We start from the raw sequence: 72089 nt of genomic DNA, 5'->3' as shown, positions 1-72089 counted from the left end.
GTTGAATTCGACATGTATTCTATTTCGTAGCTAGCAATTTGGAATGTATCCATGCAAGTGACAAATGTATAAAGTGCTTCACGCTAACAACATGGAGTGCACTAATTAATGTTTATATATGAATTGCGAAAGCATCCATTGCCTGTATTTCGAACCGCTCTCACTCTATGGATCGATAATATGAAATAAACACATGCACATGCCAGAATTCAATAGAGTATGGGTGTCTGATAGACCCATTTTCGTCCATACGCAATTTGCAAAATTCATGATCTCATCCAAAAATAATAATGCCATTTATATTTTAATTTAATGCGTAGAACCGCCTTTTACATGTAGATGCACTATGCCTCGGCCCGTTCTCACAAACGCGCTATATATCTCTCTATCTACCGCATAAGTGCAGACACTTTATATGCATCGGCATTTCTGTTTCACACATGCTCACAATCTCTCTCGGGGTGTCAGGGAGTCTCACGCACATGCTCTCTCTGTATCTCTCTCTCTCTCTTTCTGACTACTATGTACCACTCTTTTCACTAATCTCAATTGGAAAACACTATTTCTCTCACATGCATATATACACACGCACGGTCTCTACTAGCCCTCTATACGCACATATATGTGCCTACTTGTCTCCCGCACGCACATTATCTTTAGGCCTCTCTCGCACACATTGCCCCCCCAGACACACCTCTCTCTTAGTAGTTGGCATATATGATTCCATCATATCATTCGGTAGGATATCCCTGACTGTTAGGCTGGATGGTAATACGAGGCAAAGTTTTACCCTAGTTTGCACCCTTGCAGTTGAGGAAAAAGCCTACTCCTGGTACTGTATATTAGTGATAGGGGTGTGTACAAAGTACACGTGAATACCAGGCATTGTGCGTGTGTGTATACTATCGACGAACTAGCCCCCAAGCTTCTATAACATACTGGGGGCCTAGGGTTACAAATCATATATAGTCGGCTTATCACCAGTGGGGATAGAGTCCTCCGCGACTCTGGTAGCTAGCTTCGTGTTGTACGCCGAGTCCTCCACATGGGTCATCGTATAACGTGTCTCGATCCAACCTATGTGGCGCAGGATGGAACCGACCCATGAGTCCTCATGTTGACCCACCACAACTAGAAATGATGTGCCCACCACACCACACACACAATCGGCCACTAAGAAAATAAGCATACACAATAGTACAATGTTATACATGAAAGTTAATTGCATGGTGCATCCAAAAATATTTGTTCTGCATTGTGAATGTTTATATATTCTCCTAAAATATAGTCACGGGAAAGAGAAACGAAGGTCATATCTGTCCTTGTCTCCACCGGACATCCCCTCTTTCTACACCACTTTCATGTACGCACACAAACTATATCTCGGCCCTCTAAAAGTATGCATGCCCACGACACATTCACGCATGACGGTCACTGTATTTCAAGCTAAAGCACTATACGGTCACTGGAGTTCAGAATATGCTCATTACGGTCACCGTATACATTCTCGTGGTGATCATACGATATCTAGCTCACGATATGTCTCCGTATTTTCTTGATGACACTGACGGACTTTGCATTTGATGCGTGCTCCGTATTTGGTTGACGACACTTACGGTCATTGTATTTGAAGCGAAAGCACGATATGGTCACTGGACTTTAGAATAAGCTCATCACGGTCACCACATACATTTTGTCGTGCTAACCAACATGTGGTTGGATGGTTAGGAGGACAGTGGTTTCTCGAGCCCAGCAGGGTTAAAGTCCAGGTGCTCGCATTTATCCTGGGTTAATTTTAGTATTTTCCGGCGATGTGCGTTCAATGGGAGGAGACGTTCCACTCAACTACGAGGCACCTATGGTGACTTCGTAAAATCTCAAGATCATATGCTGGCCCACTCTCTCGAAGGTGCTCATAGGGGTAGGGTCTGCGTGTGTGCGCTTATAGCGGTGAGTGCTTGCGCGTATATATGAGCCCTTGCGTCTGTACCGTGTTAAAAAAATACATGTCATGATTATACGGTCAGTGGCTCACCCGTACAACTCCGTATTTTGTTGATTACACAATCAATTGACTAGTCAAACGTTCCACGTGGCACAACTAGTGTTGCACCATCGGGGCGCGTAACTGTGGGGCCCACCTGTCAGCCCGTATATGAAAGAAAGAAATGGTAGTTTGAGTCTGTACTGTGTTAATAAAATACGGAGTACATTTTAGGGTGATCATACGGTCACTGGCTCACCATACAGCTCCGTAATTTGTTGATGACATGATCAATTGACCAGTCAAACGGTCCACATTCAGCAGCGCACATTACCATAGGGTCCACCCGTCAACGCGTATATGAAGGACAAAAATGGTAATAAATTAGTGGTCGGTGGGTACTCGAAGTCGTGAGACCTCTGGTTGGCAGTCACCGGCGGTGGGGGGCGCGTTGATTGGGCGGTGGGGTGGGGATCGCCGGAGAAAAAGCTCGGCGCGGGGGGCCTAGAGGGATGGCCGGTGCGGCGGCGGACCGGCGGTGAGGAGTGGTTTCGGGGCGGGCGGGGCAGCGTGGCAGCGGGGGCCGACGGTTCGGCCGGTGGTGGCTGGCGGCTCAGGGGGTGGAGTTTGATGATAAACTGCAGGCCCTTGATTTCATATCCAACGGCTGGAAAATCTAATGACCAGAGATGAAAAAGTCAGTCGACTGACGTGTAGCCTCACCCCGCACGTACACATGCACGCACGCAAGACACGCACGCATGCAGGCATGCAGCACTGACACGTACACATAACGAACACACGCACGCATGCAGGCGTGCAACACTGACGCGTACACATGCACTCACGAACACACGCACGTACGCACACATGCATGCAACACTGAAACGTACCCTTGCACGCACGCAACACTCGCATGCCTGCATGCACACAACACACAACGCACGACACACGCTCAACCTATACGTGCATGCACCCTTTGTTAAGGACATGGATTGTTACGAGTATTAATCAATCTTATCTGTGATAAGCAGAACATTGATGTTTGTAGCGGTCTTTATGAATCACAACGTATCGAACGGGCTATCAACATAGTAGGCTTATCTACATGAAAAGGATGACGTCACACTCAATGAACAATCATCGGTTTATGAAATGCCCGCTTCTGACCGCCCTGGCCCACCAAAGATTCCTTTGCTGTGCGCTGCCTGCGTTGGGTCACTGACATGTAGGCCATGTACCCAAAGAGCCCACACGTCAGTGGAAGAACGGCACGCTGTCCTATGTCAGAGTCGAGGGCGCCACTCGCTGGACGCCCGGCTGAACACGCCTCCTTGCCGCATTCAAACGCCTCCATGAAACCCGCCCGTGTGGAAGCCGAGAAACCCACTCTGGACACACGTCCGTTCATGACCGGGCCGGCATTAAACGCAACGTCGGCCGAGCTCCTCCCATTCGCCGTCTATTTAATCTCCTATTTAAACGAGGCCAAACGTCGGCCAAGAATCGCACACCTCCGCCGCTCCCCTATCTCCTCCTTCACCATTTTGTCCACTCTTACAATGGCTTACGAAGAGTAGTTATTCCGCATCCAAGCCGGCTGGGTGGCCCGCCGAGCCCGCCGGATACGAGCTATGCAGCTCGCTGATCCACCTCCCTCCCCTCGCCCGACGGAGCCAGTTGCCGCCCCAAGCCGGCGCGCGGTTCAGCAAATCGCCGCTCCAGGCCAGCTCGACGAGGAGCGGCGCACAAGCGTCGTTGCAGCCGTCCACACAGCCGCCTCGTACCGCGTCTCACGTAGGTGGGGGACGTGCACGAAGAGAAGAGGTGCACGCATGGCGCACGTACTCCCGTCTCTTTCCCAACCACACCCGCGCGGTGGAGCTCATTTCTGTACGAAAAGGCAGCCCGAATGGTAACTTGACACATGTACTGGTTGTCCACTAGATGGAGGGAGGATCGTCTACCATGGGTGAACAAACAAATTGCGACTTGACGCGTTATGTTAAAAAAGAGGCAAACCATGTGGGGCCTACCTTAGAGGTAAGGCTCTATCCACTGGAGTACTTTTGATGTGTCCCGTCAACTCGCAGAACGAGGAGAAGGTTGCTTAGTATGTCGTCTTCCCCGCCCATGGGCGCGGTGGCTCGCAGGATGAGACGAAGCTTGCTTACTATGCCTTACGCCCGCTCCCTCGCCCACGCGCGCGGTGGCTCACAGGACGAAGAGAAAATTTTACTAGTACTCCCTCCGTTTACTCCTCGTCCCTATACCTTGGTTAGAGAGATTATCATATTGTTTGGAATATATATGTCCTTTAGTACTCCCTCCATTTACTTATACAAGGCCACTATAAAAAAAAATACATTTTGCATCTATACAAGGCCACAAATAGTAATCGAGACAAAAGTTACTACTCCCTCCTTTCCAGTTTATGGCTCAATTTCAAAATCTCTCCAACCAAGGTGGACGGTGAGTGGTCGAATTAATTTCGTACTCCTAGTTTGCACAAGTAATTAGTACGCTCGTTTTTCTCAAGAAGTAATGTTTACCGAGGCATTAATTAGAACGAATGCATGAATGACCACTAAATTTTCATGAACTTCTACATGCATTGGTGAGTTTTCGCTTGACACTGCTTGCATCGGGTGATCTAACGCACCAACATGTGATGGTACTACTACTAGTAGTAGAATTGAGACTTATAAAACGAATGTTTTGTAGATGAGCCCTATAAACCCTAGTGGGTACGTACTCCATAAAATCAGATTTTCCCAAAACTAAGTCGCTCAACCTTTATTTGCTTGTTTCCCTTCCTGCCTCCTTGCCTCGAATAGACTATGCCAAACTCCCCTGCCTGCCGCGCGGGAAAAGACCCGCCCTCACCTTTTTTTAGTCCGGGTTTGTATCGATGGATCGCGCGAAGCAGCAAAAACCCAAGCCATGTCTTGTACTCCTCCGTCGACGCTCGCTTTCATGAATTCTGTACTTCCTGTCGCTGACATGTGGGACATATAGCAACTGGGTCAACGTGTCAAGCACCAAATAACAGTGCAGAACAACAGGGGGACGCACCCTAGTCGTACTGCCCCAGTAGTAGTAGTAATGAGCAATCAGACGTCAAATCACAATGCCGCACCTTCCCAGACAGACGAAGCAACCATTATTTCACACTTCGGTTCACCATCATCTCAAACCACGTAGTATTGCTTCTGCCTCAAGAGGGACACGCGCATTGCCTTGGTACATCATGACACGTGGGACCGCATGACAGGCCATGCTCCCCCGCTGATCGCTCAGTAAAATCACCTCATTTTTACTACTATACTTCCTTCGTATCAGTTTACATGGCATGCACGTCATTCTAGGTTGAGAATTTAACTGGCTACATATGTGATGAACAGTATATGTTTAGAAACTATATCCGCTTAATAATCCAATGATATACTTTTTGTGACATAGTAACTCAGATTTAGTTAGTCAAATGGATGACCTAGAACTACGTGCACGCCCTATAAACCGAGACGTCTAAAAAAACGAGACGCAGAGGGTAGTTCAGTACGTATCTTTTTAGATCAATATAGTCAGGATTCACCAAGGAGCAAAACCAAGTGGCAGGCTGCACCTGTCGTGTTGGCGTAGCGACTCAAGCGGGGTCAGTCCGCACACGAAATGGCGACGCACTTAACATGACCCCTTTGGCCGACATGTGGCTCATCCACCGTCTTGTTCCACGTGCGATGCACCAAATTACAGTTCGGAGCAGCGGTTGGAATTGGAGGCACCCCGTTCGTAGCGCCGCAGTAGTAGAAAATGAGCGATGAGGGGTTAGATCACAAAGCCCCACCATTCCCGCATTAAGCTGGACGGACGAAGCAACCATCATTTCACTCTAGGGCGCAAGAGCATAAAGAAAAGAGAAAACCAATGATGCGTGCGGCAGCTACCTAGGGCACCCTAGGGTAGGGGTCTCCACTACAGATCATTTTTTTGAAAGCGCCTCCACTACAAATCGGCTTCTCCCTCGTCCTCTTGAAGAAAACCGATGATGTGTGCGGCAGTAGGGTTTGTAGGAGTACTACTAGGGCGTGCGGGGCCACGTCGTAGTAAACGGGAGAGGGATTGCGTTCGAGTCGACGCCTTAAATATGTGTGGGCTGCTTGGTTTTAGGGGAACGAGGCAGCATTTTGGGTTCGGGGACCAGTGGAGATATAGTACGTACAAAAAATTGTGGACGTAGGTTCGACCGAAAGGCAATGATGCATGGGCCCTGCATTTTGATATACCTGGGGCCGCGTGAAATTTGCTACTCTACTCAAAACTAGTAAGGTACACATGCATTGAACGCATGAGATTTCGAAACCAAATTATGAATAAATACACACTATAGCATGTAAAGCTTTGAGTCATATATGCATGATGTAGATGTTCGTTTGGTTCTTATAGTTCATTTCATTCAAAATCAATTAGTTTTATAAAAAATGTTAAGATTCATGGGGTTGTGCATTGTAAAGCATAAAGTAAAAAACAAATAATAGCATTTCATTTAGAAAAAAACAATTATGATATGGAAGATTCTAGAACAAAGGAGAAGTGCATGTGTTTTGAGGTTTGTGCATTATGCTTAAGTTCAACCATGGAGTCTTCTAAATTGTACATGTGGCAGATCTGGTGGAATGTGGATGATATCCAACGGCCAGTAGTGCTCGGATTTGCCATCTCTGCACTGTCGGATTAGCTTCATCCAGCGACCATCTTTCAAGTTATTCGCACACTGTATAGTTCTTGTGCCATAGTTGCATGTCTTGGAAAAAAGCTACTAGTGGGTTGTACTAGCTATTTAGGAATATAAGATGTATACATGGGGATGACATGGAGTATCTCAATTCCTATGAGTAGGGATTGGAAAAGAGATGTTAGTTGGTTCACATCATAGGAACTTTTCTATTGAATCTAGAGATGACATGTATCTCAATTCCTATGAGGAGGGATTAGAAAAGAGATGTAATTTGGTTCATATCATAGGAACTTTTCTATTGAATATACGCTAATGTTTATTTTCCTTTGAAATTATGGGAGTATAGGAATCCATTCATATGAACCAAGTGGCTCTAAAGCTATAGAAATGATATCATGTTTATTTCCTTTGAAATGTGGAGTATATGAATCTATTCCTATGAACCAATTGGGTCTAAAGGAAAAAATCCTATAAAAATCATATCATATAGAGTTCCTATGATATTCCTCCACACCAAAGGATGGTTGAAATTGCTGCAGGTGATACGATGGTCTTTCTTTGTAGACTCCTCCCCCATCTTTATAGTTACCTCTCGAAGATGAATGAAATGATATATACAGGGTATTCTACATGTGCAATTTGGTACACGAAAACTCGGTAAAAGTTTGCGAGGTTCGAATTTTCAATAAAGCTATATGCACTGTATTTTAGAACGGAGGGAGCATACGACAGTTGCTAACACGCACGTGGAAGATTTGTGTGTAGGAGGAGTGGTTGTTCTGTTAAATGACATGGCAAAACTGACATTGTCGGATGCCGATCTAACGGTTCTTACGGCGTTCGTCAGGAAAAGGCTTGTGGCGAACGTTTGTCGAATAATGATTTACCGACACATGCATTGCATTGATACGTGCCCCCTCTCTCTCACGCACACGCACCCTCCCGAGTCCTCTCGCACCCACTGTCTATCTCGCACCCACCGTCTATCTGCAGGTAGATGTCACACACATATGTGCTCTTCACACCCTACCCTCAGAACTTCTAAAAAACAAAAGACGTCGCGCACATTTTATTTTAGCTCACACGTCACACACTTATACTATTACGCTTGTGGCAAACGTTCTTTGGGCATAGTATATTGTACTCTCACGAAGAGAAGCGGTGCATGCATGCACTAGTTCTCTCACACCCACTCGCGGGTACACATAGGAGCGCATTTTTTTGAAGCTGGTAAAACAAAATCACTCCACTACATATATAAGCAGGAGCCTTAGAGCTTGCTTTACTAGGGTTCCTCTCGTTCACTCTCTCATGCTCTCCGGATCTAAGCAAGACATAGGTGGCCACACTCCCTCTTAGCTCACGACTGGTCACAAATCCGGCCGGACAACCTCGACCGGGGCAGGGGTGTAGGTGCATCGTTCACGCTGTCGTCGGCGGCGAGGAAGGAGACCAACGGCTGTCCGCGCGTCCCGATCGGCGGCCGTGCCGTTCTCTCCGAGAGAGCGCCGGCTCTGGAGGGCCTCCGACCCTTCTTCCTCCCTGCGGTATTGTGGCCAAGATGCAGCCTCCCGACGCCGTCTTTGCCACATGCCGACGACCCTCAGGTATATATTCCTTCGAAACCTGCCTTGCTCTACTGCCCCAGCTCCCCACTTGGCTTCGTGTGGATCTTTTTCTACTTCCGTCCGCTGTTCCAAAGCCACCTAGACTTTTACTATTATTAGAGGTAAAGCTAGTTCATACAGTCGACTCTAAGAGTTGGTTCAAACAGGGAAGAAAGTGGGAAAGCTGTAGCATGAATCTAGGACTTGGTTCTAAGAGGAAACGGGGGAAAGTAGTAGATACTGGCTACCCAACCGGTCTCTTGGTTGAAAAGACGAAGAAAGCATGGTCGATGGCGAAGGGTGGGGGGAAGTGGACATATCTCTTGGTTGAAAAAGGAAGGAAAGTGACGGGTGTTGGGGGACAACGCAAATGAGAATGAGCAGGTCTAGATTTCCTGTGCTCACATAGGAAAATGTCGCCGAGGAGATAAAAAATGGGACAAATGCAGACATGCTGCCTGAGTGTTTGCCGCTCTCGGCAACCACATCTGCCTCACCACTTTATGCCTCTGCTGTCCCTATGCCCATATCGCTACCGTTAATGTAAAATCACATGAAGCATTAAGCAATGCCACCTAATGTAACTATAAGTAACGGTCTAGTGCCGTCGATAAATTGAAGCAATGCCACCACCATTTTATGAAGTGCTTCCGTCTTGCTTTATTTCTCATGAATTGTGTTTTTGCAGTTACACTTAAATATCACACCGCTAACATTGCTTCATCCCAGTGGAACTGCACAAATTTGATTGCACATTTACCGACCATGTGCTACTCTCATGACAGTAATACTAATGCTATTGTTCTGCATGTTAATCTAGTGGCAGTGTTGATGTGATGTGATGCTACTTACTTAAGGACACTTTCATACTGTCAATCTAGTGCCAATTATAACACAATAGATGCTGCTGTTAATCATACGCCACTGCAAATATCTATCACTGTTCAAATAACCGTATTTCGTATTTGCGCAAACAGGGATGTCTGTCTCCATATCGTTTCGGGATGTCTGTCTCCGTATCGTTTCTATCCGCGCAATCAAAAGCACACACCTCAGTTTTAGTAGAACTGCGCAAAATGAGATGGCTATCCCTCGTTGCCATCGTCTAACCACTCGTCTTCCAAGTATTCCTACATTGGTAGTTACTAGGTAGAATGACCAACGCAATCTAAAAGAAGCTGATTCATATGTTTTACTTCCTGATTGCAGTGCAGGGACGAGCGAAAACATCTGCATCCTAGTCCGGAATGCACTTTCCTCCAGTTCATCCATGGACCGAGGACAAGCTGGCATGGCTGCACAGAGGTTTTTGGGACAGGTGCACGGACAAGAGGCATTGTGGTATGCTTATTTCTACAAATAGCGGCGCTTAAATTTAGTGGAATGCACAAGACTTTCAGTTGGTCAGTACACTGCATGGTTCAGTTCAGCATTCCAGCTGAGAACACAATTATAATTGGTTATTCTGGAATGAGAGAACCTAACCCTGGATGGTGGCAACAAGAAAAAACAGAGTGAACTCCAGGAAATTTAAGCCTGCCGGGAGGCCCTTTGCTCAGAGAAGCCTTGCTTGTTTTTTCCTGATTTGTAAACCTTCTCACAACTTTGTCTTTTGCTATTAACTAGTATACGTTTGTTATGTTCTATGAATCATTGAGATGTATAAAATTGCTTAACTTATGCTTTTCAAGTTTTTTTATGAAGCCAAGTTTAATGTGAGTGTTCCACATGAACGCTGGACTAGCGTGTGAACGTTTGGAATTTACATTGTGGCCTCAGTTAACTGCATGAACCACTGTAACAAGATACATAGTTGCTTATATGTCAGACAGCAGATTGTTGATTGTTAGCTGGTCGATAGCCTAGTGTTGAAGCGAGCTGAGCCAATGTGCCGTGTTTTGCACAACTGCTTACAAGTGGGGTAGCACCAACAGTGTTTACAAGTACTTATGTATACGTCGGCGCACAGTTCTCGAACGAGTATTCTATTTCATCAAAACACACACTGCTCGTATGATAAAACTAGTGAGGACGCATCTGTTTCAGCAACAATTACGATGATTCACGGGCACACAAAAGTAGCAGCAGTTCCCATAGACGGATTCAAACAGAGTACTAGCCCCAGAGGGCTCGATAACAGGCCAGGTTCGGATAATTAGAACAAAATCGAAACTACTATTAAACACTAGCTGGGGCAAGTATTTCATGCCTCGATCTAATTTGGGCTGGACACAAGACGGACCTTGCCATGAACATCATCGAGGACGTCCGGCAGCAGCTCAATCCTGTGAACCTTCATGAATACAACCTTGTGGCCTTGCCACTCATAAACTTGTTTGTGGAGGCATGCCACGTCATCTTCCTGCGTAAGCTTGACAAGAACAGTATGCCTCACAAACGAAGGAGTAGCTTTGAACTTCTTGTGCTTCAGTACACCCTGGACAACACGCCTGACAACAGTGAGGCTGGAATACAACTCTTCATTGGTATAAGCGCAAATGGCTTCCAGGATCCAACAGCCTAAAAACTCTATTTTCCCAGTGCGTATATTCAGGTCATCCGCCTCATAGCGAGTGACATGTACAACCACACAATCCTTGCCTGCATCAGGGCTCTAATTGAAACAGAAACAAATTCTAAATTACTTTCCAGCATAAGAAACACAAGTTATTTAAACCACTATGTATAGCATGGCATTGAAGCTAATAAATTTTTCATTATTCATCACCACATACTTAGATGAAAAACCACAATCGAGATCGGCAAAGAAGAAAATCACCTTGGGCAGCTCAGCAGGGGGGAACACATCCTCGAAGGGGGAAAACTGCTCCTGCAGTGCCACGGGGGCTGTAACCTCAAACGGGGTGTTGACCATCTCAGTAGTGGCCGTGAGCGTATCTGGGGTCGGCTCGGTGGCTGCCTCCATCTTCTTGGAGCTCTCTGTCTCGTGGGGATCAGCCTCCCGCGTTTGCTCCAATATCGGAGATCTTTGCCTGGTTCTCCTTGTTCCATCATGAAACTGACGAATACTAGGAGACCACTGAAAGGAAAACACAATCGCTATGACAATGAAACAAAAAAGAGAGTGAGGATCGGTTACTGCTTTGCAAAAGTTCTTTTTTTTCTCTGAACGAAAATATACCAACATCACGGATCCGCTTACCTTCCCTTCGTTGGGAGAGAAGAACAGTGGCAGATGCGAGTGTTGCCTTTCTTGAAGACGGTGACGGAGAAGGGGATTCAGCGAAGAGTGAAATGATGTTTGCTTCGTCCGTCAAACTTAGACTGCGGGGAGGTGGGGTTTTGTGATACGACAGCTCATTATTGCCGCGCTACGACCGGGGTGACTCTCCGCCTGCATACTGCCTTCTAATTTGGTGGATGGCATTTGGGCCTGCGCGCTGCATGGCTCGCATGTCGGTGAACAAAAGTATTACGACATTCCGTAGAGGGAGACGTTTTGATGACCTAGGAGGAGCCAGAAGCGGTATTGTATCCACTGTACTAGTAGTAATTGTTTTTCTGGGTAGCTGTAGAGTGTCTCCACTGTACTAGTAGTAATTGTTTCTTTGGGCCGAAGACAAAACAGCCCATCCACCCTAGTAAATAGTAAAATCAATTCAAAAGTCCATATATTTACTGAATGAGAGGCGCTACCCACACCCAGCACACCGCCCCCCAAAAAAACCTGGGTGTTCTTCTTCCTCCTCACTCCCACCCACCTCACGTCAGCTCGCTCCACTCGTACCCCCAAATTACTCACCTCACTCCTACAGAAAACCCCAGCTCCCCTTCTTCCTCACTACTACAGAAAAACCCCAGCTCCCCTTCTTCTTCACTCGCACTACAACTAGGCTCGTCATTCGTTACTCTGCTCAAATTTGTGAGCGCGACGCGACGCCCTCGAGGAAAATGGAGTCGGCTGACCCCAGCGCCAAGAAGATGAGGCTCCCGCCAGCGACGACGCCTGTTGTAGATCTCGCACCCGGCAGCGCGGGGAGAAGCGGTGACCCCGCCCCCACCGGATCCCAGGAACCCGTAGAATCTCGGGTGGACTGCATCAGCAATCTCCCGGACGCCGTCCTTGGGGAGATCATCTCACTTATCCCCACCAAGGATTGCTGCCGCACCCAAGTCCCCTCAATTCGGTGGCGCCCTCTATGGCACGCCGTGCCCCTTAATCTCGACTATCGTCAGCTATCTCTCTTCAATGATTTTGAAATCCCCAGAGCCATCATCTCCTCCCACTAGGGCTCCGTTCAAAGCCTCTGCATCCCGTCATGCTACCTGAGCAAGCATACCATGCCCTGCACGCTGGACGCCTGGCTGAAATCCCCTGAATTCACGGAACTACAGCTGCTTGAGTTCTACTATTCCCCTGGAAATCACCTACCAGATACCGAACGCCATCTACCTGTGCCCTCAGCACCGATGTCCATCTCGCGGTTTTCCTCCTCTCTCCACACCGCCACCTTTGCGCTGTGCGACCTACCAGACAATCTGGTACTAAACCTTCGACTCCCATTTCGGAAGAAACTTTCACTTGTGCGGGTTCGTATATCGGAGGCCTCATTGCACAACATCATCCACTCCAGTTGCCCTGCCCTGGAGTGCTTGGTGCTTGTTTTCACAGTTAGAATTGGTTGTCTCCAAATAAAGTCGCCTAACCTTGTAAGAATTGGAATTTGTTTTGACGGAAGGCAGCTCATCATCCAAGATGCCCCTTCACTTCAAAGGTTGATCATTGATTCTAGTTATTCACCGTTGCAAATAACCGTCCTCTCTGCGCCTAAACTGGAGACCTTGGGTGTAATACATGATCTCTGTGCTCATTTCAATATGGTGTTTGGCTCCACAGTTCTTCAGGTACTTTACATTATCATCTACACTTGTAACCATAAGCTGCATTTTAAATTTCTGCGCATAAGTTATATGTCATCTTGGAGTACACATTTTGTACTAATATTATGTTCTATGCTCAATGAAGAGTTTCTCCATGGATGGCCTATCAATGGTGCTGGATTCTGTCAAGATCTTATATATCCAAATGAATAGTTTTGATCTGAACAAGATTATTGGCTTGCTGCAATGCTTTCCATGTCTGGACAAGTTGTATATAAAGGTGATAATTTCACGCACATTGGAATCCCGCATATAGTGTACTAGAATTAACCGTTCAGCTGTTGCTTTTCAACACTCCTTTTTAGACCTTAACTGTTTTCAATCTTCATGTCTATTTAGGCAACATGACGGGGTAAGAAAGTTATAACCAATTGGTGGATTCATAAGCATCGGGATTTTCTCACTTCTCATGAGATTCGATTGAAGACAATAACGCTAGAACGATATGTAGCCAACCGTGCAAACACTAGATTTGTCACATTCTTCCTGCTGAATGCGAGGTTACTATTGTCCATCAGGCTTAAGTTTATCAGCAGCATGGTTTTGACGGATGGGTATGTGGAAGAGCAAAAAAAGGAGTTTCAGGTGGGCAAACGAGCTTCTGAATGTGCCAGGCTTCTATTTACAACATATTGTGGTCATAATCTAGTAAATTTTACGACCCAGGATGTTCATTCTATGGACCTGACCGATCCTTTTGACTGTGACTGCCAAAAACAGTGCTGGAGTTAGATGTTGTTGCCCTTTTCAACCTGGGCTTTTTTGTAAACCTAATGAACAATTAACCCTCGTGCTTTTGTACAGTTTGTAAGCTGGAGTTAGATGTTCTTGCCCTTTTCAACTCGGTTGTGACTGTAATATTTTCTTTGAAGCAAGGCAAATGGCTTGCCAGTCGTTTAATTTAGAGTGAAATATTGTAACAACTAACAAATCCCAACCAAGGGAAATAACATCACTCTCGCCGGCTGCTTGAGCTCACTGTGCATTACAGAACCAAGTGATTAGCCCCCACCAGCACCCACAAACTTATTTCCAACTAGCACATCAAATGGGCTGTAAATTTTCATAGAAAGGGCTGCATGACCGTGACAGATTTGGATTCTGACATTTGGGACCCGCGAGGAAATGGCCTATCCAAGGTGGTGTCGACTTACTAGCCAATCAACAAACGATTCTGCCTACCAGCTGTTGGATTGACATCCAACATCTGTCGTGTATCTTCTATCTCTTGTCTTCTTCTTCCTCCAGCCACCCAAACCAAACCACCCTGTCGGCTCCGCCTGCTCCCGCCTCCCATGGCTGGCTGCGCCTCCGCCGCCCTACCGTACGTACCCTCCAACGTTGGCCAGTCCCTCCCTCTATTCCCCCACACGTCCTGTTATTCCCCGGCGACGTCAGCCCCAACACGCACCCGCACCCGAACCAGTCAACCCTCGTACTCCCCTCCACCTGCAACTGGACTGACGCATCTTCCACGGCTCCTGTTCGTTCCGTCCGAGGCCTCGCCGTCATCCTCCGCCTTGCAGCCTTGGTTCGCTCGCCATGAGCGGTGCGCCGCCCTCTTGCGTTGTCAACGTCGTCAACAACCGAGAGGAACAAGGAGATGATTTGTACGTGGAGAGGATGACAGTAGGGACCCACCAGCGTCATGGCAGTACGCAAGCAAGTGCCTCTATATTACAAGCCCAAAAATATGGTTCCTCCTAATGGTTGGACATCTGGGGCTCACGCCATTGTTAACGTAGTCAATAAATGACAGAATTACACTACGAGCGGCTAACACCAGGGACCCAGCAGGTCGCGCAGTTTTTTTTGAGGAACAAGCAGTTGTTATTTATACTAGTTTTAGCGACGGACCAGGGTAACAACGGGGCTGTGCGGGGCTGTGGCCCGTCTAGCCAGGGTTTTATTTATGTTTACCACATCATGAGCCCAGTTGTGTTTTGTTCTTGCTGAAAATGGCTAGCCCAGTTCTATTTTTTTTAAGAAATACCCAAACGAGGCCTACTTGCTTTATCAGCCCTCCTGGGCTGCAAATCTTTCAAGACGAGGAGAGTTTCATTTGGTTTGCCCAGAAATGGGCTGTACATTTTTAAAACACATCAAACCGGGAATTAGTTTCAATTTTTTTTCATTACTAGATTTTAAATTCCATTGATTTTTATGCGTGGACAATTATTTGGATTTTATATTTATATAAATTATTTTTCAAAATACTTTGAATGTGAATCGATATTCGGGATTAAAAACAGTTGATCGCACCGAAATATGCAAAAAAAATCGTATACTTTTTAACCGTGGCCACAATATGGGGTGTAATGCTAACAAAAAGAAGATGAGCTCCAAAACAATTCTTAAGAATTAGCAAATGGGTTGTACATTATTAGAAATAATGCACACGAGAGCAGTGACTGTTGGATGTCCATCCAACAGCTGTCGTGCTTCTTCAATCTCTGCTTTTCCTGCTCCAGCCGCTCAAACAAGCACCGGCGGGACTGCCTGCTCCCTCCTCCCGCGGCCAGCTATGCTGCCGCGCAGGCCTCACCGCCCCACCGTACTCCCATCGCTGGCCTAGCCATCCCTCTACTCACCCACACCTGTTGTTATTCTCTGGCGACAGCAGACGAACCAGTAAACTCTCGTACAGTCGTACTCCCCTCCGCGTGGCAAACAACTGCCGAGTCTTCCCTGCCGTCGTGTCATTCCCTTCCTAGGCCTCGCCGTCGTCCACCGCCCTGGTGCTCTCGGCGCGGCCTGGTCAACGTGGTCAATGAACGACATCCATCGGAAGTGGACTGTACGTGGAGAGGCTGACAGCTGGGTCCACGGTCGCACGCAAGGAAATGCCTCCTTATTACGCGCAAAATAATGATTCCTCCACCTGACAGCTAGGACCCACGAGAAGGGCTTCTGTATTTCACGGAAAAAACGTTCCCCCCGCTGACAGGTCGGACCCACCAGCTATATCTTCGCACACAAGGAAGTGCCTCCTTATGACGCACAAAAAAAATGAATACCCCCTGCTAGCTGGGACCCACCATAGTGGGTGGCTGACTTGTGGGCCTACTAAGTTGACGAGGACAGAGGGCTTTGTCAACTTAGTCAATATGAACGATTCTTGCTCCAGTGACCGTACGATGTCCATCCAACGGCCATAGTGCTTCTTCAACCTCTGGTCTTCTTGCTCCAGCCGCCAAAAGCAGCGCCGGTCGTGCCGCCTGCTCCTGCCTCCCGTGGCCGGCTGTGCTGCCGCAGAGGCCTCACCGCCCCCATACTACTCCCACCGCTGGCCAGGCCATCCCTCCACTCACCCACACCCCCTGTTATACTGCGGCGACGGCAGCCTCACACCGCAGCCGAACCAGTGAACCCTCGTACTCCTCTCCGCATGGGCATCCACTGCCGCGTCTTCCCCGGCTCCGCCTCGTCCCCTTCCTAGGCCTCGCCATCGTCCACTGCCTTGGTGCTCTCGGTGCGGTGTGGTCAATGTGGTCAACGACCGACTTCCATCGGAAGAGTACTGTACGTGGAGAGGCTGACAGCTGGGTCCACGGCCACAACCCAGATTTTTTGTGATTTGCCAAGTAAGTCGCTTTGTCAGGCCCGTTGGGCTGCAAATCTTTCAAGACGAGGAGAGCTTCATTCGGCTGGCCGAGAAAATGGCCTATCAATAATGAGAAATGGGCTGAACATTTTTAAAACACATCAAACCGGCAATTAGTTTCAAATTTCTTTTTTTCATTTCGAGATTTTAAATTGCATTGATTTTTATGCGTGGAAAATTTGTTGGATTTTATATTGATATACATTTATTTTTAAAATCAGTTTGAATGTGACTCGAAATTTCGGGATTAAAAACAGTTCGGACCGCACCGAAATATGCAAAATTTCGTATAATTTTTTAACCGTGGCCACAATATGGGCTGTAATGCTAACAAAAAGAATATGGACTCCAAAAAAACCTTAAGAATTAGCAAATGGGCTATAAATTATTAGAAATAATGGCAGATGGGTTGTATGCTGTTTTCCACAGATTTGAGGCTTTCCTAAAAAAAAAGGTTGACGCACAAGCAGTGACTGTTGGATTTCCTTCAAACGGCCGTCGTGCTTCTTCAATCTCTGCTCTTCCTGCTCTAGCCGCTCAAACAAGCGCTGGCGGGACTGCCTGCTCCCTCCTCCCCGCGGCCGGCTGTGCTATCGCGCAGGCCTCACCGCCCCACCATACTCCCATCGCTGGCCTAGCCATCCCTCTACTCACCCACACTTGTTGTTATTCTTCGGCGACGGTAGACGAACCAGTAAACCCTCGTACAGTCGTACTCCCCTCCGTGTGGGAAACAACTGCCGAGTCTTCCCTGCCTCTGTGTCGTTCCCTTCCTAGGCCTCGCCGTCGTCCACCGCCCTGGTGCTCTCGGCACGGCCTGGTCAACATGGTCAACGACCGACATGCATCTGAAGTGGACTGTACGTGGACAGGCTGACAGCTGGGTCCATGGCCGCACGCAAGGAAATGCCTCCTTATTACGCACAAAATAATGATTCCTCCACCTGACATCTGGGACCCACCGAAAGGGATTCTGTATTTCGCGAAAAAATGTTACCGCCGCTGACAGCTTGGACCCACCAGCTATATCTTCGCACGCAAGGAAGTGCCTCCTTATTACGCACAAAAAAATGAATACCCCCCCTGCTAGCTGGGACCCAGTATAGTGGCAGGCTGACTTGTGGGCCTACTAAGTTGACGGGGACGGAGGGCTTTGTCAACTTAGTTAATATGCATGATTCTAGCTCCACTGACCGTACGATGTCCATCCAACGGCCGTAGTGCTTCTTCAACCTCTGGTCTTCTTGCTCCAGCCGCCCAAACCAGTGCCGGTCGTGCCTCGTGCTCTGCCTCCCGTGGCCGGCTGTGATGCGGCGGAGGCCTCACCGCTCCTACTACTCCCACCGCTGGCCAGGCCATCCCTCTACTCACCCACACCCCCTGTTATTCTGCGGCGACGGCAGCCTCACACCGCAGTGAACAAGTGAACCCTCATACTCCTCTACGCGTGGGCATCCACTGTCGCGTCTTCCCTGGCTCCACGTCGTCCCCTTCCTAGGCCTCACTGTCGTCCATCGCCCTGGTGCTCTCGACGTGGCGTGGTCAACGTGGTCATGGAACGGCTTCCATCGGACGTGGACTGTACGTGGAGAGGCTGATAGCTGGGTCCACGGCCGCAGCAAGGAAGTGCCTCCTTATTACGTGCAAAATAATTATTCCTCCACCTGACAGCGGGGACCCACCGGACAGGCCACCGTATTTCACGAAAAAAACGTTTCCCCTTGACTGCTGGGATCCACCAGCTACATCTTTGCACGCAAGGAAGTGCGTCCGAAAAAAAAACGATTTGCCCCCCTAACTGCTGGGACCCACAAGCTACATCTTCGCACGCAAGGAAGTGCCTGACAGTCGGGACCCACCTGGTCGAAGCGTACGTAGCGTTGTCATTCTAGTCGCGAACGTGTACGTACATACTGGTCGATGTAGAGGCGCGCACGTGTCGTAGTAGAGGCGCGCACGTAGCATGTACACGTACGTACAGCGGCCAGGGTGCAAGAAAGTAAATACGACCACGTACGTACATACGGGTGGGGTCTCGAACGCCTACTCGCGCGTACGTACGGCCAGGGCTCGTGTACATGGCTGGGTCAGAACGAAGAAACAGCGTCGTCGTCGTGTTCATGGGGAGCCAACCGGCTGGGTCGGAACGGAATGCGTCGTCGTGTTCATCGGGAGGGGTTGGACGGAACAGCCGATGGAAACGAGGCCTGGCGTACCGCAGAACGGAGGAAACGGCCTTGTGTTCGATCGGCCACGTTCGAAACGGGATCCTGTTTATCGAGAGGGGTCTGGCGTACCGCAAAACGGAGGAAACGGACCTCCTACGGTCGAAACGGGGGTCCTGTTGATCGGGAGGGGTGTGGCGTACCGCAAAACGGAGGAAACGGAATTATGTTGGAGCACTACGGTCGGAACGGGGGTCCTGTTCATCGGGAGGGGTGTGGCGTACCGCAAAACGGGACTCCACGGGATACTGTTCATCTCCACCGTCGACCCCCTCCAGCCTCCATGGGCTACTTTTCATCCACCGTCGACCTCCTCCAGCCTCCACCTGCGACTGTTCATCCACGGGCTCCTGTTCATCCAGCCTCCACCGCGCGCTACTCCACCGGCTACTGTTCAACCAACCCTCTCCATGGGCTCCTGTTCAACCACCCCTCCACGGGCTACTGTTCATCCAGCCCTCCACCGTCTACTATTCATCCTGCCCTCCTGCTACCTCTTGAGCACTGCGTTGGTTTTCCCTTGAAGAGGAAAGGGTGATGCAGCAAAGTAGCGTAAGTATTTCCCTCAGTTTTTGAGAACCAAGGTATCAATCCAGTAGGAGGCTACGCGCGAGTCCCTCGCACCTACACAAACAAATAAATCCTCGCAACCAACACGATAAGGGGTTGTCAATCCCTACACGGTCACTTACGAGAGTGAGATCTGATAGATATGATAAGATAATATTTTTGTGATAAAGATGCAAAGTAAAGAAAGCAAAATAAAAATGGTGCTAGAAATAGCTTGTTGTCGGGAGATTAATATGATGGAAAATAGACCCGGGGGCCATAGGTTTCACTAGTGGCTTCTCTCAAGAGCATAAGTATTTTACGGTGGGTGAACAAATTACTGTTGAGCAATTGACAGAATTGAGCATAGTTATGAGAATATCTAGGTATGATCATGTATATAGGAATCACGTCCGAGACAAGTAGACCGACTCCTGCCTGCATCTACTACTATTACTGCACACATCGACCGCTATCCAGCATGCATCTAGAGTATTAAGTTCATAAGAACAGAGTAACTCCTTAAGCAAGATGACATGATGTAGAGGGATAAACTCATGCAATATGATATAAACCCCATCTTGTTATCCTCGATGGCAACAATACTATACGTGCCTTGCTGCCCCTACTGTCACTGGGAAAGGACACCGCAAGATTGAACCCAAAGCTAAGCACTTCTCCCATTGCAAGAAAGATCAATCTAGTAGGCCAAACCAAACTGATAATTCGAAGAGACTTGCAAAGATAACAAACTTGATCATAAACCCACAATTCATCGGTCTCAACAAACACGCCGCAAAAGAAGATTACATCGAATTGATCTCCACAAGAGAGGGGGAGAACATGGTATTGAGATCCAAAAAGAGAGAAGAAGCCATCTAGCTAATAACTATGGACCCGAAGGTCTGAGGTAAACTACTCACACTTCATCGGAGAGGCTATGGTGTTGATGTAGAAGCCCTCCGTGATCGATGCCCCCTCCGGCGGAGCTCCGGAACAGGACCCAAGATGGGATCTCACGGGTACATAAGGTTGCGGCGGTGGAATTAGGGTTTTGGCTCCATATCTGATCGTTTGGGGGTACGTAGGTTTATATAGGATGAAGGAGTACGTCGGTGGAGCAACATGGGGCCCACGAGGGTGGAGGGCGCGCCCAGGGGGGTAGGCACGCCCCCTACCTCGTGGCTTCCTGGTTGAAGTCTTGACGTAGGGTCCAAGTCCTCTGGATCACGTTCGTTCCGAAAATCACGTTCCCGAAGGTTTCATTCCATTTGGACTCCGTTTGACATTCTTTTTCTGCGAAACTCTGAAATAGGCAAAAAAACAGCAATTCTGGGCTGGGCCTCCGGTTAATAGGTTAGTCCCAAAAATAATATAAAAGTGTATAATAAATCCCAATAATGTCCAAAACAGAAGATAATATAGCATGGAGCAATAAAAAATTATAGATACATTGGAGACGTATCAAGCATATTCAAGCTTAATTCCTGCTCGTCCTCGAGTAGGTAAATGATAAAAACAGAATTTTTGATGTGGAATGCTACTTGGCATAGTTTCAATGTAATTCTTCTTAATTGTGGTATGAATATTAAGATCCGAAAGATTCAAGATAAAAGTTCATATTGACATAAAAATAATAATACTTCAAGCATACTAACTAAGCAATTATGTCCTCTCAAAATAACATGGCCAAAGAAAGTTCATCCCTGCAAAATCATATAGTTTAGTCATGCTCCATTTTCGTCACACAAGGATGCTCTCATCATGCACAACCCCGATGACAAGCCAAGCAATTGTTTCATACTTTAGTAATCTCAAACTTTTTCAACCTTCATGCAATACATGAGCGTGAGCCATGGACATAGCACTATGTGTGGAATAGAATATGATGATGGGGGTTATGTGGAGAAGACAAAAAAGGAGAAAGTCTCACATCAACGAGGCTAATCAATGAGCTATGGAGATGCCCATCAATTGATGTTAATGCGAGGAGTAGGGATTGCCATGCAACGGATGCACTAGAGCTATAAATATATGAAAGCTCAACAAAAGAAACTAAGTGGGTGTGCATCCAACTTGCTTGCTCACGAAGACCTAGGAGGCCCATTGTTGGAATATACAAGCCAAGTTCTATAATGAAAAATTCCCACTAGTATATAAAAGTGACAAAACAAGAGACTCTCTATCATGAAGATCATGGTGCTACTTTGAAGCACAAGTGCGGTAAAAGGATAGTAACATTGTCCCTTCTCTCTTTTTCTTTCATTTTTTGGGGCCTTCTCTTTTTTATGGCCTTTCTCTTCTCTTTTTTCATTCCTCACTTGGGACAATGCTCTAGAAAATGATGATCATCACACTTCTATTTATTTACAACTCAATGATTACAACTCGATACTAGAACAAAGTATGACTATATGAATGCCTCCGGCGGTGTACCGGGATATGCAATGAACCAAGAGTGACATGTATGAAAGAATTATGAATGGTGGCTTTGCCACAAATACTATGTCAACTACATGATCATGCAAAGCAATATGGCAATGATGAATGTGTCATGATAAACTGAATGGTGGAAAGTTGCATGGCAATATATCTCGGAATGGCTATGGAAATGCCATAATAGGTAGGTATGATGGATGTTTTGAGGAAGATATAAGGAGGTTTATGTGTGAAAGAGCGTATCATATCACGGGGTTTGGATGCACCAGCGAAGTTTGCACCAACTCTCAATGTGAGAAAGGGCAATGCACGGTACCGAAGAGGCCAGCAATGGTGAAAAGGTGAGAGTGCGTATAATCCATGGACTCAACATTAGTCATAAAGAACTCACATACTTATTGAAAAAATCTACAAGTCATCAAAAACCAAGCACTACGCGCATGCTCCTAGGGGGATAGATTGGTAGGAAAAGACCATCGCTCGTCCCCGACCGCCACTCATAAGGAGGACAATCAAAGAACACCTCATGTTTCAAATTTTTTACATAACGTTTAGCATACGTGCATGCTACGGGACTTGAAAAGTTCAACACAAGTATTCCTCAAATTCACAACTACTCAACTAGCACAACTTTAATATCACTACCTCCATGTCTCAAAACAATCATCAAGCATCAAACTTCTCTTAGTATTCAAAACACTCATAAGAAAGTTTTTACTATTCTTGAATACCTAGCATATTAGGATTTTTTAAGCAAATTACCATGCTATTTAAGACTCTCAAAATAATCTAAGTGAAGCATGAGAGAATAATAGTTTCTATAAAACAAATCCACCACCTTGCTCTAAAAGATATAAGTGAAGTGCTAGAGCAAAAACTATATAACTCAAAAGATATAAGTGAAGCACATAGAGTATTCTAATAATTTCCGAATCATGTGTGTCTCTCTCAAAAGGTGTGTACAGCAAAGATGATTGTGGTGAACTAAAAAGCAAAGACTCAAATCATACAAGACGCTCCAAGCAAAACACATACCATGTGGTGAATAAAAATATAGCTCCAAGTAAAGTTACCGATGGAAGTAGACGAAAGAGGGGATGCCTTCCGGGGCATCCCCAAGCTTTGGCTTTTAGGTGTCCTTAGATTATCTTGGGGGTGCCACGGGCATCCCCAAGCTTAGGCTCTTGCCACTCCTTGTTCCATAATCCATCAAATCTTTCAACCAAAACTTGAAAACTTCACAACACAAAACTCAGCAGAAAATCTCGTGAGCTCCGTTAGCGAAAGAAAACAAAAGACCACTTCAAGATACTGTAATGAACTCATTATTTATTTATATTGGTGTTACACCTACTGTATTCCAACTTATCTATGATTTATAAACTATTTTACTAGCCATAGATTCATTAAAATAAGCAAACAACACACGAAAAACAGAATCTGTCAAAAACAGAACAGTCTGTAGTAATCTGTAACTAACGCAAACTTATGGAACTCCAAAAAATCAGCCAAAATAGGACGACCTAGACAATTTGTTTATTGATCAGCGCAATTGGAATCAATATTTTATCACGTTTGGTGATTTTTAACAATTATTTTCGTGAACAGAAACTTTCTGGAATTTTCTGCAAGATCAAATAACTATCATCCAAGAAGATCCTATAGGTTTAACTTGGCACAAACACTAATTAAAACATAAAAAAACATCTAACCAGAGTCTAGAACAAATATTTATTCCTAAACAGAAGCAAAAGGCAAAAAACTAAAAATAAAATTGGGTTGCCTCCCAACAAGCGCTATGGTTTGACGCCCCTAGCTAGGCATAATAGCAAGGATAGATCTAGGTATTGCCATCTTTGGTGGGCAATCCATAAGTGTCTCTCATGATAGATTCATAAGGTAATTTTATTTTCTTTCTAGGGAAGTGTTCCATGCCTTTCTTCAATGGAAATTGGAATCTAATATTCCCTTCCTTCATGTCAATAATTGCACCAATCGTTCTAAGAAAAGGTCTACCAAGAATAATAGGACATGAAGGATTGCAATCTATGTCAAGAACGATAAAATCTACGGGCACATAGTTCCTATTTGCAACAATAAGAACATCATTAATTCTTCCCATAGGTTTCTTAATAGTGGAATCCGCAAGGTGCAAGTTTAAAGAGCAATCATCAAAATCACGGAAACCTAGCAAATCAAACAAAGTTTTTGGAATCGTGGAAACACTAGCACCCAAATCACACAAAGCATATCATTCATGATCTTTAATTTTAAATTTAATAGTAGGTTCCCACTCATCATAAAGTTTTCTAGGGATAGAAACTTCCAACTCAAGTTTTTCTTCATAAGATTGCATCAAAGCATCAACGATATGTTTGGTAAAAGCTTTATTTTGACTATAAGCATGAGGAGAATTTAGCACGGATTGCAACAAGGAAATACAATCTATCAAAGAGCAATTATCATAATTAAATTCCTTGAAATCCAAAATAGTGGGTTTATTAATATCTAATGTTTTGATCTCTTCAAGCCCAGTTTTATCAATTTTAGCATCAAGATCTAGAAACTCCGAATTTTTGGAACGCCTTCTAGGTAAAGGTGGATCATATTCAGTCCCATCATTATCAAGATTCATATTGCAAAACAAAGATTGAATAGGGGACACATCAATAACTTTTAGATCTTCATCTTTGTTTTCATAAAAATTAGAAGAACACGCTTTTATAAAGCAATCTTTCTTAGCACGCATCCTAGCGGTTCTTTCTTTGCACTCATCAATGGAAATTCTCATGGCTTTGAGAGACTCATTGATATCATGCTTAGGTGGAATAGATCTAAGTTTCAAAGAATCAACATCAAGAGAAATTCTATCAACGTTCCTAGCCAATTCATCAACTTTAAGCAATTTTTCTTCAAGCAAAGCATTGAAATTCTTTTGCGAATTCATAAATTCCTTAACACTAGTCTCAAATTCAGAGGGCATCTTATTAAAGTTTCCATAAGAATTGTTGTAGGAATTACCATAATTATTATAGGAATTACTAGGATAAGGCCTAGAATTAAAGTTTCCTCTATATGCGTTGTTACCAAAATTGTTCCTACCAACAAAATTCACATCCATAGATTCATTATTATTCTCAATCAAAGTAGACAAAGGCATATCATTAGGATCAGAAGAAACACTCTCAGTAGCAAATAATTTCATAAGTTCATCCACCTTTCCACTCAAAACATTAATTTCTTCTATCGCATGCACTTTTTTATTAGTAGATCTTTCAGTGTGCCATTGAGAACAATTAACCATAATATTATCTAGGAGTTTAGTAGCTTCTCCTAAAGTGATTTCCATAAAAGTGCCTCCCGCGGCTGAATCTAAAAGATTTCTAGAAGCAAAATTCAACCCGGCATAAATTTTTTGTATAATCATCCACAAATTCAAACCATGAGTGGGGCAATTACGTATCATTAATTTCATCCTCTCCCAAGCTTGTGCAACATGTTCATGATTAAGTTGCTTAAAATTCATAATATCGTTTCTAAGAGAGATAATCTTAGCGGGAGGAAAATACTTAGAGATAAAAGCATCCTTGCACTTGTTCCAAGAATCAATACTATTTTTAGGCAAAGACGAAAACCAAGCTTTAGCACGATCTCTAAGCGAAAAAGGAAATAGCTTCAATTTAACAATATCATTGTCAACATCTTTCTTCTTTTGCATATCACACAAATCAACGAAGCTATTTAGATGAGTAGCTACATCTTCACTAGGAAGGCCGACAAATTGATCTTTTATAACAAGATTCAACAAGGCAGCATTGATTTCACAAGATTCAGTATCGGTAAGAGGAGCAATCGGAGTGCTAAGGAAATCATTATTGTTGGTATTGGTAAAGTCACATAATTTGGTATTCTCTTGAGCCATCGTGACAAGCAAGCAATCCAACACACGAGCAAACAAGAAGCAAGCGAAAAAGAGGTGAACGGAAAAAAAGAGGGCGAATAAAATGGCAAGGGTGAAGTGGGGGAGAGGAAAACGAAAGGCAAATGGCAAATAATGTAATGCGGGAGATAAGGGTTTGTGATGGGTACTTGGTATGTTGACTTTTGTGTAGACCTCCCCGGCAACGGCGCCAGAAATCCTTCTTGCTACCTCTTGAGCAATGTGTTGGTTTTCCCTTGAAGAGGAAAGGGTGATGCAGCAAAGTAGCGTAAGTATTTCCCTTAGTTTTTGAGAACCAAGGTATCAATCCAGTAGGAGGCTACGCGCGAGTAGCTCGCACCTACACAAACAAATAAATCCTCTCAACCAACGCGATAAGGGGTTGTCAATCCCTAGACGGTCACTTACGAGAGTGAGATCTGATAGATATGATAAGATAATATTTTTGTGATAAAGATGCAAAGTAAAGAAAGCAAAATAAAAATGGTGCTAGAAATAGCTTGTTGTCGGGAGATTAATATGATGGAAAATAGACCCGGGGGCCATAGGTTTCACTAGTGGCTTCTCTCAAGAGCATAAGTATTTTACGGTGGGTGAACAAATTACTGTTGAGCAATTGACAGAATTGAGCATAGTTATGAGAATATCTAGGTATGATCATGTATATAGGCATCACGTCTAAGACAAGTAGACCGACTCCTGCCTGCATCTACTACTATTACTGCACACATCGACCGCTATCCAGCATGCATCTAGAGTATTAAGTTCATAAGAACAGAGTAACGCCTTAAGCAAGATGACATGATGTAGAGGGATAAACTCATGCAATATGATATAAACCCCATCTTGTTATCCTCGATGGCAACAATACTATACGTGCCTTGTTGCCCCTACTGTCACTGGGAAAGGACACCGCAAGATTGAACCCAAAGCTAAGCACTTCTCCCATTGCAAGAAAGATCAATCTAGTAGGCCAAACCAAACTGATAATTCGAAGAGACTTGCAAAGATAACAAACTTGATCATAAACCCACAATTCATCGGTCTCAACAAACACGCCGCAAAAGAAGATTACATCGAATAGATCTCCACAAGAGAGGGGGAGAACATGGTATTGAGATCCAAAAAGAGAGAAGAAGCCATCTAGCTAATAACTATGGACCCGAAGGTCTGAGGTAAACTACTCACACTTCATCGGAGAGGCTATGGTGTTGATGTAGAAGCCCTCCGTGATCGATGCCCCCTCCGGCGGAGCTCCGGAACAGGCCCCAAGATGGGATCTCACAGGTACAGAGGGTTGCGGCGGTGGAATTAGGTTTTTGGCTCCGTATCTGATCGTTTGGGGGTACGTAGGTATATATAGCAGGAAGGAGTACGTTGGTGGAGCAACGTGGAGCCCACGAGGGTGGAGGGCGCGCCCAGGGGGTAGGTGTGCCCCATACCTCGTGGCTTCCTGGTTGAAGTCTTGACGTAGGGTCCAAGTCCTCTGGATCACGTTCGTTCCGAAAATCACGTTCCCGAAGGTTTCATTCCGTTTGGACTCCGTTTGATATTCTTTTTCTGCAAAACTCTGAAATAGGCAAAAATAGCAATTCTGGGCTGGGCCTCCGGTTAATAGGTTAGTCCCAAAAATAATATAAAAGTGTATAATAAAGCCCAATAATGTCCAAAACAGAAGATAATATAGCATGGAGCAATCAAAAATTATAGATACGTTGTAGACGTATCACCTCCACAGGGTCGTCCTGTTCATCCTGCCCTCCACGGGGTCCTGTTCATCCAGCCCCAACCGGCTCGATCGATCGGGGTACTGTTCATCCAGAGGCAACACCACGGGGTCCTGTTCATCCACCCCCACCGGGATTTGTTCATCCAACTCCCCCCCGCAACACTCACTGTTCATTCAGAGGCAGCATCGATCGGCTTCAGTTAGCAGCAGTAGCTAAGGAATCGCTCCATCCGGTTCAGTTAACAGCCATCGATCGATCGCTCGGGTTCAGTAACGCGTTGCCTGCAGTGCAATCGCTCGGGTTCAGTTAGAGCCCAACGCCTCGCACACACGCGCGTACGTACGAGAGAAACGCGCACCGCTCGGCCCCCGACCACCCACCGTAACCGGGGACTCCACGATATTTTTCGCGCCCTCGCTTCTACCACGGTTTTTCCATCATGGACGACCCAAAGAATGTCATGCAGGTGCGTCTCCGGCCCGCCCAGGACGCCCATTTTCTGTCATGATTTTTTGTCATAGAAGTAGGACCCCACCACATCTATGATGATACCGGGTTTTGTCACAATTATCATCATAGAAGTGTCATAAGTATGACAGAAAAAAATTCGTTCGGCCCAAAATGTCACGGATGTGTCTTTTTTTGTAGTGTACAACAACAAACAACCCCAACAACGCTGGCGCTGCTTCATCATCATGATATTCCTCAGGGGTGTTAGTCCTCATTTTCAACCCTTTTGGTCATTCGATGACAAAGGGGGAGAAATTTGAGTTAGTCTTCAAGCGGGTCTACCTATATGGGCATTTTTTTGCTAAGTTACAGCTCTCGTTCTTCTGAGACTTTATTCGATCGAGTTGTAAACTTAAACCCGATGGTGGTCTGATACTTTTCCTGAGATTTTCTGCATGCTTATTCCTCGTTAATGTTAATGCACGCATGCTGAATTACATCAGTCGCCATATTTCATCATGCATTTCAAATTCTTCATATTATATGTCAAATGTGTGTATGAATTACAAGATATAGGGGGAGATCTCCATGATTCTACTCTTCAAGTGTGCATTGCTTCAAAATAAAATTCCTCACTATGCACATCTTCAGGGGGAGTTCTTCTATGTCTTGCAATCAAATTCCTCAATATCAGTATTTACACTTCATATGTTTATCCCCGTTGAAAACTTAACCTATATTGTCATGAATCACCAAAAAGGGGGAGATTGTAAGTGCATCTAGTGCCCCTTAGTGATTTTGGTGTATTGAAGACTTATAGGTTAAGGGACTGTTGCGTTTGTGAGTGTACACAGGTCTATAAGTCTATGAGGAGTTTGATATTTGCAGAGAAAGTCAACCCCTAAAAATGAACTTCTTCGACTGAAGACTTTGGATTTCTGAAGACTTTCTAAAGACTTTGAAAGTAAAGAAATTGGTGTGACCTTGAAGACTTGGCATTCATTCGAGGAACATGAAGCGTGAAGACTTTTGTTTTTGTAGTTTCATTTTCTCTTTCTTGAGTCATAGGAAACAACGTACTGTTAAAGGGGGTCGAGGAAATACTAAGGAAAAATTTCCATGTGATGCTCAACTCAAAATCCTACACCTACCAATCCCTTCGAGTGAAGCCATTGGAAATCTCATACAGCTCAGTCAATTTCTTCAGTGACAGAGACGAAGTTCTTCTGGTCGCTGAGGAATTTGTTCTGACTGAGGAGTTAGGAATTCGCCAGTGCGGATTGCCTACACAGTGAGGAACATGATAGCCCTGAGGTATTTGATACTCAAAATATCCGACCGTTGCTGTGCTACGCGCAAGCTGTCCCAAAATATCTACCCACCTAACGGTCATATCATTGAAGGGCATTTATGTCTTATCATGTTGGGCTGCTCCCTAGCCTATAAATAGCCGCCCCCTACAACCACTAGCTGGTTGGCTGCTTCGAGAGAAACTGACACTTGTCATTTGAGAGCATCCCATCCTCCGAGGACTTTGAGCGAAAATCATCAAGTGAGGAAAACCCAAACCCAAACACCTAGAAACCCAAAGTGATTGAGCATCACTGAAGAGATTGATCCTGTGTGGATCCGACGCTTGTTACCTTTGAAGACTGTGCATCTTCCAGACGGTTAGGCGTCATGGTCTAGAGCATCCAAGAGGAAATTGTGGATCGCCGAGTGACCGAGTTTGTGAAGGTTTGGAAGTCACCTGAAGACTTACCATGAGTGATTGGGCGAGGTCTATGTGACCTTAGCTCAAGGAGAATACGGTGAGGACTGTGTGTCCTCAGGTTTAAATACCTAGCCGCTCCAACCAGACGTACAACTGCCACAGCAGTTGGAACTGGTCTACCAAATCATTGTCTTCACCAAGCCTACTGGTTCTACTTCCTCAACTCTTTCATTTCCTCATTTCAGTTGTTGTGTGCTTGTTCATATATGTTTGAAGACTTTGACTGAAGACTTTCTCAATTTCCTCAGTTCAATTTCTTCAGTCTGTTTGTCTTCATCCTATCTTATCCTGTGTTTACGCTTTCTGTACTCTGTGCTTGTCTTCATTTCATCATGGTGACCATGCTTGTGTTCTGTTATGTTTACATCTGAGTACTTATTCCGCTGCAAGTAGTTCTTCGCTTCGGAATTTTCTCACCCTGAAATTCCTCAGTGAAGAATTCATAAAAATCGCCTATTCACCCCCCTCTAGTCGATATAACGCACTTTCACCAAACACTGCGAAGCTTTTTATGGATTGTTTTGGACTAGAAGACATCCGGTGGGCCAGAGAAGCACCTAGGGGGGGTGCCCCGAGGGGGGCACAACCCACCAGGGCGCGCCTGGGCCCCCAGGTGTGCTTAGGTGGGTTTTGCCCACCTCGGTGGCCTCCCGCATCCCTTCGTCGCCCTATAAATTCCCAAATATTCCAAAAACCCTCGAGGTAACCCTAGATCATAAGTTCTGCCGCCACAAGGCCTCTGTATCCATGAGATCCAATCTAGACCCCGTTTTGGCACCCTGCCGGAGGGGGAGATCATCACCGTTGGCCATCTTCATCATCCCGGCGGCCACCACGATGAGGAGGTAGTAGTCCACCCTCAGGGCTGAGGGTTTGTACCTGTAGCTATGTGTTTAATCTCTCTCTCTCATGTTCTTGAGATGGCACGATCTTGATGTATCACGGGCTTTGTTAGTATAGTTGGATCATAGGGTGTTTTCCCCTCTCTATCTTGTTGTGATGAATTGAATTTTCCCTTTGAGATTTTGTTTTATCGGATTGAATACTTTTATGGATTTGAGAACACTTTATGTATGTCTTGCATATGAATACTCGTGGTGATAATGGGGTATCGTATTGATTCACTTGATATATGTTTTGGCATTCAACTCGCGGATTCCCGAGGTGACATTGGGGTAATCTATGCATAGGGGTTGATGCATGTTCTTGTCTTTGTTTCTCCAGTAGAAATCTTGGGGCACTCTTTGAGGTTCTTTGTGTTGGATTGAGTATTATGAATCTGAAATTATTTGGTGTTATTTTAGTACAAACTCTTGGATATATCGATCGGAAAGAATAGCTTCGAGGTGGTTTCGTACCCTACAATCAATTTATTCTTATGTTTTCCGCTAGATAAGAACTTTGGAGTGATTCTTCATTGCACGTTGAGGGATGGTTATGTGATCCAATTATATTAGCATTGTTGAGAGATTGCACTAGCGGAAGTACGGACGCTAGGCCTCATTTTCAAGCATTGCAATACCATTTTTGTGCCCATTTACTATTTGCTACCTTGCTGTTTTTATTTATTCGGATTATTAAAATATACTTCTACCATCCATATTACACTTTTATCACCATCTCTTTGCCGAACTAGTGCACCTATTTAATTTGCCATTGTACTGGGTGTGTTGGGGACACAAGAGATTTCTTGTATTTGATTGCACGGTTGTTTGAGAGAGACCATCTTCATCCTACACCTCCCACGGATTGATAACCTTAGGTCATCCACTTGAGGGAAAATTGCTACTGTCCTACAAAACTCTGCGCTTGGAGGCCCAACACGAGTTTACGCGTGGTAGACATCAAGCTCTTTTCTGGCGCCATAGCCGGGGAGGTGAGTGCATGAAGGTATATCTTTAGATCTTGCAATTGAATCTTTCAGTTTCTTGTTTTATCACTAGTTTGGTTTATAAAAAGAAAATTACAAAAAATGGAATTGAGGTTGCCTCATATTAGTCATCTTTATAATGTCTATCGTAAATATGATGGAAAGGAAAATTGTGCTCAATTGGTAGAAGAAGAATTCAATAGAATGTTTGGTATAAGTGATGAGCATGATTGCAATGTTGTTAGTATGAATTCTTTGAATATCCCTGATGCTAATGATATGCAAAGCCATAAGCTTGGGGATGCTATGTTTGACAAAGATGATATTTTTAGTCCCCCAAGATTTGATGTGCAAATTTGTTATAATGATTGCATGCCTCCTATTTATGATGATTATAATGATGAAAGTGGATTTGGAGAGGTCATGACTTTATTTAGTGATGAATCCACCATTTTGGAAGAGATTTCAATTGACTATGATAAGAAAGTTGCTATCTATGATGATTATGGTGATGACATGAATTCTATAAAGAATAATGATAGCCATGAAACTTGTCATCATGATTTTAATTTTCACTCTCATGATAGTTATTTTGTTGAGTTTGCTCCCACTACTATTGATGAGAAGAAATTTGCTTATGTGGAGAGTAATAAGTTTTCTATGCTTTTGTGTCATGAAAAGAATGCTTTATGTGATGGTTATGTTGTTGAATTTCTTCATGATGCTACTGAACTTATTATGAGGGAGGAACTTATGCTTGTAGGAATTGCAATAATATCAAGTTTCCTCTCTATGTGTTGAAAGTTTTGAAGTTATGCTTATTTTGCCTTCCTATGCTAGTTGATTCTTGCTCCCATAAATTGTATGCTCACAAAATCTCTATGCATAGGAAGTGGGTTGTACTTAAATGTGCTTCATGATGCTCTCTTTGTGTTTCAATTCTTATCTTTTATGCGAGCATCATTGAAATCATCATGCCTAGCTAAAAGGCACTAAAGAAAAGCGCTTGTGGGGAGACAACCCAACACTTTTACCTACTGTTTTTGTGTTTTCACATGATTATGCTACTGTAGTAATCATTTTTTATGGCTTTTGGTTCAATAAAGTGCCAAGTAAAGCCTTTGCGGTAGTGTGGATGATAGTTGACTTGAATCTGTGCAAAAACCGAAACTTTTGCACTCAGTCCAGGAATTTTGAAAATTCACTAGAATGTGTTTCCGATCTGAATTTTTTAAAGGTGATATATATACAAATTCTCTAAGTTGTCCTAATTTTTCAGAATTTTTGGAGTAGCATAAGTATGGTTGGAGTACAGAGTACTATAGATTGTTCTGTTTTTGATAGATTCTATTTTCAATGCATAGTTTGCTTGTTTTCTAGTTTTTATGGCTTATATTGCTCAATATAAATTGTGGAAATGATATGCTACAGTAGGCATTGTGTGGAAACAATTATGAATCTTGTCTTTGACAGTACCAAAGTGAAATGGTTTGCTCTTTATCATACTAACCTTTCTCACGAAGTTCCGTTAAGTTTTGTGTGATTGAAGTTTTCAAGTTTTGGGTGAGATGCCGATATGAGGAGAATAAGGAGTGACAAGACCCTAATCCTGGGGATGCCCAAGGCACCCAAAGTTAATATCCAAGGAAGATCCAAGCAACTAAGCTTGGGGATGCCCCGTAAGGCATCCCCTCTTTCGTCTCCAACATTATCGGTTACCTTACTTGAGGCTATATTTTTATTCGTCAAATGATATATGTTTTGCTTGGAGCGTCATTTTATTTTATTTTTATTTGCTTGTTGTTATTTAGAATAATGTTTTGCATCTTTTATTACCATAAAAATGTCAAGTATAGTCTTTGCCATGCTTATTTGCAAGTATATGAGTTGCTGTTTCAAAACAGAAAGTTTATCGGTGTTGCAAAAATTCCCGAGAAAAGTCAGAATGTGATAAAATGTTGAAACTTTTTGCATAGTAGCTCTGATAAATTTTCTACAATGTGGTAAATTTTCATAATTTTTGGAATTAAATAAGTATTGATACTCCTGCATTCTTTAGACTGTACTGTTTTGGTAGATTGCTGTTATGTTTGCATTGTTTGCATATGTTGCTTGTTTAATGATTATATTTGAGGATAGGAGTATTAAATATGCAGAGGCATTTAGTATGCAATGTTGAATAATATTTTTTTTTGATTTGCTACAGTTGAGAATGATAAGGTTTTACATTGGTTTATACTAACTTATCTCACGAGTTCTTGTTGAGTTTTGTGTGGATGAAGTTTTGAAGATTTAGGGAAACCGTGATATAAAAGGAATTAAGGAGACACAAAAGCTCAATCTTGGGGATGCCCAAGGCATCCCAAGATATATTTCAAGAAGTCTCAAGCATCTAAGCTTGGGGATGCCTCGGTAGGCATCCCATGTTTCTTCATCAACAATTATCGGTTAGTATCGGTTGATCCTAAGCTTTTGCTTCTTCACATGAGTTGTGCTATTCTTGGGATGTCATTTTGTTTTGTTTTGCTTGTTGTTTTAATAAAATACTTAGATCTGAAAGTTTTTAAATAAAAGAGAGTCCACAATTAGCTACCCATTTACATAACTACTCAATTGATCTTCACTTATATCTTTTTGGAGTAGCTTGTCATTTACTCTTGTGCTTCACTTATATCCTATGAGTAAATTGTTGAATGAATTGAATATCATGAAGTTGAAATTATATGTTCATATCATGCCTAGTGGTAGCTTCACATTAGGTTTAGAAAGTGAAATCTTTTGAAGCTTGACAATCACAATATTGGTCATACAAGCAATTCCTGAATGATTACTATAAGGAAGAGAACTTTCACACGCAAATACACTATTTTAGAAGTCTTTTGTGATTGTGAGCCCCCATCAAATATTATATGCCAAAATTGTTGACGTTGGACAAGGAATACAACATAATGATTTATGTTTGTTCATATTCACATAGAAGTTATATTGTCATAGATCCTTCAACATGTGGTGCTTGCCCCCCATCTTTGCTAGCCAAAAATTCCGCACCAAGTAGAGATACTACTTGTGCATCCAAAAACCCTTAAACCCAAATCTTATTTTCAAGAGTCCACCATACCTACCTAAGGATTGAGTAAGATCCTTCAAGTAAGTTGTCATCGGTTTAATAAAGCAATAAAAATTGCTGTTAAAAGTGTTAGATCATTTAGTGTAAGAGAAAATTGAGCGTTGTACGAACTTGTGATGGCAAAGAATAAAAGCGACAAACTGCATAATAAAGGTTGCTATCATAAGGGGAAATATAACGTGACGTTCTTTTGCACTAAGGGATTGAGCATACAAACAAAAAGCGCATGGCAACCTGTGCTTCCCTCTGTGAAGGGACTACATTTTACTTTTATGTATTTACTTTCATGCAAGAGTCAAAGTTTTTCTCTCTATTCCTTTTTATTTTTCTCTTTTGGCAAGCATCATGTGTGAGGAAATATCTAGGCACATATATCCAGTTGGATATGGGTAGCATGGGTTATTATTGTTGACATCACCCTCGACGTGAATACGTTGGGAGGCGAAATTATAAGCCCCTATCTTTCTATGTGTCTGGTTCTTTTTGCTCATGTCTATGCAATGAGTGTTAGCAATCATAGAAGACTATATGATGATTGAGTATGTGGAGCTCTTACTTAGACTTTGTTGAATAAGTTGAATTGCAATTGTTTGGCGACTAAGAATATAGGTTGTTGAGTTTCAAGAGAATTCATTGTTTGAACCTTAACATGTGAATTGGTTGCTACTTTGTCATGATGAATCTTATGAGAAAGAATTGTTGTTATGATGCTAGCTAGGAAAAGTGATTTAAATTATCATTGATCAAACTTATGTACTTTGCTAGCATTCACACTTCATAAATTATTTCTTTTATCATTTACCTACTCGAGGACGAGTAGGAATTAAGCTTGGGGATGCTGATACGTCTCCAACGTATCTATAATTTATGAAGTATTCATGTTGTTATATTATCATTCTTGGATGTTTTACAATCATTTTATAGCAACTTTATATCATTTTTTGGGATTAACCTGTTGACCCGGTGTCCAGTGCCAGTTGTTGTTTTTCCTTATTTTTTACATCGCAGGAAATCAATATCAAACGGAGTCCAAACACTGCGAAAATTTCTGTGGATTTTTTTGGACCAGAAGACATCTAGTGGGCCAGAGAAGCACCTGGGGGGTTGATACGTCTCCAACGTATCTATAATTTTTGATTGTTCCATGCTGTTATATTATCATTCTTGGATGTTTTATAATCATTTTATAGTCATTTTATATCATTTTTTGCTACTAACCTATTGACATAGTGCCAAGTGCCAGTTGCTGTTTTCTGCATGTTTTTACATCGCAGAAATCAATACCAAAGGGAGTCCAAACGCAGCGAAACTTTTTGGAGATTTTTTTCGACCAGAAGACATCAAGCGGGCCGAAGAAGCGCCTGGGGGGTGCTCCGAGGGGAGCACAACCCACCAGGACGCGCCAGGAGGCCCAGGCGCGTCCTGGTGGGTTATGCCCACCTCAGGTGCCTCCTGAACCGACTCTTTGCTCTATAAATACCCCAATATTCCAGAAACCCTAGGGGAGTCGACGATAATCAATTCCAGCCGCCGCAGAGTCCAGAACCACCAAATCAAATCTAGACACCATCACGGAGGGGTTCACCACGTCCATTGGTGCCTCTCCGATGATGCGTGAGTAGTTCTTTTGGACCTACGGGTCTGTAGTTAGTAGCTAGATGGCTTCCTCTCTCTCGTTTGATTCTCAATACAATGGTCTCTTGGAGATCCATATGATATAACTCTTTTGGTGGTGAGTTTGTTGGGATCTGATGAACTTTGAGTTTATGATCAGTTATATCTTTTTATCCAGGAAAGTTATTTCAGTCTACTTTGATCTCTTATATGCATGATTGCTTATAGCCTCGTATTTCTTCTCTGATATTTGGGTTTTGTTTGGCCAACTTGATCTATTTATCTTGCAATGGGAATAGATGCTTCATAGTGAGTTCAATCTTATGGTGCTTGATCCCAGTGACAGAAGGGGAACCGACACGTATGTATCGTTGCTACTAAGGATAAAACGATGGGGTCTATTTCTACATAGATAGATCTTGTCTACATCATGTCATCGTTCTTATTGCATTACTCCGTTTCTCCATGAACTTAATACACTAGATGCATGCTGGATAGCGGTCAATGTGTGGAGTAATAGTAGTAGATGCAGGCAGGAGTCGGTCTACTAATCTTGGACGTGATGCCTATATAGTGATCATTGCCTGGATATCGTCATGATTATTTTAAGTTCTATCAATTGCCCAACAGTAATTTGTTTACCCACCATTTGTTATTTTCTCGAGAGAAGCGACTAGTGAAACCTACGGCCCCGGGTCTCTTTCTCATATTATTTGCCTTTGCGATCTACTTTTATTTGCCTTTTATTTTCAGATCTATTAAACCAAAAATACAAAATAACCTTGCTGCAATTTATTTTATTGGCGTTTGATCTATCAATATTTACAATTCTCTCACGTTCGTTTGCCTATCTTGGGGCACTGCTACCCGAAAGGGATTGACAACCCCTTTTACACGTCGGGTTGTGTCGGGGATATACCCCGCGGGATGACCCGGCCGGAGTTATAACCCGGCCGGTACTTGATAACCCGGCAGGAGTTAAGTCAGATGATAACCCGGCAGGAGTTAAGTCAGATGATAACCCGGCAGGAGTTAAGACAGATGATAACCCGGCAGGAGTTAAGTCAGATGATAACCCGGCAGGAGTTAAGTCAGATGATAACCCGGCAGGAGTTAAGTCAGATGATAACTCAGCAGACAATCATAAACCGGCAGACCATCATAAACTGGCACCAGTCATAACCCGGCACACAGTGATAACTGGGTTGCCAGGCGTTATGAAGCCCGAGACGTTATGAAGCCCAAGATGTTAAGAAGCCCATGAAGAGAAGTCAGAATAGTTAAGTCTTAAGTCCGAGTTGGACTCTACATGTAACTCGCCCCTTCAACTTATATAAGGAGGGGCAGGGCTCCCCGAAGAGGGACAAGCAACAAGAAACAATCTCTAGGGCTAGACATAACTGGGAGAGCCGGTTTACGGCGACTCCCTCGTGATGATAATGAGACCTAGCCTCAAACAGCATGTAGGGTTATTACCGGATGATGTTTCCCAGGGCCCGAAGCTGTCTAAACCCTTGTCTTGTGTTGTGTCGGGTGGTTGGTGCGACATATGCCAAGGGATGGCTTATCATTGTGGGAGCCAATAAAACGTCGCCGGTGCCTGGAAACGGGATGAGGTGAAGACATGCACGCCGGCGAATCTTACCCAGGTTCGGGGCTCTCCGAGGAGATAACACCCCTAGTCCTTCTCTGCGGGGTCTCCGCATGATCACTAGATCGATAAAAGGTAGCTACAATCGCTCCTAGAGCTGTTGAGATCAAGGGAGAAGAAGAACAAGGCTAGCTCTTGCTTCTCTCTATCTATGGTGTGTGTGCTATGCTTAGAGGGCAACTCTATGCTCAGAGGCCAACTATCTTGGGTGCGAACCCTTTGCATGGGTGCTCTGGGGGGTTTATATAGGCCTACCCCCCGGGGGTACAATGGTAATCCGGCTGGGCTCTGGCCCCAGCTGTCAGTGTCTACGCTCGCCGGCTTCTCCGCCGGCTGCTGGGTCCCGCTGGCTGGTGGGTCCCGCCGGCTGCCGGCTACTCGGTCGACAGGCCGGCCCCACCGCATAGGGTCTTGTCGGCGGCTGCTTACTGTAGCCTCGCCTGTGATGACGAGGGCTTTGTCGAGGTAAGCGTGGCTACAGTGGGCCGCCTCGGGGGTTATCACTGTAGCCTTACCTCGTCTTGTCTCCTTAATGGGGCTCCTGCTTCGAGGAAGGGAGTAGCCGGCTTCTGGAGGCCGGCTACGCTCTTGGCCGACTGGGAAAAGCTGGGCCGCCTTCACGCCTCTCTCTGGCCGAAGGGGCCCGCCGCCCGCGGGCCGTACGGGAGTCGGTCGTGGGTGACGTCGAGGCCAACATGGCTACAGTGCCGAGCCGCACGGGAGACGTCCATCCTGTACGGCCTCCTGTAGCCACGCCCGCCTCGGGCTTCGGGGGTAGTGGGCTGCACTGTGGCCACACCCCGTCACGTCGCCGTTGTGTGGGAGTGGTTTGGAGTGGTTGTGGTCTTGGCCGGCTCCTAGGAGTCGGCGTCCTTCTTGGCCGGCTTCTTGGAGTCGGCCACCCCGTAGTCGTCCTAGGGAGGAGTTGGTGAGGCTGGGTCGCCTTCCGGGAGTCGGCTTTAGTGGTAGCTGGCCAGGGAAGGCGGCCCAATGCTCGGAGTGCTTGGAGGCCCGAAGGCCTGATAATTTTTTCAGAAGAACCAGGGGCAGTCGGTTAGGCTACCCGTGGCCATTTACTCCGACATGTTGCGTTTCTCGATTCCGATCAACCCCTCTCAAGCTACCACATAGATGCGTGGCCTCACGATTAAGTCCTCACACTTGGACATCTGTCGTGACAATTCCACGACAGTTGGCGCCCACTATGGGGCGACCACAACCCGCTTTCCATCGCCGCAACCCGGTTTCAGTTTCTGCCGCAAGTCGCCGTAAACCGCCGTCGCCCCTTGCCGGGTCAACCGCTCGCTGGCGTGCCTCTGTAGACCGGCCTTGAGCCGCCCCGGCCTCGACTCCGGCTTCAAGTCATCTCCCCCACAACTCGGACTCCTCCATGAAGGCCGGCTGTCTCGCCTTCGCCGCTGAACCGCAGGTGCAAGACCACCCTTGCCGCTCTAAGTCGCCGTGGCCTGTGGCTCTTCGCCGGCCCATGGTCGCGCTCCGATCGCCCTGAGCCGCCCACGCGCCAGTTCTGACCCGCCCCTCACCTTCTCCGCGGACGCGGCCAAAGCCCGCCTGAGAGTCGCCCCGATCCGGCCTCACCGAGCCACCAGCCTCCGCCGACGTGCCCCTGCTGTGGCCGGCCTAGCCTTCCGTTGTGGTCGCCCTCGCCGGTGCAGCCTTGAGTCGCCGCCTTATTACGAGCCACCGCAACTTCGTCAAACCGCCGTCCCAGGCCTCGGGCCGCCGAGGGCCTCCTGCCGTCGCAGCAAGCGCGCCTGCCAGCTCCGTTGCCTCGTTGCCAGAGCCACCGCCCGGGCCACCCCGGCCTCAAACCGCCGTTAGCTTCTGCTGCCAGTCGCCGTGGCCTCGAGCTGCCGGCTCCAAATCGCCGCACCGGACAAGTCACCACTGCATCTGTCAAGCCGGACCTGCCTCCGCATCGAGCCGCTGTCACTTCTGTGAGCTGCAGTCTCGCGTTGCTCGTACCACCTCGTCAACAGGCCGACCACCGCCGTCATCGAAAACTATTTCGACGGTCGCATCCCGTCGGTTTAACCTGACGGTTTCGCCCGCTGTCCGAGGGTCGTGGCTGCCTTGCCTGCCCTGGTATGTTGGCGCAGCTCTTGCCCTAGCACTCACCGAAGCTCTCTCTCTCTCACTCACCGGACTGGAGGTAGACGTAGAGGAGTACAGAAGAAGAAGGAGCAGGGAGACACAACAGAATTTCTTCCCAGCGCACGAACGCTGCAGCCGCACGTACGGCCTTGTGTTCCCTCGAGCTACAAACTCGATTTTCCATCTGTTACAATGCATGGGGTATTATACCCTGGGACTCGCCGGGCATGTAGCCACGTCCCATTCCACGCCCAGCGGCCGTTCCAGCCCGCGCCATCCACGCCCCACGCATGCACGTACATGCCCTGGTCGTGCACGCCCGCTCATGCATGACGGACTCCAGCGCTTCCCCGATCCCGCCAACAGAACACACACGCACTACACACCTACGGTGTACTATCCCACGGACACACCCATGCGCTCCACACGCACGCACACACGTACGCACACTCGCGGACCCGACGCGCCCGTCATGCCCGGGACGCGCCCATACACGCGCCCGACTCGACCGGCTCGCCGCCGCGACTCATTTGCCCAACACTCTCCCCCTAAGACGCGGCTCAGAGCAGGCCGCCGTCCTCGACGCCGGCGTCCGCCATCATAGAGTGCTCCTCCGCTGGCGCCTTCCGAAGCTGGGGGCATTCTCGCTTGAAGTGGTCGCGCTCGCCGCACTTGTAGCAGCGGCCGTGCCTGTTGCCACCATAGCCCGACGCCATGCTCCGCCCGTCGTCGCCGCCCCGAGCACCACCGCGCTGCCGCTCCCGTGCTCGCCACTGCGCCGCCATGTACATGAGCAAGCCGTCCGCCCGCTCGCCGCCCGCCTGTCCACGTCGTCGCAGCCACTCGTCGAAGGCCATCAGGCGACCGAGCGCGTCCTCAAACGGCATGGTGGAGACATCGCAAAACTACTCGATTCCGGCAACCGCCATGTACAAGCGATCCGGCACAGAATCGAGGAGCTTCTTCACCATCGCGGCGGCGTCCAGCGTCGACCCGAGTCCCGCGTAGCGCGCCGCCATGCCGCTGAGCTTGTCGGCGAACCCATCCAGCGTGTCGCCCTCTGCCATGCGCAGCATCTCAAACTCCCCTCGGAGAGTGCCCAGCCGTGCCGCCCGGACTCGGTCCGCCCCGACGAACCTCGCCTTGAGGCTACTCCACACCTCCGCCGCCGTCTTCTTGGACGCCACCTGGAGCAGCAGATCCTCCGCGAGCGCCCCGAGTAGGTAAGCCCGCGCCGGCTTGTCCTTCTTGGCGATCACCGCCGCCGCCGCGTCCTCCGGCACCACCACCGCCTCCCACAGCCCAGCCGCGTCGAGATTGGCCTCGACTTTGATTGCCCACGCGGTGTAGTTCTCACCGGTGAGCATCGGCACCGGCTGCGGCAGTGAGCTGCCCGATCCGCCGGCGTACAGAATGAGCGACATCGCCGGCGATCACCTTCGCAACGAGGCTCTGAATACCAAATGTTGGTGCAGCTCTTGCCCTAGCACTCACCGGAGCTCTCTCTCTCTCACTCACCGGACTGGAGGTAGACGTAGAGGAGTACAGAAGAAGAAGGAGCAGGGAGACACAACAGAATTCCTTCCCAGCGCACGAACGCTGCAGCCGCACGTACGGCCTTGTATTCCCTCGAGCAACAAACTCGATTTTCCATCTATTACAACGCATGGGTTATTATACCCTGGGACTCGTCGGGCAAGTAGCCACGTCCCAGTCCACGCCCAGCGGCCGTTCCAGCCCGCGCCATCCACGCCCCACGCATGCACGTACATGCCCTGGTCATGCGCGCCCGCTCATGCATGACCGACTCCGGCGCTTCCCCGATCCCGCCAACAGAACACACATGCACTACACACCTACGGTGTACTAGCCCACGGACACACCCATGCGCTCCACACGCACGCACACACGTACGCACACTCGCGGACCCGACGCGCCTGTCATGCCCGGCACGCGCCCATACACGCGCCCGACTCGATCGGCTACATGACGGGCGCGTCCATACACGCGCCCGACTCGACCGGCTCGCCGCCGCGACTTATTTGCCCAACATGGTAAACTCGTCGGCCTCGCCTGGGCCGCCTCAACTGCCGTGGGTTCCGCGCCCCGCCTGCGGGCCTCCGCCGCTTCACCACACCGGTGGGTCGTGCTCGTGCCAGGCCGTCACCTGCGAGCCGGACGAACCGCCCATGAGCCGCCACCTTGGATTTTGAGCCACCAGCCTCTACTGCCGCGACCCGACTTGCTCTGAGCCGCGTCGACTTTTCGCCGGGCTTTGCTGCCGCGGACCACCTCTGTCATGGTCGCCCCTGAGTCGCGTCGCACCGCCCCCGGCCGGAGCTCCGCTGCTGAGCCACTTCGGCCGAGCGGCCCTGCCAGGGCCTCATCGCGCCACCTCCTGCTGCCTGTGAGACACCCGTCGCCACCTCTGCCAGCTTCAAGTCACCGCGGTCCCAGTCGGGTCTCCACCGTTGCAGTTGCCATCACATCGACTCACCTTGCTTAAAGACGAAGGCGCCCACCATCCGCTTTTAAATCGCCGTCGGCCTCGCCTTGGTTGCCTCGAGTCGCCGCAGCTCCGAGCGCGACCCGGGCTGTTGCTGCCGCTCCTTCCGTCACTACGGGTCGTTTCCATGACTCGCCTCGCTCATGATCCGCCACTGCTGCCGGTCTATCACGAAGAGCCAAGCAATGTAAACAGAAGGATTGGGAGATAAAATCAGATCATATATCATTGAGCATCAGTGCACGTACGTGGGAGTTTAAACAAAAATACAAGAGATGCTCAAATCGGGCTTCAGTACTTTTCATGGGCGATTTACGTACCTGGCGCCACTCGGTATTATTCAGAAAGAGAAGTGGTTGCGGTGTGAAACACCAAGTATTTTGTATCAGATTCGCTGAGCAAGATGAAGCCGGGCTAGCATCTGCACCATGCCTGGAGTTGAGTTGAGCCGGGACTTGCATTTTCCGCGTCAGAGCCATGCTGCCTCGAGCGCCCCGCACACCTGACCCGCCGAGTCTCTTCGCTATGTGCCGGCTCAGCATGCGCCTCCCTCGGCAGCAGCGTCGGGTTCAGGCTGACCCGCCGAGCTTTCTCCACGGACAAGGACCAACTTCGAGCCACCGCTGAACTTCAAACCGGCCTCGCTTGCTCTACGGCCCGCCGCGCACCGATTCGTCTTCATGGACCTAATGGCCGGCCCGCCGTTTTCCTTGCTGGCATCGCTTTTGAGCCGCCGCTGTGGGTCGTCGCCTCCGAGCCTCAAGTTTCTAGCTCTCGCGGCCTCAATGGCCCGGCTGTGCATCGCCGTTCGCACCTGAACCGCGGGCGAGTTGCTTCGCAGCCACCCCGTCGGCCGTACTCCGCGGGCAAATCTGCAAGCCGCCACGACTTTCCTTCAAATCGCCAAAATCAGTGGAATACAATTGGATACTGTATTTGGAAGTGGCCGAAGATTACATCGTTTTCCTTAATGAGTGTGGAGGGACCCGTGCTGGGGAAAGTTACCTTTCTAAAAGGCTAAACGCAAGCTCAGTGTACACCATATCTACTGCTAAAGTTTCGACCATGACCCGGACCTACAGCACTTGCCGGTCTTCATGTTTTTTCACCAAGTTTTCAACAACCTTAGGAGTGGCAGTGTTGGTTGAAGATTGCCGGTGTTGCTGTGTTCTGGGTTTGATACCCGTTGTTGATGTCTAGCCCGCCGGTCTCCATGAAGCGTCAGTTCCGCCGCGAAAAGAGAAGCAGCACTGGTAGTGGTGACAACCCGGTGGCCGGGTCATTTTCCCCTGTACAAACTACAAAGGCTCTGCGGTTTATAGTCCAGCATATATATATGGGTACAGGTGGTGGTGCAAGCAATGGTACTGTGTCTAGCTACCAGCCAAAATTGTCAGTACTTATGCTCTACGAAAAGGGATGTCATACAGATATTTTATCACATGGAAATCATCCAGCATCCAAATATATCAGGTGATATTCATCCAGACTATTTTAAATAGCATATACTAACTATTTCTTTTGAGAACAATCACTCCGGTTTGTGATATGGTTTATGCAGGACAATTATTCACTGCAAGAGCGGTAGCAATTCGCCCGCGTCCATACTGCCTCTAAATGTTGTGGTCGTTTTTTACCGTCCGCCTCCGCGGTTTGGTGTATATCAACATATTGGAGCTGCACTATCTGCATGAGCTGTTTATTGAGTATGAGCAAGTCACTGCTTGGGTAGCCCGTTTTTTCCAATAAATTGGAGGCAAATTATCATTCAGCCGCCGTCTGCACTGGATGGATCAATGGACATGCGCACAAATCGTTTCCACTACAGTTTGGTCAACTTCAAACAGCCAGTTGGAAGGAACCATTGGCCGAGTTGCTGACACGGCTCATACAGGATCATTTATAACCCGCTGCAGTCACCTCAACCTTCTGTGGATTTACATCGCGCTATTAACACCGATGATATATACCTTCTGCAATGGTCAAGTACAGAGAATCTCAAGACAACTCCTTGAGTCATCTTAAGACTCGGGGGCTACGATGATATGACGCAGCAAGTCTTGCTAGTTTCAGCAAATTCAAGTGCCCCAGGATGTTGAAGGGAAACCCGGTCCCGGAGGCTACTGTTATATTGATGAAAATTTAAAGGCCGTCAGAAATATTCCAGCTCACAATGATGCTTCCGGTTTATAGTTCGGTTTAAGGGTAATCCCATCTCCCACACAGCGTTCAAGCCCTTAGTATCTGGTTCATATCCGGTTTAAGAGGAAACTATCTCTTGCAAAATTTTGACGCTCTCAATATCCGGTTCAAAATCCCGGTTCAAGAAGAATTTATCTCTTGCAAAAAGTTAAAGGTTGCCGAAGAGGACCTGCTGCCATGATGCGCGGTTCAAACATGGGTATCCTGCCTTATTGGCTTATCATATTATTGATCACGTGGGGGCTTCTGTTTATAAAGCGGAGTTCTTTTTACCCATTGATCCGGCTTATAAAGCCATATATAAGAAAAAATCACTTGGGGGCTTGGTCGTATTCGAACCATAGCTACACCTCTTGATCGGCGCAAGGCCACTAGGAAAATCACTTGGGAGCTTGGTCATATTCGAACCATAGCTACACCTCTTGATCGGCGTAAGGCCACCAAAGAAAATCATTTAGGGGCCAAAGAGAGTGTTGCAAAAGCACAACTCAAACATGGACACCCACTGAGCACAGCTCAAAATATTGCTTGGGGATTCTTTGCTATCGCAATGAACAAATAATCTACACTTGTAATAGGCTATCAAGCCACGGCTTGGAAGCCTGGTGTATACACCTAAAACCCCGGGTTAGCCTGCCTTTTTTAAGTAAGTCACTCCGTCCAGGTAAACCTGGTATGACCCGCCGAACTTTGACAAGTCAATCTCATAAGACCCTGAACTTGTGAAAGTTAAAATGACGATTGGTTAAAGATTGAGGTCCATCTTAAAAGGCTTTGTAAAATGGTTTAACTCAGTGGCCTGGCAGCCCATGAAAAGCCTCGAATTTGGGGCCTGGCAGCCCGTGAAAAGCCTCGACTACAAGTTTTCATATGCTTTTATTTGCCAAGTTCTTTTTCCTTGGATGAGATTTATAATATTTTCTCATAGACCGGCGTTTATTGACCCGGCTTGGCTTTCAACTATAAGTTGTCAGTACATGATCAGTTATAATCCGGTGTTTATTGACCCGGCCTGGTTTCGACTATAAGTCGCTAGTATATATTTGGATTGCGCCATTGGAATCATGTGCTTATAAATCATTGGATTATATTATTCAAATCTTTAATAGCCAACATGGCTGGATTTTTATTATGGTTATCAATAACCAAGTATTATGGTTGAGGTTTTCAAAGTCGCTTTAGCGCAATGGATATTATTTCATCGATGGATATGATTTATTCTACAATGGAAGGAATAGTCCCGAGTCGCTGCAGGCTTACGACCCGACACTTGGGGGCTACATTATTCAAATTAAGATTACATCAAATATGCAAGTCCCATGTCACTGCCAGCATGCACCATGGCACTTGGGGGCTAATGCAAAGTCATTTTTTCATCACCTTATTGAAGACCCGACTCATCACTTTGTAATGAGCCGGCCCTTGGGGGCTACCAATTGCTCCTGTCAACAATTCAAGGTACACAAATTTTCATCTATTATTGAAGGATCCACTGCTCAATTGGTAAAGCACAAAGCTCTCAACCTTGTGGACGTGGGCTCAAGCCCCGTGATGAGAGTTACATCATATGATGTTATTTTCAATGCAGTACACAAAAAGTCCCAGCTCAGTATTATCTTACTAAGCCGGCCCTTGGGGGCTACACGTTGCTGTTCAAGTCTACATGATCATATTTATAAAGTCCCTGCTCATCATTGCATGACAACCCGGCACTTGGGGGCTACATATGTGGAATACTCAGTTCTGACTGGTGATTGAGATGAACAACCTGGATTTCTTCAAGCTTGTGACATTTATATTGAAACAAGTCTTAAGCTGTTACTACGTTGCCTTCTTAAGACTTGGGGGCTACAAGTGATAGGCATAAACGAGGTATATTTTCAATGCTGGTGTTAACAAACAGTTATGACCCGGTGCCATCAATATTCATAAACCGGCAATTTTGGCAATGATAAACCGGCAAGTTCTACATTCTTAAACCGGCTGAAGATCAGATGAGTATTTCAAAGACCAATATTTTTTAAGCATTGGGAGCTGAGTTAAAGGAGCTATTATTTACAATATTTTTCTGTGGCAAACCAATGTCAGCAAATTGATTATGAAGCTGGCCTATTTACCCGGATTTTCTAGAAGGAGATGACAAGGATTTAAGGATGCTCAGGATCAGTTTAACATGGATACATCCAAATTAAACTGGGGGCTAATGTCGGGGATATACCACGCGGTATGACCCGGCCGGTACTTGATAACCCGGCAGGAGTTAAGTCAGATGATAACCCGGCATGAGTTAAGTCAGATGATAACCAGGCAGGAGTTAAGACAGATGATAACCCAGCAGGAGTTAAGTCAGATGATAACCCGGCAGGAGTTAAGTCAGATGATAACTCAGCAGACAATCAAAAACCGGCAGACCATCATAAACCGGCAGACCATCATAAACCGGCACCAGTCATAACCCGGCAGACAGTGATAACTGGGTTGCTAGGCGTTATGAAGCCCGAGACGTTATGAAGCCCAATATGTTAAGAAGCCCATGAAGAGAAGTCAGAATAGTTAAGTCTTAAGTCCGAGTTGGACTCTACATGTAACCCGCCCCTTCAACTTATATAAGGAGGGGCAGGGCTCCCCAAAGAGGGACAAGCAACAAGAAACAATCTCTAGGGCTAGACATAACTGGGAGAGCTGGTTTATGGCGACTTCCTCATGATGATAATGAGACCTAGCCTCAAACAGCATGTAGGGTTATTACCGAATGATGTTTCCCGGGGCCCGAAGCTGTCTAAACCCTTGTCTTGTGTTGCGTTTCTCGATTCCGATCAACCCCTCTCAAGCTACCACATAGATGTGCGGCCTCACGACTAAGTCCTCACACTTGGACATCTGCCGTGACAATTCCACGACAGGTTGCGAGTATTTGTTATTTCTGTGCAGTTGTTGTTTACGTTATGTTGCTTGGTTCTCCTACTGGTTCGATAACCTTGATTTCATCACTGAGGGAAATACCTACCGCTGATGTGCTGCATCATCCCTTCCTTTTTGGGGAAATACCAACATAGCTTCAAGCCGCATCAAAAGGAATTTCTAGCGCCGTTGCCGGTGAGGATCTTCAACATATACCAGGTTCCTAATCACAAATCCATCTCCTTGCAATTTACATTATTTGTCATTTGCCTCTCGTTTTCCTCTCCCCCACTTCACAAAAAATTGCCGTTTTATTCGCCCTCTTTTTCGTTCGCCGTTTTCTTGCCGGATCCATTCGTGTTCTTGCTTTCTAGTCATAATGGCTAGCGTGTCCACTCCTCCTTTGTCACCAGATTTTGAAGTTTTATACTTCAAGCAACGACAAGGAGAAAATTTGAAAGATGCTTGGTATAGGCTAATGGAATCCTATAGTATTTGCAACTTAAAGGGGGGGGGTGCTAAGATCTTGCTTCGTAATTTTTACATAAGATTGGCTTTGCATCATAGACAAGTCTTAGATTTTGCCGCTAAAGGGAATTTTATTGAGCTTGATGCTAATGCTATCTATGAATTACTAGAAGGAATTTTGGGTGTTCCACCTCTAAAGAAGGGGTTTTCTTTTACCCCAGAGGGAGTTCAAATGTTGGACAAACTCGGTGATTTACACAAACATATGGTTGAATTGCAAAAGTATAATGAACTCCTCAAATATCTTAATGGTAGTATCAATCGCATGAATACTTTGATTACTCTTTGCAATAAGCGATTGGATATTTTGGACCTCAAGATGGTATCTTTTCCTGAGAATTTAGGGAAGCACAAAGAGTCTCCCGGGTTTGAGAAAACCCTCACAAAGGTTGCCAAAACCACGGATGACAAAACTTAGAACCTTGCTTTATGCCTAGCTAAGGGCGTAAAACTATAGTGCTTGTTGGGAGGCAACCCAATGAATAAATTTTACTTTGCTTTTTGCTTTCTGTTTTGAGTGTTTGCACAATTATGCTACTGTTATGATTGTGTTTTTTGTGTTTTAATTAGTGTTTGTGCCAAGCAAAGCCTTTAGGAACTTCTTGGGTGATAGTTGTTTGATCTTGCTGAAAAACAGAAACTTATGCACTCACAAAAATAATTTTCATAAATCACAGAAACGTGATTTTGCCCTGATTATTTTTGTAGAAGATTAATATACAAATTTCTCAGGTCGTCCTAATTTTTCAGAATTTTTGGAGTTACATAAGTATTCGAAATATCCAGATTGCTACACACTGTTCTGTTTTTGACAGATTCTCTTTTCTTTGTGGTGTGTGCTTGTTTTGATGATTCTATGGTTTCCATTGATGAGTTTTTGCCATAGAAAAGTTGAAATACAGTAGATATAATGCAAGAATAAAATATGAATTGGTTTGATACAACACTTATAGTAGTGATTTGCATTCTTATACTAACGGATCTCACGAAGGTTCTGTTGAGTTTTGTGTGATTGAAGTTTTCAAGTTTTGGGTTATCTTATGATGGATGAAGGAATAAGGAGTAAGAAGAGCCTAAGCTTGGGGATGCCCATGGCACGCCAAGTTATTATCCAAAGAGAAGCAAGCAACTAAGTGGGGATGCCCCCGAGTGGCATCCCCTCTTTCTTCTAACGACCATCGGTAGTTTACTCGAAACTATATTTTTATTCGTCACATACTATGAGTTTTGTTTGGAGCATCTTGTATGATATGAGTCTTTGCTTGTTTTGATTTGGTTTTTAAGTCATGAATCCTTGCTGGACACACATATTTGAGAGAGCCAAAATTATGCCATGACTTGTTAGAATAGCTCTCTATGCTTCACTTAATTTTTTATGAGCTATGGATTTGCTCTAGTGCTTCACTTATATCTTTTTGAGCACGGTGTGCTTAGTTATTTTTGAAGAAATGCTCTCTTGCTTCACTTAGATTTATTTGAGAGTTAGTAAAATTTTCAAGAAATTCTCTCTTGCTTCACTTAAATTATTTTGAGAGAAGGAAAAATTATGCTCATGATCTTCACTTATATTTGTTTGAGCTTATGAAAAGCAACATATGAAAATTAGTTCCAAAGTGACAGATATCCAAGAAGGATATAATAAAAACTTTCATGAAGATCATTGGTCAAAATAAACTTGATTCCTTGTAATAGTTTTTAGATATGATGATGTGATATGTGAGTCATGTTGATGAGTAATTATGCTTTAGTAAGAATATTGGCGTTAAGGTTTGTGATTCCCTATGCAAGCACGAAAGTCAATAGTCATGCAATGAAATTACATCCTACTTGTGATGCATTATTCGGTGTTAATTATGCTTAATGCTCGCTTATAAGATTATTCGTTTCTTGGTTGGTCGCTTCCCAATCTTTTGCTAGCCTTCATTTTGCACCAAGTATGATCACTACTTGTGCATCCTAAAACCTTTAAAGCAGTTTTGCCACATGAGTCCACTATATCTACCTATATGCAGTATTCTTTTGTCGTTCTAAGCAAATTTGTATGTGCCATCTCTAATTTTCAAAATAAACTTCTCTTTTGTGTGTTCGTACCGCTCGCGAGGCGGTGAGGGGTGGCCAATATTTTCCATGCTAGATGTGTTATTCTCACGATGAGTGTTTATTGACTTGTCATTGCACGAGAGTAAGGCAAAGGTATTAGGGATGCCCAGTCCCGAAATGAAAAATTAATTTACTTTATGTTGTCAAATAATAAATTCCTTGGAAAGTGTTGGTATGGAAGGCAACCGTGGATTCGGCTAGCCATGGAAAGTGAAAGTATGGTGGAAAAATGAATAAACTTTATTTTCTGTTTGGGAACCGCCTATGATATATTTAGCATGGAAAGTGTTGGGAACTCTAAATCGTTTTCCTTGGTGGGAAAGGCACACCTTCCAAAATGTTTTTATCTCTAAGTTTTTCACTTTGAGCTCTGGCACCTCTACAAATCCCTACTTCCCTCCGGGAAGGGCCTTTCTTTTACTTTATGCAATTTTAATTTTTGAATTTGAGTCTCCATCTTCTCTTATAAAAGCACCAACTAGGAGGCACTATGATCGTACTTGAGTATTTGGTGTAGCTAATATGCGAGTGTGTTTCATGAATGGATCAATGCTTGAGCATGATGGGCTAGGGATAACTTATTTTAGCATTGATATTTTGAAAGACATGGTTGCTTGTTGATATGCTTGAGTATTTAAGTCATCATGTCAAAACTAGAGTATTGCTTGGAATCATATAAAAGTCCAAATGTCCATGCTATAAATAAAAGAATATGATATGACATGTTAGGCAGCATTCCACATCAATTTTTTTGTTTTTATCACTTACCTACTCGAGGACAAGCAGGAGATAAGCTTGGGGATGCTGATACGTCTCCAATGTATCTATAATTTTTGCTTGTTCCATGCTGTTATATTATCATTCTTGGATGTTTTATAATCATTTTATAGTCATTTGATATCATTTTTTGGTACTAACCTATTGACATAGTGCCAAGTGCCAGTTGCTATTTTCTACATGTTTTTTATATCGCAGGAAATCAATACCAAACGGAGTCCAAACGCAGCGAAACTTTTTGGAGATTTTTTTGGACCAGAAGACATCCAGTGGGCCGAAGAAGCACCTGGGGGGTGCTCTGAGGGGAGCACAACTCACCAGGGCGCACCAGGAGGCCCAGGCGTGCCCTGGTGGGTTGTGCCCACCTCGGGTGCCTCCCGAATCGACTCTTTGCTCTATGAATACCCCAATATTCCAGAAACCCTAGGGGAGTCGACGAAAATCAATTCCAGCTGCCGTAGAGTCCAGAACCATCAGATCCAATGTAGACACCATCACGAAGGGGTTCACCACTTCCATTGGTGCCTCTCCGATGATGTGTAAGTAGTTCTTTGTAGACCTACGGGCCCGTAGTTAGTAGCTAGATGGCTTCCTCTTTCTCGTTTGATTCTCAATACAATGGTCTCTTGGAGATCCATATGATGTAACTCTTTTTGAGGTGTGTTTGTTGGGATCTGATGAACTTTGAGTTTATGATCAGTTATATCTTTTTATCCATGAAAGTTATTTGAGTCTTCTTTGATCTCTTATATGCATGATTGCTTATAGCCTCGTATTTTTTCTCTGATATTTGGGTTTTGTTTGGCCAACTTGATCTATTTATCTTGCAATGGGAAGATGTGCTTTGTAGTGGCCTCGATCTTACGGTGCTTGATCCCAGTGACAGAAGGGGAACCGACGCGTATGTATCGTTGCTACTAAGGATAAAACGATGGGATCTATTTCTACATAAATAGATCTTGTCTACATCATGTCATTGTTCTTATTGCATTACTCCGTTTCTCCATGAACTTAATACACTAGATGCATGTTGGATAGCGGTCGATGTGTGGAGTAATAGTAGTAGATGCAGGCAGGAGTCGGTCTACTAATCTTGGGCGTGATGCCTATATAATGATCATTGCCTGGATATCGTCATAATTATTTGAAGTTCTATCAATTGCCCAACAGTAATTTGTTTACCCACCGTCTGCTATTTTCTCGAGAGAAGCCACTAGTGAAACCTACGGCCCCGGGTCTCTTTCTCATATTATTTGCCTTTGCGATCTACTTTTATTTGCCTTTTATTTTCAGATCAATTAAACCAAAAATACAAAAATACCTTGCTGCAATTTATTTTATTTGGCGTTCGATCTATCAATATTTATAATTCTCTCACGTCTGTTTGCCTATCTCGGGGCGCCGCTACCCGAAAGGGATTGACAACCCCTTTTACACGTCGGGTTGCGAGTATTTGTTATTTGTGTGCAGGTGCTGTTTACGTTATGTTGCTTGGATCTCCTAGCGGTTCGATAACCTTGGTTTCATCATTGAGGGAAATACCAACTGATGTTGTGCGCCATCATCCCTTCCTCTTCGGGGAAATACCGACGTCGCTTCAAGCTCCATCAGGGGTGCCCCGAGGGGGGCACAATCTGCCAGGGCGGCCTGGGCCCCTAGGCGCGCCCAGATGGGTTGTGCCCACCTCGGTGGCCTCCCGCACCCCTTTTTCACCCTATAAATTCCCAAATATTCCAAAAACCCTCGGGGTAACCCTAGATCAGAAGTTCCGCCGCCGCAAGGCCTCTGTATCCACGAGATCCAATCTAGACCCCGTTCCGGCACCCTATCGGAGGGGGAGATCATCACCGGTGGCCATCTTCATCATCCCGGTGGACACTGTTGGGGAACGCAGTAATTTCAAAAATATTCCTACGATCACGCAAGATCTATCTAGGTAATGCATAGCAACGAGCGGGGAGAGTGTGTCCACGTACCCTCGTAGACTGAAAGCGGAAGCGTTAAGTAACGCGGTTGATGTAGTCGAACTTCTTCGCAATCCAACCGATCAAGTACCGAACGCACGGCACCTCCACGATCTGCACACATTCAGCTCGGTGACGTCCCTCGAACTCTAGATCCAGCTGAGGCCGAGGGAGAGTTCAGTTAGCACGACGGCATGGTGACGGTGATGATGAAGTTACCGGCGCAGGGCTTCGCCTAAGCACTACGATGATATGACCGAGGTGGAAAACTATGGAGGGGGGCACCGCGCATGGCTAATGATCAACTTTGATGTCTTCTAGGGTGCCCCCCTCCCCACGTATATAAAGGAGGGAGGGGAGGCCGGCCAGCCCTAGGGGGCGCGCCCCAAGAGGGGAATCCTACTAGGAATCCAAGTCCTAGTAGGAATCCACCAAGAGGGAGAGAGGGGGAAGCAAGGAGAGGGAGAGAGGGAGAACGAAAGAGGGGTGCGCGGCCTGCGCTGGCTGCCCTCCTCTCTCTCCACTAAGGCCCATGGTGGCCCATTAATTCCCCCAGGGGGGTCTGGTAACCCCTCCGGCACTCAGGTTTTACCCGAAAGCACCCGGAACACTTCCGGTGTCCAAATAACATGGTCCAATATATCAATATTTATGTCTCGACCATTTCGAGACTCCTCGTCATGTCCATGATCTCATCCGGGACTCCGAACAACCTTCGGTACATCAAATCACATAACTCATAATACAAATCGTCATCGAACGTTAAGCGTGCGGACCCTACGGGTTCGAGAACTATGTAGACATGACCGAGACACATCTCCGGTCAATAACCAATAGCGGAACCTGGATGCTCATATTAGCCCCTACATATTCTACGAAGATCTTTATCGGTCAAACCGCATAACAACATATGTTGTTCCCTTTGTCATAGATATGTTACTTGCCCGAGATTCGGTTGTCGGTATCATCATACCTAGTTCAATCTCATTACCGGTAAGTCTCTATACTCGTTCCGTAATGCATCATCCCGGACCTAACTCATTAGTCACATTGCTTGCAAGGCTTATAGTGCATTACCGAGAGGGCCTAGAGATACCTCTCCGATACACGGAGTGACAAATCCTAATCTTGATCTATGCCAACTCAACAAACACCTTCGGAGACACCTGTAGAGCATCTTTATAATCACCCAGTTACGTTGTCATGTTTGATAGCACACAAGGTGTTCCTCCGGTATTCGGGAGTTGCATAATCTCATAGTCAGAGGAACATGTATAAGTCATGAAGAAAGCAATAGCAATAAAACTAAATGATCATTATGCCAAGCTAACGGATGTGTCTTGTCCATCACATCATTCTCCTAATGATGTGATCCCGTTCATCAAATGACAACACATGTCTATGGTCAGGAAACATGACCATCTTTGATAAACAAGCTAGTCAAGTAGAGGCATACTAGGGACACTCTGTTTTGTCTATGTATTCACACATGTACTAAGTTTCCGGTTAATTCAATTCTAGCATGAATAATAAACATTTATCATGATATAAGGAAATATAAATAACAACTTTATTATTGCCTCTAGGGCATATTTCCTTCAGTCTCCCACTTTCACTAGAGTCAATAATCTAGTTCACATCGTCATGTGATTTAATACCCATAGTTCACATCTTTATGTGATTAGTTCACATCGCCATGTGACTAACACCCAAAGGGTTTACTAGAGTCAATAACCTAGTTCACATTGCTATGTGATTAACACCCAAAGAGTACTAAGGTGTGATCATGTTTTGCTTGTGAGAGAATTTTAGTCAACGGGTTTGTCACATTTAGAGTCGTATGTATTTTGCAAATTTTCTATGTCTACAATGCTCTACACGAAGCTACTCTTAGCCAATTTCTCCCACTTTCAATATGTATCCAGATTGAGACTTAGAGTCATCCGGATTGGTGTAAAAACTTGCATCAACGTAACCCTTTACGACAAACTCTTTATCACCTCCATAACTGAGAAATATATCCTTATTCCACTAAGGATAATTTTGACCGCTGTCCAGTGATCTACTCCTAGATCACTATTGTACCCTCTTGCCAAACTCATGGTGAGGTACACAATAGGTCTGGTACACTACATAGCATACTTTATAGAACCTATGACTGAGGCATAGGGAATGACTTTTCATTCTCTTTCTATTTTCTGTCGTGGTTGGGTTTTGAGTCTTTACTCAACTTCACACCTTGCAATACAGGCAAGAACTCCTTCTTTGACTATTCCATCTTGAACTAATTCAAAATCTTGTCAAGGTATATACTCATTGAAAATCTTATCAAGCGTCTTGATCTATCTCTACAGATCTTGATGCTCAATATGTAAGCAGCTTCACCGAGATCTTTCTTTGAAAAACTCCTTTCAAACACTCTTTTATGCTTTCCACAAAATACTACATCATTTCCGATCAACAATATGTCATTCACATATACTTATCAGAAAGGATGTAGTGCTCCCACTCACTTTCATGTAAATACAGGCTTCACCGCAAGTCTGTATAAAGCTATATGCTTTGATCAACTTATCAAAGCATATATTCCAACTCCGAGATGCTTGCACCAGTCCATAGATGGATTGCTGGAGCTTGCACATTTTGTTAGCACCTTTAGGATTGACAAAACCTTCTGGTTGCATCATATACAACTCTTCTTTAATAAATCCATTAAGGAATGCAGTTTTGTTAATCATTTGCCAGATTTCATAAAATGCGGCAATTGCTAACATGATTCGGACAGACTTAAGCATCGCTACGAGTGAGAAAATCTTCATCATAGTCAACACCTTGAACTTGTCGAAAACCTTTCGCGACAAGTCGAGCTTTGTAGATAGTAACACTACCATCAGCGTCTGTCTTCCACTTGAAGATCCATTTATTCTCAATGGCTTGCCGATCATCGGGCAATTCCACCAAAGTCCATACTTTGTTATCATACATGGATCCTATCTCAGATTTCATGGCCTTAAACCATTTTGCGGAATCTGGGCTCATCATCGCTTCCTCATAGTTCGTAGGTTCGTCATGGTCTAGTAACATGACTTCCAGAACCAGATTACCGTACCACTCTGGTGCGGAACATACTCTGGTTGACCTACGAGGTTCGGTAGTAACTTGATCTGAAGTTTCATGATCATCATCATTAACTTCCTCACTAATTGGTGTAGGCATCACTGGAACTGATTTCCTTGATGAACTACTTTCCAATTTGGGAGAAGGTACAATTACCTCATCAAGTTCTACTTTCCTCCCACTCACTTCTTTCGAGAGAAACTCCTTCTCTATAAAGGATCCATTCTTAGCAACGAATATCTTGCCTTTGGATCTGTGATAGAAGGTGTACCCAACAGTCTCCTTTGGGTATCCTATGAAGACGCATTTCTCCGATTTGGGTTTGAGCTTATCAGGTTTAAGCTTTTTCACATAAGCATCGCAGCCCCAAACTTTAAGAAACGGCAGCTTAGGTTTCTTGCCAAACCACAGATCATATGGTGTCGTCTCAACGTGTTTAGATGGTGCCCTATTTAACGTGAATGCAGCTGTCTCTAATGCATAACCCCAAATCGATAGTGATAAATCAGTAAGAGACATCATAGATCGCACCATATCTAATAAAGTACGATTATGACGTTCGGACACTCCATTACGCTGTGGTGTTCTAGGTGGCGTGAGTTGCAAAACTATTCCACATTGTTTCAAATGAAGACCAAACTCGTAACACAAATATTTGTCTCCACGATCAGATCATAGAAACTTTATTTTCTTGTTACGATGATTTTCCACTTCACTATGAAATTCTTTGAACTTTTCAAATGTTTCAGACTTATGTTTCATCAAGTAGATATACCCATATCTGCTCAAATCATCTGTGAAGGTCAGAAAATAACGATACCCGCCGCGAGCCTCAACACTCATCGGATCGCATACATCAGTATGTATTATTTCCAATAAGTCAGTTGCTCGCTCCATTGTTCCGGAGAATGGAGTCTTAATCATCTTGCCCATGAGGCATGGTTCACACGCAGCAAGTGATTCATAATCAATTGATTCCAAAAGCACATCAGCATGGAGTTTCTTCATGCGCTTTACACCAATATGACCTAAACGGCAGTGCCACAAATATGTTGCACTATCATTATCAACTTTGCATCTTTTGGCATCAATATTATGAATATGTGTATCACTACAATCGAGATTCAATAAACCATTCACCTTGGGTGTATGACCACAGAAGGTTTTATTCATGTAAACAGAATAACAATTATTCTTTGACTTAAATGAATAACCGTATTGCAATAAACATGATCCAATCATATTATGCTCAACGCAAACACCAAGTAACATTTATTTTAGGTTTAACACTAATCCCGAAGGTAAAGGGAGTGTGCGATGGTGATCTTATCAACCTTCGAATCACTTCCAACACACATCGTCACCTTGCCCTCAACAAATCTTTGTTCATTTTGTAACTCCTGTTTCAAGTCACTAATCATAGCAATTGAACCAGTATCAAATACCCAGGGGCTACTATGAATACTAGTAAAGTACACATCAATAACTTGTATATCATATATACTTTTGTTCACTTTGCCATCCTTCTTATCCGCCAAGTATTTGGGGCAGTTCCGCTTCCAGTGACCATTTCCATTGCAGTAGAAGCACTCAGTTTTAGGCTTGGGTCTAGTTTTGGGCTTCTTCATGGGAGTGACAACTTGCTTGCCATTCTTCTTGAAGTTCCCTTTCTTTCCCTTGCCCTTTTACTTGAAACTAGTGGTCTTGTCAACCATCAACATTTGATGCTTTTCTTGATTTCTACCTTCGTTGATTTCAGCATCACGAAGAGCTCGGGAATCGTTTTCGTCATCCCTTGCATACTATAGTTCTTCACGAAGTTCCAGTAACTTGGTGATAGTGACTAGAGAACTCTGTCAATCACTATTTTATCTGGAAGATTAACTCCCACTTGATTCAAGCGATTGTAGTACTCAGACAATCTGAGCACATGCTCACTGGTTGAGCTATTCTCCTGCATCTTGTAGGCAAAGTACTTGTCAGAGGTCTCATACCTCTCGACTCGGGCAAGAGTCTGAAATACCAATTTCAGCTCTTCGAACATCTTATATTCTCCATGGCGTTCAAAACATTTTTGAAGTCCCGGTTCTAAGTCGTAAAGCATGGTGCACTAAACTATCAAGTAGTCATCATACCGAGCTTTGCCAAATGTTCATAATGTCTGCATCTGCTCCTGCAATAGGTCCGTCACCTAGCGGTGCATCAAGGACATAATTCTTCTGTGCAGTAATGAGGATAATCCTCAGATCACGGAGCTAGTCCGCATCATTGCTACTAACATCTTTCAACTTATTTTTCTCTAGGAACATATCAAAAAAAGGGGGAACTATATCGTGAGTTATTGATCTACAACATAGATATGCAAATACTATCAGGACTAAGTTCATGATAAATTAAAGTTCAATTAATCATATTACTTAAGAACTCCCACTTAGATAGACATCCCTCTAGTCATCTAAATGATCATGTGATCCAAATCAACTAAACCATGTCCGATCATCACGTGAGATGGAGTAGTTTTCAATGCTGAACATCACTATGTTGATCATATCTACTATATGATTCACGCTCGACCTTTCGATCTCCAGTGTTCCGAGGCCATATCTGCATATGCTAGGCTCGTCAAGTTTAACCCGAGTATTCCGCGTGTGCAAAACTGGCTTGCACCCGTTGTATGTGAACGTAGAGCTTATCACACCCGATCATCACGTGGTGTCTCAGCACGACGAACTGTAGCAACGGTGCATACTCAGGGAGAACACTTATACCTTGAAATTTAGTGAGAGATCATTTTATAATGCTACCGCCATACTAAGCTAAACAAGATGCATAAAAGATAAACATCACATGCAATCAAAATAAGTGATATGATATGGCCATCATCATCTTGTGCCTTTGATCTCCATCTCCAAAGCACCGTCATGATCACCATCGTCACCGGCTTGACACCTTGATCTCCATCGTAGCATCATTGTCGTCTCGCCAACTATTGCTTCTACGACTATCGCTACCGCTTAGTGATAAAGTAAAGCAATTACATGGTGATTACATTTCATACAATAAAGCGACAACCATATGGCTCCTGCCAGTTGCCGATAACTGTTACAAAACATGATCATCTCATACAACAATTTATATATCATCATGTCTTGACCATATCACATCATAGCAAGCCCTGCAAAAACAAGTTAGACGTCCTCTACTTTGTTGTTGCAAGTTTTAAGTGGCTGCTACGGGCTTAGCAAGAACCGTTCTTACCTACGCATCAAAACCACAATGATTTTTCGTCAAGTGTGTTGTTTTAACCTTCAACAAGGACCGGGCATAGTCACACTCGATTCAACTAAAGTTGGAGAAACAGACACCCACTAGCCACCTGTGTGCAAAGCACAGCGGTAGAACCAGTCTCATGAACGCGGTCATGTAAGGTCGGTCTGGGCCGCTTCATCCAACAATACCGCCGAATCAAAGTATGACATGCTGGTAAGCAGTATGACTCTTATCGCCCACAACTCTTTGTGTTCTACTAGTGCATATAACATCTACGCATAGACCTGGCTCGGATGCCACTGTTGGGGAACGTAGTAATTTCACAAATTTTCCTACGATCATGCAAGATCTATCTAGGTAATGCATAGCAACAAGCGGGGAGAGTGTGTCCACGTACCCTCGTAGACCAAAAGCGGAAGTGTTAAGTAACGCGGTTGATGTAGTCGAATGTCTTTGCGATCCAACCGATCAAGTACCGAACTCACGGCACCTCCGCGGTCTGCACACGTTCAGCTCGGTGACGTCCCTCGAACTCTAGATCTAGCTGAGGCCGAGGGAGAGTTCCGTCGGCACGACAGCGTGGTGATGGTGATGATGAAGTTACCGGCGCAGGGCTTCGCCTAAGCACTACGACGATATGACCGAGGTGGAAAACTGTGGAGGGGGGCACCGCACACGGCTAAAGATCAACTTTGATGTCTTCTAGGGTGCCCCCCTCCCCACGTATATAAAGAGGGAGGGGAGGCCGGCCGGCCCTAGGGGGCGCGCCCCAATAGGGGAATCCTAGTAGGACTCCAAGTCCTAGTAGGAATCCACCAAGAGGGAGAGAGGGGGAAGGAAGGAGAGGGAGAGAGGGAGAAGGAAAGAGGGTGCCGCCCCCCTTCCCTTATCCTATTCAGACTCCAAGGGGGGTGCGGCCTACCCTGGCTGCCCTCCTCTCTCTCCACTAAGGCCCATGGTGGCCCATTAATTCCCCCGGGGAGTTCCGGTAACCCCTCCGGCACTCCGGTTTTACCCGAAACCACATGGAACACTTCCGGTGTCCGAATAACATGATCCAATATATCAATCTTTATGTCTCGACCATTTCGTGACTCCTCGTCATGTCTATGATCTCATCTGGGACTCCAAACAACCTTCAGTACATCAAATCACATAACTCATAATACAAATCGTCATCGAACGTTAAGCGTGCGGACCCTACGGGTTCGAGAACTATGTAGACATGACCGAGACACATCTCCGGTCAATAACCAATAGCGGGACCTAGATGCTCATATTGGCTCCTACATATTCCGCGAAGATGTTTATCGGTCAAACCGCATAACAACATACGTTGTTCCCTTTGTCATCGGTATGTTACTTGCCCGAGATTCGATCGTCGGTATCATCATACCTAGTTCAATCTTGTTACCGGCAAGTCTCTTTACTCGTTCTGTAATGCATCATCCCGCAACTAACTCATTAGTCACATTGCTTGCAATGCTTATAGTGATGTGCATTACCGAGAGGGCCCAGAGATACCTCTCTGATACACGGAGTGACAAATCCTAATCTTGATCTATGCCAACTCAACAAACACCTTCGAAGACACCTGTAGAGCATCTTTATAATCACCCAATTACATTGTGACGTTTGATAGCACACAATGTGTTCCTCCGGTATTCGGGAGTTGCATAATCTCATAGTCAGAGGAACATGTATAAGTCATGAAGAAAGCAATAGCAATAAAACTAAACGATCATTATGCCAAGCTAACGGATGGGTCTTGTCCGTCACATCATTATCCTAATGATGTGATCCCATTCATCAAATGACAACACATGTCTATGGTCAGGAAACATGACCATCTTTGATAAACAAGCTAGTCAAGTAGAGGCATACTAGGGACACTCTGTTTTGTCTATGTATTCACACATGTGCTAAGTTTCCGTTTAATACAATTCTAGCATGAATAATAAACATTTATCATGATATAAGGAAATATAAATAACAACTTTATTATTGCCTCTAGGGCATATTTCCTTCAGCCACCACGATGAGGAGGGAGTAGTCCACCCTCGGGGCTGAGGGTTTGTACCAGTAGCTATGTGTTTAATCTCTCTCTCTCTCTGTCGTGTTCTTGAGATGGCACGATCTTGATGTATCGTGGGCTTTGTTAATATAGTCGGATCATATGGTGTTTTCCCCTCCCTATCTTGTTGTGATGAATTGAGTTTTCCCTTTGAGATTTCGTCTTATCGGATTGCATACTTTTATGAATTTGAGAACACTTTATGTATGTCTTGCATATGAATACTCGTGGTGACAATGGGGTATCGTATTGATTCACTTGATATATGTTTTGGCATTCAACTCATGGATTCCCGAGGTGACATTGGGATAATCTATGCATAGGGGTTGATGCACGTTCTTGTCTTTGTTTCTCCGGTAGAAATCTTGGGGCACTCTTTGAGGTTCTTTGTGTTGGATTGAGTATTATGAATCTGAAATTATTTGGTGTTATTTTAGTATGAACTCTTGGATAGATCGATCGGAAAGAATAGCTTCGAGGTGGTTTCGTACCCCACACACAATTTCTTCTTATGTTCTCCACTAGATAAGAACTTTGGAGTGATTCTTTGTTGCACGTTGAGGGATGGTTATGTGATCCAATTATATTAGCATTGTTGAGAGATTGCACTAGCGAAAGTACAGACCCTAGGCCTCATTTTCAAGCATTGCAATACTGTTTTTGTGCCCGTATACTATTTGCTACTTTGCTTTTTTTATTTATTCAGATTATAAAAATATATTTTTACCATCCATATTACACTTTTATCACCATCTCTTCGCCGAACTAGTGCACCTATACAATTTGCCTTTGTATTGGGTGTGTTGGGGACACGAGAGATTTCTTGTATTTGATTGCAGGGTTGTTTGAGAGATACCATCTTCATCCTAAACCTCCCACGGATTGATAAACCTTAGGTCATCCACTTGAGGGAAAATTGCTACTGTCCTACAAAACTCTGCGCTTGGAGGTCCAACACGAGTTTACAAGAATAAAGTTGCATAGTAGACATCAGGTTCTATCTTGATTTGTTCAGCAGGCTTGGGTGTTTTAATATAGCTTTTATTGACCACAGTTGAAACTCTAGCATGTTCCTTAATGTTAAAAGGGAAAGGTGGTTTTTCAATATAAGCAGTAGGAATAACTGGATCAACATTATAGATAATAGTTTCATCTTTAGATATTACCGGTTCTTTAATTTCTTCTTTAATAGGTGGGTGATATTTAAACCACTTCTCCTTAGGGAGATCAACATGAGTAGCAAATGATTCACAAAAGGAGGCTACTATCTCAGAGTCAAGTCCATATTTAGTGCTAAATTTTTGAAAAGCATCGGTATTTATAAAAGATTTAACACAATCATACTTAAGCTTAATACCTGACTCCTTACCTTCGTCGAGTTCCCAATCTTCAGAGTTGCACTTAATTCTTTCTAAAAGATCCCACCTGAATTTCATAGTCTTTTTCATAAAGGAACCAGTACAAGAAGTATCAAGCATGGATTGATCATCACGAGAAAGCCGAGCATAAAAATTCTGAATAATAATTTCTCTTGAGAGCTCATGATTGGGGAATGAATATAATATTGACTTAAGCCTCCCCCAAGCTAGAGCGATACTTTCTCCTTCACGAGGCCAACAATTATATATATAATTCCGATCATGATGAACTAGATGCATAGGATAATTTGTTGGTGAAATTCCAATTTCAATCGATTCCAATTCCAAGATCCAATATCATTGCATATCCTATACCATGCCAATGCTTTTCCCTTAAAAGATAAAGGGAAAACCTTCTTCTTAGCTTCAGCTCCGGGAAAACCTGCAAGCTCAAATAATCCACAAATTTTATCCACATATATCAAGTGCATATCAGGATGTTCGATTCCATCTCCTGCATAAGGATTAGCTAGCAGTTGTTCTTTAATACCCGAAGGAATTTCATAACCAATATTTTCAGTAGGTGCAGTAGGTTGAGGGTAACTAATTGTGGTTCTGTTCGAGGTGAAGATACCCCGAACAAACCCCTCAAAGGATTGTTCTCCATAGTAACAAGTGACAGTAAATTTTAGCACGTAGTAATAATTTTTCCTTACTGATTTCCACTTACCAAGAGCGCTTCACTCCTTGGCAACGGCGCCAGAAAAGATCCTTGATGACCCACAAGTATAGGGGATCAATCGTAGTCCTTTTGATAAGTAAGAGTGTCGAACCCAACGAGGAGCGGAAGGAAATGACAAGCGTTTTTCAGCAAGGTAATGTCTGCAAGCACTGGAATTATAAGTAACGAGTAGTTTGATAGCAAGGTAATTTGTGACGAGCAAGTAACGGTGACGGTAACAAAAGTTCAGCAAGGTAGCCCAATCCTTTTGAGGCAAAGGACATGCCAAAACAGTCTCTTATGATAAGCAAAGTGTACTTGAGGGTACACAGGAATTTCATCCAGTCACTTTCATCACATTGGTTTGATTTGTGTTCGCTACTTTGATAATTTGATATGTGGGTGGATTGGTGCTTAGGTGCTATTCTTCCTTGAACAAACTGAAGGAAATGTGCCCTATAGGCAATAATAAAGTTGTTATTCACATTTCCTTATATCATGATAAATGTTTATAATTCATGCTAGAATTGTATTAACCGGAAATTTAGTACATGTGTGAATACATAGACAAAAAGAGTGTCCCTAGTATGCCTCTACTTGACTAGCTTGTTTATAAAAGATGGTTATGTTTCCTAGCCATAGACATGTGTTGTCATTTGATGAACAGGATCGCATCATTAGAGAATGATGTGATGGACAAGACCCATCTGTTAGCTTAGCACTATGATCGTTTAGTTTGTTGCTATTGCTTTCATCATGGCTTATACATGTTCCACTGACTATGAGATTATGCAACTCCCGAATACCGTAGGAACACTTAGTGTGCTATCAAATGTCACAACGTAACTGGGTGATTATAAAGATGCTCTACAGGTGTCTCCGATGGTGTTTGTTGAGTTGGCATATATCGAGATTAGGATTTGTCACTCCGATTGTCGGAGAGGTATCTCTAGGCCCTCTCAGTAATGCACATCACTATAAGCCTTGCAAGCAATGTGACTAATGAGTTAGTTGCGGGATGATGCATTACAGAACGAGTAAAGAGACTTGCCGGTAACGAGATTGAACTAGGTATAGTGATACCGACGATCGAATCTCGGGCAAGTAACATACCGATGAGAAAGGGAACAACGTATGTTGTTATGTGGTTTGACCGATAAAGATCTTCGTAGAATATGTAGGAACCAATATGAGCATCCAGGTTCCGATGTTGGTTATTGACCGGAGAAGTGTCTCGGTCATGTCTATATAGTTCTCGAACCCGTAGGGTCCGCACGCTTAACGTTCGATGATGATTGGTATTACGTGTTTATGTGATTTGATGTACCGAAGGTTGTTCGGAGTCCCGGATGAGATCACGGACATGACGAGCAGTCTCAAAATGGTCGAGACATAAAGATTGATATATTGGACCATGTTGTTCGGACACCGGAAGTGTTTTGGAGAGTTTTGGATAAAACCGGAGTGCCGGAGGGTTACCGGAACCCCCCGGGAAGTTAATGGGCCACCATGGGCCTTAGAGGAGAGAGAGCCGGCCAGGAGGTGGCGCGTGCCCCCCCCAGTCCAAATTGGACAAGGGGTGGGGGCGGCGCCCCCTCGTTCCTTCTCTCCCCTTCCTCCTTCCTTCCCCTCCTTGTTGGACATGGAAAAGGGGGAACCTACTCCTAGTAGGAGTAGGATTCCCCCCCCCCTTGGGCGCACCCCTTGAGGCCGGCCGGCCCCCTCCTCCCCTCCTTTATATACGGGTGAAGGGTGAGGGAGTCCTGGACTAAGGGGTCCTCGGGCGTCTGACCTGTTAGACATGGGCCGGACTGATGGGCCATGAAGATAAGAAGACCGAAGACTTCCTCCCGTGTCCGGATGGGACTCTCCTTGGCGTCCAAATATGAAGATTCCTTTCTCTGTAACCCTAGTCCCCTCCGGTATCTATATAAACTGGAGAGCTTAGTCCGTAGAGGATGAAGAATCATAATCATAGTCATACATGCTAGACTTCTAGGGTTTTAGCCATTACGATCTCGGGTTAGATCAACTCTTGTAATACTCATATTCATCAAGATCAATCAAGCAGGAAGTAGGGTATTACCTCCATACAGAGGGCCCGAACCTGGGTAAACATTGTGTTCCCTGTCTCCTGTTACCATCGACCTTCACTACAAAAAAAGACACATCGTGACATTTTGGGCCGAACGAAAAAAAATTCTGTCATACTTATGACACTTCTATGACGATAATTGTGACAAAACCCGGTATCATCATAGATGTGGTGGGGTCCTACTTCTATGACAAAAAATCATGACAGAAAATGGGCTTTTCGCCCTGGGCGGGCTGGAGACGCAGCTGCATGACATTCTTTGGGCCGTCCATGACGAAAAAACCGTGGTAGAAGCGAGGGCGAAGAAAATATCGGGGTGTTCCCGGTTACGGTGGGTGATCGGGGCCGAGCAATGCGCATTTCTCTCATACACGCACGCGCGTGGGTGCAAGGCGTTGGGCTCTAACTGAACCCGAGCGATTGCACTGCAGGCTACGCGTTATTGAACCTGAGCGATCGATCGATGGCTGTTAACTGAACCCGATCGAGCGATTCCTTCGCTACTGCTGCTAACTGAAGTCGATCAATGCTGCCTCTGGATGAACAGTGAGCGTTGCTAGGGAGGTTTGGGTGAACAGTTCCTGGTGGGGGTGGATGAACAGGACCCCGTGGTGTTGCCTCTGGATGAACAGTGAGTGTTGCTGGGGGGTTTGGATGAACAGTTCCCAGTGGGGGTGGATGAACAGGATCCCGTGGTGTTGCCTCTGGATGAACAGGACCCCGATCGATCGAGCCGGTTGGGGCTGGATGAACAGGACCCCGTGGAGGGCTGGATGAACAGGACCACCCCGTGGAGGGCTGGATGAACAGTAGACGGTGGAGGGCTGGATGAACAGTAGCCCGTGGAGGGGTGGTTGAACAGGAGCCCGTGGAGAGGGCTGGCTGAACAGTAGTCGGTGGAGTAGCGCGCGGTGGAGGCTGGATGAACAGGAGCCCGTGGATGAACAGTCGCAGGTGGAGGCTGGAGGAGGTCGACGGTGGATGAACAGTAGCCCGTGGAGGCTGGAGGGGGTCGACGGTGGAGATGAATAGTATCCCGTGGAGTCCCATTTTGCAGTATGCCACACCCCTCCCGATGAACAAGACTCCCATTTCGACCATAGCGCTCCAACACAAGTCCGTTTCCTCCGTTTTGCGGTACGCGACACCCCTCCCGATCAACAGGACCCCCGTTTCGACCATAGGAGGTCCGTTTCCTCCGTTTTGTGGTACGCCAAACCCCTCCCGATGAACAGGATCCTGTTTCGAACGTGGCCGGTCGAACACAAGGCCGTTTCCTCTGTTCTGTGGTACGCCAGGCCTCGTTTCCATCGGCTGTTCCGTCCAAGCCGGTTGGCTCCCACGCGTTCCGTTGCCTCCAGATGAACACGATGCATTCCATTGCCTCCCCATGAACACGACGACGACGCAGTTTCCCCGTTCTGACCCAGCCATGTACCCAAGCCCTGGCCGTACGTACGCGCGAGTAGGCGTTCGAGACCCCGCCCGTATGTACGTACGTGGCCGTATTTACTTTCTTGCACCTGGCCGCTGTACGTACGTGTACATGCTATGTGCGCGCCTCTACTACGACACGTGCGCGCCTCTACATCGACCAGTATGTATCTACATGTTCGCGACTAGAATGACAACGCTACGTACGCTTCGACCAGGTGGGTCCCGACTGTCACGCACTTCCTTGCGTGCGAAGATGTAGCTGGTGGGTCCCAGCAGTCAGGGGGCGAATCGTTTTTTTTTGCTCGGACGCACTTCCTTGCGTGCGAAGATGTCCCTGGTAGGTCCCAGCACTTCCTTGGGTGCGAAATACAGTTGCCCGTCCTGGATCCCTACTGTCAGGTGGAGGAATCATTATTTTCCGCGTAATAAGGAGGCACTTCCTTACTGCGGCCGTGGACCCAGCTGTCAGCCTCTCCACATACAGTCCACATCCGATGGAAGCTGTTCCTTGACCACGTTGACCACGCCGCACCAAGAGCACCAGGGCGGTGGATGACGGTGAGGCCTCGGAAGGGGACGACGCGGAGCCGGGGAAGACGCGGCAGTGGATGCCCACGCGTAGAGGAGTATGAGGGTTCACTGGTTCGCTGTGGTGTCAGGCTGTCATCGCCGCAGAATAACAGGGGGTGTGGTTGAGTAGAGGGATGGCCTGGCCAGAGGTGGGAGTAGTAGGGGGCGGTGAGGCCTCCACGGCATCGCAGTCGGCCACGGGAGGCAGGAGCACGAGGCACGACCGGTGCTGCTTTGGGCGGCTGGAGCAAGAAGACCAGAGGTTGAAGAAGCACTACGACCGTTGGATGGACATCGTATGGTCACTGGAGCTAGAATCGTTCATATTGACTAAGTTGACAAAGCCCTCCGTCCCCGTCAACTTAGTTGGCCCACAAGTCAGCCTCCCACTATTGTGGGTCCCAGCTAGCAGGGGGTATTCATTTTTTCCGCGTAATAAGGAGGCACTTCCTTGCGTGCGAAGATATAGCTGGTGGGTCCGACCTGTCAGCGGTGGGAACGTTTTTTGTGAAATACAGAGGCCCTTCCGGTGGGTCCCAGCTGTCAGGTGGAGGAATCATTATTTTGCACGTAATAAGGAGGCATTTCCTTGCATGCGGCCGTGGACCCAGCTGTCAGCCTCTCCACACACAGTCTACTTCTGATGGTGTCGTTCGTTGACCACGTTGACCACTCCGCGCCGAGCGCATCCAAGGTGGTGGGCGACGGCGAGGCCCCGAACAGCAATGAGCCGGAGATGGGAAGACGCGGGAGTAGAGTCGCAGACGGAGAGGTGTACAAGGGTTAACTGGTTCTGGTGCGGTGTGGTTCGGCAGTCGGTGGAGAAGAACAGGAGGTGTGGAGGAGTGGAGGGATGGCCTGGCCAACGGTGGCGTAGCGCTTCACAGCGAAGCGTGCTAAGCAGAGCTGCTAGCAGCAGGAGGCGGGAGCAGGTGGTCCCGGCGGCGCTGGAGGAAGAAGACGAGAGATCGAAGATGGATGCCGGTCGTTGGATGTAAATCCAACGGCTAACGATGTCGGAATCATTTGTTGACTAAGTTGACAACGACTTGCATTGGCTTCGACCTATTGGCCCATATTTCAGCCTCCAAAAATGTGGCACGTATTCAACCCATTTTTTAAGAATTTACAGTCTTTTTTTTGCGGGGTAGAATTTACAGTCCATTTGATACCTTTTTTTGAATTACAGTCCATTAGCTGGGCTGGGTGAACAAATAATGTAGCGTCCATGCGGCCCATTTATGTTTTTTCCTAAAAAATTACAGGCCATTTGCACTTTCTCGAAATACACAATTTTGCTGGGCTTATTCTAATTATAATGTTGGGGTGGGCGCAGTAATGTTATCAAAAAATAAACGGGGGCTGAGCATTTTGTTATATGTATATATTTAAATAATAAGTGATTTATTATTACATTGGTCCTTAAATCTTACCAAGCTTTTGTACACAATCACCAGGATTTTCGTTGCCAAAAAAATCTAGGATTTTATTGTTAAGAAATTATTTTTATAAGTTAATAAGATGTGGGATATTGTTTTCTTACATATGTAAGTATCTGTTAAATATATGATGACAATAACAATAATATATAATAACATATAAAATAAATTAAATATATAAGTTGGACCAGGCGTTCCTATTCTTATATAGAAAAATAGAACAGACCACTGCGTTTTCTTCAAAAAAATACATAAATTGGGCTGCCGATGTTTCAGGAAAAATGAAACCTCGGTGTCGGGGTAAACGACCACGGGTAGCCTAACCGACTACCCCTGGCTCTTCAGAAAATTTATCAGGCCTTTGGGCCTTCAAGCACTCCAAGCGTTTGGGCCGCCTTCCCCGGCCGGCTAGCACTAAAGCCGACTCTCGGAAGGCGACCCAGCCTCACCGACTCCAAGAAGCCGGCCAAGAAGGATGCCGACTCCCAGAAGCCGGCCAAGATCACAACCACTCCTACATAACGACGACTTGACGGGGCATGGCCACAGTGCGGCCCACGACCCCCTAAGCCCGAGGCGGGCATGGCTACAGGAGGCCGTACAAGGGGGGAATGTCCCCCGTGCGGCCGGGCACTGTAGCCACGCCAGCTACGACGTCATCCACGACCCACTCCTGTACGGCCCAAGGACTGCGGGCCCCTTCAGTCAGAGAGAGGCGTGAAGGCGGCCCGGCTCTTCCTAGTCGGCCAAGAGTATAGCCGGCCTCCAAAAGCCGGCCACTCCCATCCTCGAAGCAGGAGCCCCATTAAGGAGACAAGACGGGGTGAGGCTACAGTGATAGCCCCCGAGGCGGCCCACTGTAGCCATGCTCACCCCGACAAAGCCCTCATCATCAGAGGCGCGGCTACAGTAAGTAGCCGCCGACAAAACCCTAGGCGGTGGGGCCGGCCTGTCGACCAGGTAGCCGGCAGCCAGCGGGACCCACCAGCCAGCGGGACCCACCAGCCGACGGAGAAGCCGGCAAGCGTAGACACTGATGGCTGGGACCAGATCCCAGTCGGATTACCATTGTACCCCGGGGGGTAGGCCTATATAAACCCCCCGGAGCACCCATGCAAAGGGTTCGCACCTCTACATGTTTGGCTTCCAAGCATAGCACACGCACACACACCATAGATAGAGAGAGGCAAGAGCTAGCCTTGTTCTTCCTCTCCCTTGATCCCAACAGCTCTAGGAGCGATTGTAGCTACTCTTTATCGATCTAGTGATCATGCGGAGACCCCGCAGAGCAGGACTAGGGGTGTTATCTCCTCGGAGAGCCCCGAACCTGGGTAAGATTCGCCGGCGTGCATGTCTTCGCCTCATCCCGTTTCCAGGCACCGGCGACGTTTTATTGGCTCCCACAATGATAAGCCATCCCTTGGCATATGTCGCACCAACCACCCGACATTTGGCGCCCACCGTGGGGCTAGGTGCACCGTCGTCCGGAGACCTGTTCTGGACGGGAACCCTCTTCTTTCCCCGCGAGCGCAGCCAGCCTGCTGCGCCCGATGGCGTTTGCCCCGACGCGCTGCAAGGCGTCGACGACGTCTGCCCAGCGAGCCGCCTCGCCGATCTGCTCGGCGAGACTCGCATCTCCGATGAGCCTGCGTCCGACGCAGGCACCGACTACCCCGAGAGCCGCCTCGTCAGCCTCCTCAACCAACTTCACGTCTCCAGCGAGCCTGCTGCGGACGTGGAGTCGGTCGGCTCCACCGACCCGATGCTCATCGACTCCGACACCGCGTCGCTCGACGCTTACCCCTCCGGCGTGGTGGTCTTCGACGACCCCCTCCCTCGAGCTGACAGTGGCAGCAGCGCTGTCACCGAAGTGCTGGTCATCAGCCACGTCTCCAACTCGGGCGAGGACGCCCGCGACGCTCAGCAAGCGGCGATGCACGACCTCTCTGTCCCCCTCCCGGCCGACGCCGACGCCGAGACCCTGGAGGCACGCCGCCTTGCCCTCATCGCGGAGAGCAAGAAGATAGCCTCGATGAGACGCCTCACCGAGGCCCACCGGCGCGAAGTCGACCGCACCGCCTTCGGGACGCCGCCGCCTAGCGGCCCGAGCCGAGCCGGCTTCGTCCAGAAGCGCGGCGCAGCCGTTGCCAGCATGTTGGGCGCAGATCGCCCCGTCTATGCCACCCTGCTCGAGAACTGCGAGCCGCTCAGGCGGCAGCAGAGGAGCTCAATGGGCTGGGAGCTGATGAGCTCCCCTACATGACAAGACGGATCCAGCAGCTGATCGACGCGGCTGCAGAACGGCACAAAGCTGGCGCCCGAGCTGATAGCCATTCCCCGCGCCGGGAGCACGCCGCGACGTCCCGCTCGCCGACTGCGAGCGGCACGCACCAGAAGAAAGACAAGGAGCCGGCTGCCAGCCGCAGCCGGACTCGCATCACTATCGAGCGCGACGCGGATGGCCGCCCTCGGGCGGTCGAACACCAAGGAAACCTGCCGCCACCCCCGCCACGAAGAGAAAGACGCCTCACTCCGCCGCCCATCACGCATCCGACTCTTGGCGGCCGCCGAGAAGGAGTCAGCGAGAGTGACGCCCGCCACAGGATCGACCGCCTTGCTCGGTCCTTGGCGTTAGAAGAAGAAGACGATGTCGGCCCGCCATGCTTTGGCCCCCGCATCCGCGACGAGCCCTTCCCCAAAGGGTTCTCGCT

General features: G+C 46.1%; 1 protein-coding gene across 1 annotated transcript; it reads right to left on the bottom strand.

The window, feature by feature from the left end:
- Positions 1-41224: 41224 nt before the first annotated feature.
- Positions 41225-41743, bottom strand: LOC141022883 (uncharacterized). Its single transcript, XM_073499162.1, has one exon. It carries the CDS (start codon positions 41741-41743, stop codon positions 41225-41227), a length of 519 nt encoding a protein of 172 aa, XP_073355263.1.
- Between the last annotated feature and the right edge of the window lie 30346 nt (positions 41744-72089).

Source organism: Aegilops tauschii, chromosome 5 (genome assembly GCF_002575655.3).
Source record: "Aegilops tauschii subsp. strangulata cultivar AL8/78 chromosome 5, Aet v6.0, whole genome shotgun sequence".
Taxonomy (NCBI): Eukaryota; Viridiplantae; Streptophyta; class Magnoliopsida; order Poales; family Poaceae; genus Aegilops; species Aegilops tauschii.
Note: the sequence above shows the minus strand (reverse complement) of the source record. Positions and strands in the feature narration are given on the sequence as shown.

What these genes read in the sequence shown, in the direction of transcription:
- LOC141022883 (XM_073499162.1), bottom strand. Translation starts at nt 41,743, where the DNA reads ATGTCGCTCATTCTGTACGCCGGCGGATCGGGCAGCTCACTGCCGCAG.